A 67513-nucleotide genomic window follows, 5' to 3' on the forward strand; every position below is an offset into this window, starting at 1 on the left:
TTAAGTTTTACACATCTCCAAAGTCAGCTTGGTATATTTGGGAATTTGGGCGTAGCTTCTCTTACTACTTCCTGCTGGAGGGGGGCGCTGTATCTTATGGGGACACAAAGAAAATTTTAGGATCATGGAGTAGTCCGTGAGACCGTATCGTCTGAGCCAGTTGCCTTGAAACGATTCTGGATGTTGGATCATCTGGGCCATGGTGTCATCGGAGACCTTTCAGGTGGTCTTGGCTGGTCAAACCTGATGTATCTTAATCTGGAACAAATCCATAGCCTCTGGCTTTCTGTGGAAACAAAAGCAGAGCCTCCTTTCCAAAGCAACATATCCTTACATCCAAATTTTGAAGTTAAGGTACCTTTAAAATACACATTTTGGCATAACTCAACAGCTTTTGCAATCAAATGTTTCTCTTCAGTTACGAATATCAAAGAGAACATAATCCAGATTCTCTGTGTGGCAGCCATCTTTATGCGGCTTATGTTTTATATTACCTTGAGCCTGTTGCTTTAAACTGCAGCCTTTTTAGCACTGTGGCTGCTGGCTCCGCCCACTTCAGCTTCCCAACATGGCGGTGGTACGTTTTCCGCCAGCTCTGGGAGCCATCAACTCTCAGAAATAGTGGGTCTATGCTTCTTATCAAAGCAGCGTGTAGCCCAGAAACCTCTTTTTGTTTTGTACTAGCAAAGGCTAAATCCACCATGAAGCTTAATGTGCCACTTGCAGAGGCCTCATTCCCGCCATACTGCAGATCGAGCGCACACGCCAGGAACCCGCCAGGAACTCAAACCAGCAGCTGCTGCTCATTTGAGAGAGACAATTAGGAAGCTGTTTTTAGCTCCGTTTTAGAATCTTTTCTCAGGTTTTAGGTAGAAACTTTTGCCAACACGTTGGGCACCATTTGTAGCTTGATTTTTCCGCCTTGCCCACAGTCAGGACAAATCTTTGTCACCCGCCAGTCCCACAGCCGCTCAGACCCAACCAAGTAAACACAGAGACTTATATTGCTTTAAACTATATGGCCGTGGCAGGCTTCTTGCTAACTGTGCTTATAGCTTAAATTAATCCATTTCCATAAATCTATACCTTGCCACGTGGCTGGTGGCTTACCGGCATCTTCACATGCTGCTGGTCATGGAGGCGGCTGCAGTGTCTCTCCGCATCAGCCTTCCACCTCCCAGAATTCTCCTCTCTCCTTGTCCCACCTACTTCCTGCCTGGCCACTGGCCAACCAGTGTTTTATTTATTGACCAATGAGAGCAATTTGACATACAGACCTTCCCACAGCAAGTATGTTAATGAGAATGAGTTATCCACCATGAGAGACTGTAATAATACCTGGAATCTGGGGTATTTCCACATCCCTGGCTCTGTGCAAAGCACTTCATCACACAAATCATCCTGTGGGTTGTTCCCTGTAACATAAGGAGTATGGTCTCTACCTTTAGGATGAGGAGAGTTGGGCTTAAAGGGATTTGGTGCTTTGCCCAGAGTGACCCAGGATCAGACACTGGAGCTCCAAGCAGAGCTATCTATTGGGAGTAAAAACCCGGGAGAGTGACCTAGAAGGAGGCAAGCCCAGGTTACTGAAGAGAATCTGAGTGGGGCCAGGCCCAAGGCCAAAGGAGTGTAGGAGCTGGGAAAACTAAGTAATGTGATCACTGGGGCTCTGATGCAGATGTGGCATCGATCTACTCCATCAGGTAGAAGCAGGAGCGACCATACATTAAAGGGACTAGGCAGAAAAGCAGGACGGTGGACAAGGAACAGAGACTGTTACAGGTGCTCTGGAAACAGCAGACTCCTGGGATGTGGAATCAGGAGAGAGGTTAGAAGTCCCTAGCAAGAGGGCTGGAGCTTGGAGACACAGGAAAGCACAGAAGCCAGGAATTGGTACTTTATATCAGAACTGAAGGCTGTGTACAGCCCAGTGCCCTAGTGTGTGATCTGGGCCAAACTGTATACCCAGAAAAGTTTGGAGGAGACCCTAAAAGAGAGAGGAAAGGAGTGTTTAAATAGATGATAATAAGAAGAAAGATCACGCCAGAGCAGGGATTATAGCACAGAAGCCTGCAGAAGTAGCTTGCTGGACACTGCGCAGTGGCCATCCGGGACAAACAGCCTCTGTATACACACTCTTTCTGTCTCCCCCCATCGACTGTGCTTTATGTGTGTCCTCCATATATTCATGTATTGGAGTCATAATTCTTCAGTGGGATAGTGTTGAGAGGTGGGGGTCTCACGGGCTTAGGCTAACAGCTTCCTTCCAGGAGAGAGTTCTCTGCAGGACGGATCAGTTACCACCCAAAGCAGGTTTATGTAAGCTTCTGTTTTCCTTTTGATTTATGCCATGATTTGGAGCAGCATGAGGTACTTACTAATGGCACAATGCTAGTGGACTTCCTAGACTTCAAAACTGTGATCCTAAGTATATTTTCCTTATAAATGCCCAGTTTCAGGTATTCTGTTATAGTAACAACAGAACTAAATAAAACCAGGCACAAAGAAGAAAAAAAACAAATAAACAAACAAACAAAAAACCAGACACTGTACTTCATTCATGTAGCCCTAGCTATCAGGGAGCTGACACCGGCAGGCTGCTTGAGCCCAGAAGTCTGAGATGAGCCCGGACAACATAATAAAACTATGTCTCAAAAAGAGTAGGGGAGGGCCGGTTGGTGGTGGCACACGCCTTTAATCCCAGCACTCAGGAGGCAGAAACAGGCAGATCTCTATGAATTCGAGGCCAGCCTGGTCTACAGAGCGAGTTCCAGGACAGGCACCAAAACTACAGAGAAACCCTGTCTCAAAAAACGAGAGAGAGAGAGAGAGAGAGAGAGAGAGAGAGAGAGAGAGAGAGAGAGAGGGGGACCTGTGGAGATGGTGCAATAGGCAGTTCTCCGGAGCTCACTGGCTACCCTGTCTAGCCAATTTGTGAACTTCAGGCTCAGTGAGAGACTCTGTCTCAAAACCTGCTGTGGAGAAAGATTGAGGAAGACGCCGGAAGTCTACCTCTGGCCTCCTCACATGCTCATGCACACACATGCGTACTTGTACACACACACACACACACACACACACACACACACACACACACACAAAGCCTGTGTCAGAGAGGTGTTTGTGGAAGGGGAGATTGAGGTGATGTGTGGGACTGGTGAAGAATGGTAAGTGATCTATAAAAGCAGGGACTGCTTGTCAAAGTTGACACCAGAAGCAGGAGCCTCCGCTAAGACTGTCCCAGGAGGCCCTGTGGGAGTGTGTGCGCTGCTTTTCTCTCAGGGCTGGAGCTCTTGCTAACTCAGAGGGGGGTGGGAATGGGCAGCAGACCCACTGCCCAGAGAACAATGGCAGTCTGCTGGTTAGTCTGCATCATCCAACAAAGGACCACACACTGGGTGGCTTGAGCCACAAAACATTGTCTCACAGCTCTGAAAGCTGTCAGTCCAAGACCAAGGAGCTGGTGGGGCTGGGCCCTGTGGCTGCCCCCCTTGCTGAATCCTCGTGGGTCTTTGTTCAGGGCTGGGTGAGGAGGGAGGCCTCTGGGGTATCTTCCTCTTCCTTTTTATTTAATTTAAAATGTGTTTATTTATCTGCGCAGGTGTGCACACACCTTGCTTTTAGAGACACTCACGGAGCCTGGAACTCACCACGCGGCTAGCCGGTTGGCCGTATGCTCCAGGGGTCCTCCCGGCTGCTCCCCTCCCCCACCAGTGGCAGACTGGCTTTTACTTGGATGCTGGGATTTGAACTCAGTGCTCATGCTTGCACGTAACCACTTTACTGACCGAGCCCTCTCCCCAACCCCTCTCCCCCTTTCTATAAAGACACCAGCTCTATCCAGTTATGGCCCCACATTCATGACCTCTTTTAACCCTAGTTACCCTTATGGCCTCATCTTCGATATAGTCACACTAGGAACAAAGACTTCAAGGGACACGATCATCCTATCACAGGGGCCCTGTCGTGCAGGCCCTTACTTTACTAGAGGGCACACTAAGGCTCAGGGGGACGTTAAGGGATTTGCACAAGGTCACAGAGCTGAAGGGACCCAGTCAACTATTGTGGTGCGAATGGGGAGCACCCCACCCCACCCCCACCCCCACCCCACCCCCACCCCCACCCCCACCCCCACCCCCCCACCCCCCACCCCCACCCTACGCACACCCTTCAGGAGCCAGTCTGATGACCTGAAACCACAGAAGAGGGGAGCAGGTCTATCCTGAAATCTGAAGTAAGATTGGCCTGGACTTTGAGGAGACTTCCTTTTGAAAAGATGTGTCGTTGGAATGTATGGAGGATGTCAGTTGTGTGGTTGGTTTCTCTTGAAAATGAATGAGAGTTTGGAAGAATTTGATACGAGACCTCATAACTGCTCGGAGATTCTTCTAGACTTGGGTTTTTATGGTAGTTATGAAAGCCCTTGAATGCAGGAGTCTTGCCAGGAGGAAACAGGAGGGGAAAAAAATCTACCCCTGTGTTCTAACTTTGGCTCAGCAGCTCGACCTTGGGGGTGTGGGCAGGGACCAGCAACAGCTGTTTACCTTGGTTGGGTAACACAGATAAGTGGCCCTTTCTGTTTGTATTTGCAGATAGGGGGCCAAGTTTTGGTGAGGAAGGTCAAGGCCAGAGCAGGCAGGAGAGTTAGGGAGCTGGTAACCAGGTCAAGGTCTGTCAGTGAGTGATGGGAAAGACTCACATCAGCTCAAGGTCTGTCCTCACTGTGGGGACTGCTGTTTGCCTACTCACGAGGACAGGGTACCCCTCACCTTCCTGTACCGATTCAGTCCAAAAGTTTAGACTTTTATTTTTCTTTTTGTAGGAAATTTTTATTTTAAAGAAATGTATCAAAAATAACAGGAGAGAAAAAAATGTGTTAAAATATAAATTTAGACAAGGCCTTTCCGAGCCACAAGGAACATTCTGTAGGAAAATAGGGCCTCTGCGACCCACCCTGCCTGTGTAATACTAGCTGTTGATCTCTTAAACAGTCACTCCCAACAGGAATCAGGAGAATGTGGTTTCGGGAGAAGCCACATCAAGATACAGCACTAACTGGAGTATTCTTTTTACAGCTTCATGGTGACCTTTGCTCACGATTTTCTGATTTAGTGATAAAGCCATGCCCCCTTTGCAAGCTTGGAAAAGGAAGTTGAAAATGAGGAAGGAGCACAGTTTCTGCTACTACACCCCCAATGGTGCTGCCTGCCCTGCATAGTTCAAAGAAACAGCCCCCCAACACACACACTAGCACCACACACACACACACACACACACACACACACACACACACACACACACACACACACACTAGCACTGTTTACAAAACATAAATCCATGTTGGGAGCCTGACTTAGCTCTCTAAGACTCCAGACTCCAGGGAGACCTTGTGCTGCACCCAATTCACACCTGCAGGAAAGCTTATCTGTCTGTCCTACAGGATGGAGGCTCAGCCCAGCATGAGCTGAGAGCCCCAGAGGTGAGTGCAGGGGAGGAAGACGTGTTGCTCTTTCTGGTGACCACAAGGACCTGGGTTTGGTACAGCTGTGATTTCTGCTCCCACTGTTCCCAGGGGCAACGTTGGGTCGCAGGCTGTCAGTTCGCAGTGTGGTCAGCTGGACAGACTCCAGGCGGTGTGGAGTCTGCTCCTGCTCATCATGGTGCCTTGTGAATGTGGGGTCCGGCCGGGTGCTTCACGACTATGTGGGCTCCTGTGAGCACAGGGTGAAATAAATGTGGGACTGCCAAGGGGGGAATGTAACCTCTTCAAGTTAACTCCTTTGTTTTTTATTGTTGTTGTTTTGTTTTCTGTTTGTCTTTTGAGAGAGGGTCTCAGTTTGTAGCCCAAGCTGGCCTCAAACTCACAGCAATCCCCCTGCCTCAGCCTCCCGAGCCTGAGGATTACAGGCCTGCCAATACTCCTTACCTCTTATAACTAGCTCTTCTATGCTTTTCATCAACATCATACCCAGATGGTCCCGGGAGATTGGATGATACCACCCACCTAGCCATTCGACTTTGGGTGTGTCCATGGAAACTAAATAACATACTGTTGAAACAGTGTCCGGGGCATCTTTATTCCACCTGGCAGTTTAAAGGTCTAGATGGATGATGAGTGCAGGAGAGTCTGATGGCTAGCTTGTGCCCTGTCAATCATTCCCTGCCTTTGTGACCTTGGAAGATCCTCCGCTCACGGGTTCTTCAGAGGAGAGAATCAAGGGTTCACCTTGCCATCTGTCAAGAGAATGAGTTCAGAGGACCCACGTAGGACCGATATCCCCGGTGTACGCACAGTATATGTTCACCCCTTTGATTGTCAGCTGCATCCTGACATTGCCCAGCCAAGGTGGAATCACGATGAAGTTGGCTTTTCTTGGGTAATGGGAACAGTGTGTCTGCATTCAATAGGCCATTCGGATGAAGGGACAGCACCATCACTCAGTGTGGGGACCCGGCTTTAGTGCCATCCGGTCTTCAGGGGCCTTCATTTCCCTAAATGATGACCGCAAGTTGAGTGAGTGGACTCCCGAAGCACAGGGGACCCTGAGGCACAAGCGTGACCTTGCAGTTCCCAGCAGGCCCATGGTTCCTGGGGCCTCCAGGGCTAACTGAAAGGTGACTCTCCCCTCAGACAGACCCTTCTCCATGATACTCAGACTCAGTACAGACAGCATCCAGGGACTGACAGAGAGGGACAGTCAAGCCAGTGCAGACAGAGAAGAGTCCCTCTGCCTTGGAGAAGAAGTGGGGCCGGGGCCCCAGCTGCACCGGAGCCAGAATGCCATTTCTGGCCTGACCTGTAAGTCACGTTGGGTAGACCGGGTCACCCCATCTGAGGACCTCTTCCAGGGTGGCACCAGGCAGCCCTGAGGCCTGAGGCCTGATGGGGAGTGAGAGACGCCTGAGGTGCAGCAGATGGGAGATGAAAGGCTTGCAGGGGAGGCAGGAGAGGCTGATAATTGCTGGTTTGAACTCCTAGCCAGGACCCAGCGGGGTCTCCCTGGGGCTTCACTCCTTGCGGGAGATTGCTCTGCTCCTGGCAAAGGGCCCCAGAATGGAATGTTCTGGGGCCAGCAGGTGTGAAGCAACTGCTAGGAATGCTTGCTCAATGATGTCAGAGATCAGGGCTGGAAGGAGGCCAGACTCCCTGGAGTGAAGGGTGACTGGGCCAACCCAGGTTGCCTCCCTCCCGCCAACCCCTCGGCTGCTCTTCTTGTTGTCGGGTGGCGGCGGTGTTTTGTTTCTGACAAGGTCTCACAGGGCTGACCTCGAACTCTCAAATCTCAGATTCTTGCCTCAGGCTTCCAGGTAGCTAAGGATTAGAGGCCCTCATTCATTCATGGTTCTCTTCCTTTTCCTCTCCCCCATTTTAAACTGTTTCCGTAGGAAAGGAGTGTGTTATACTGTAATGTGAACGGCTTTCTCTCTCTCCTCAGCGTGATTGACAGGCCTTTGATCTGATTTGGATCTTCAGGAACTATGGCTCCTTGAGATTTTGTGGACATGAGCCAGGAAGCTAACGAAACCACAGGCTAACTTGCTGTGCTTTTGGAATGTCAGTTTTATGAAATAATTAGAGAACAAGTATCTATTACAGCAAACATAAGCACACACACACACACACACACACACACACACACACACACACACAACCCACAAACAAAAATGGTAGAGAGAAAAGAAGGTTTCCCTCTTAAATTTTTTTCATTTTTTTAAAAAATTATATGCATTGGTGTTTTGCCTGCATGTGAGTGTTGGGTACCCTGGAACTGGAGTTATAGACAGCTGTGAGCTGCCATGTAGGAGCTGGGAATTGAACCCGGGTCCTCTGGAAGAGCAGACAGTGCTCTTAACTGCTCCATCATCTCTCCAGCCCCCTCTTCCTGAAATTTATTTTTAGTTTATGTATATGAACGTTTTGCCTGCATGTGTGTATGGGTACCACATATGTGCAGTGCCTGTGGAGGCCAGAAGGCATCAGATCCCCTGGAACTAGAGTTACCAGTTGGTTGTGAGCTGCCATGTGGGCGCTGGGGATCGAACCCAGGTCCTCTGGAAGAGCAGCCATCTCTCCAGCCCCATGGCCTGACTCATTTAGCAACAACTTTACACTTTCACAGAAAAGCTTGAAAGTAGAATTTGTTTTTTGTTTTTGTTTGTGTTTTGTTTTTTTTTCAGAACCATTTGGGGAAAACTTGTGTCAGGGTCCCATCACTTTCAAATACTGTGACATACCTTCCTACTCCACCACAGTCCAGGTGTCCAAACCTGGACATTCATGTTGACCGTCGCTACCCATCGTTCGAGTTCTCCCAGTCTTCCCGTGATGTCCTTTTAATGAGAATCGGAGAAGTGATATGGGCTAGAGAGATGGCTGTGGTGATGAAGAGCTTGCCACACTAACGCGGTCGGAACTGAAATCTCCAGAACCAGGTTTTTAGAGAGCAGAGCGTGGTAATGTGTGCAGGTAATCCAGTGCTGGGAAGGCAGAGGCAAGTTCCCGAGGTTCGCTGGCCAACCATCCAGCTTGGTGAACTTCAATGAGAGACCCTATCTAAAAAAGGAAAGAAAGAAAACTCCACAAGGTGAGAATAGGGATGGCTGGGTGGGTGAGGTGCTTGCCATCGGAGCCCGATGACCTGAGTTTGACCTCTAGAATCCACATCCGGTAAAGAGAGAGCTGAGGCTGCAGAGTTGACTTCTGACCCCCACAGACACCAGACACACAAGTGACAGTGTTCAGTTTTTAAAGAGTGGGTGACACCTGAGAAGGACAGCTTGGGTTGACCTCTACACACTTGTATGCACACACAAACCCACACACAAGCACCCCACGTGTACAATGTTTAAACGTACATGCATGTATACATGCGCACACAGACATACATACAAAAACAGTAGCAAACAGTTGTGGTATTTACTAGGAATGATCAGAGCATTATTGTGGGACTATGTACACCTTCGGAACTGTGGCATGCTGGAGGAGACTAAAGCTAGGGGACATTTGTAAATGTAGAATGGGGAGGATTGCGCCAGATGTTTTCATTACCAGAGTGCTGTCAGTCTAAGGTTAGACAGGCATTTCCTCGGCAGATCTTGAACTAATAGAAGTAGGTTTTATAAATAACCTTTCATTCATAAACCCCCAGTGTGTGTGTGTGTGTGTGTGTGTGTGTGTGTGTGTGTGTGTGCGCGCGCGCATGCGCGCGCGCGCACGCACCCAAGTCCATGTCAGCTGTCTATCTCAATCATTCTCTATCTTATTTTGGGGGCAGGCTCTCTCACTGCATTTGGAGCTCACTGATTCAGGGAGGCTGAAGAGCAAGGATCCACCCATTTCTACTTCCCTGGTGCTGGGCTTGCCCTGCTTTTATGTGAGTGCTGAGGATCCAAACTCAGGTCTTTGTGCTTGTATTGCAGGCTCTTTACCACTGAGCCGTCCTCCCAGCCCATAAACTTCCAGCTTCATGTCCTTCTCTGATTGTTAAGGTTGACACAGACAACACCATTTTGGACTTGACAGCTTTGACATTTCGTTCACATAAGCAGAAGGATCCAGAGCAGAAATGTGTGGTATTTGACTGTCTTTGATCTCCCTTCAGCCAGGGAGTCTCTAATCTTTTATTAATTTACGATGATAGCATTTGAGTATTCTGAGCCAGCTGGAGTTTTCTGTTTTCTGGTGTGCGGACTGAATGGAGGTTTCAACTCTGGAAGGAACAGTATGAAGAGACACTGTGTTTCACGGCGTGATTTCTGTCTACTCCATTCCTAATGTAATTGGGTCACTTGAATGAGGTAGTGTCTACCAGACTTTTCTATATAAAGTTATTTTTCCTTTGTAATTAGTTAAGTATTTTATGGAGTGGTACTTTGAAACTACATAAAAATCCTTTTACTCATCAAATAAATCATTCTAGTTAATGATTCTAAGTATGTTTATGAATGTAACTATGACTAGTATAATGAATGCACATTTGGCCTCACATGGATTCCCTTTTTATTTAATGGGTTGTAATGGGCTATAGTTGATTATCACTATTTCATGCTCGAATGATGTCAGGTTTAGTCAGGGGGAGCCCATCAAGCCAGCTTCTGTGTGCTGCATGTCACCATCACTCAAACCTTTCTCCTCCTCCTCCTCCTCCTCCTCCTCCTCCTCCTCCTCCTCCTCCTCCTCCTCTCCTCCTTCTTCTTCTAATGAGGTCTCACTGTGTAGCCCCAGTTGATCTGGAACTCTCTGTATGGACCAGGCACCCCAGACTGGCCTTGATCTCACAGAGATCCACCTGCCTGTCTTCCGTGTGCTGGGATCACAGGTTTGCACCACAAGCGACATTATTTTCTGTGTCCTCTGCTTTCCCTGCCCCAGCTCTGGCCTCACCTCCTCTCTGTAGAGCCTTCTCTGCCCAGTGGAGCATGAATAGCGTCAGAAGGCAGCGGCTGTGTGAGCCTGTGGAGATGAGGTTGTGACTGTCCCGAGGCCTTTGGAGACTGAGCTAGGAGACACAGGTCTGTCTCTGCACTTGGACTTGCAGATACACATCCGTGCCCATACTTCCTCACTCTTTGATGATGTAGATTGAAACTGGAGTTCACATCCGTGTCTCCAGGGCTGGAGAGATGGCTAGGAGATTAAGAGCACCAACTGCTCTTCCAGAGGTCCTGAGTTCAATTCCCAGCACCCACATGGTGGCTCACAACCATCTGTAATGACATCTGGCACCCTCTTCTGTATACATAATAAAAATCTTAAAAAAAAAACAAAAACAAAAACAAAAACACATCTGTGTCTCCAATTCCAGACCAAGAGCAAAGGTTCGTTCTGGGCTTCTCCTTTCTATGCTTATAACCCTCCCCTGATAAGAGAGACTGGCTCCGTGGTCCTTCAGATCCTGACTTATCTGGTCACACCCTCTGTCCTTGCCTCCTCTGTGGGGATACTGTCTACTCTCCTCCCCCACTAGGCCTTACACTACGGCCCCCCCCCCCCCCGCACCCCCGCCAGTAGCCTTCTCCTCCCCCACCGGGGCCACTGGACCTCTTTCAGCTGGAAACTGGCACCTCCTCCGAGTTGCCCTTCATCTACCCCAGGGGCCTCCTCTCAGACAGACCTGCGCCTTGCCTGGTTCGCCCTGTGGCCTGTGAGCAGACTTATTAGGGAGAAGGCCAGAGAACAACCCAAGAGCTACTCCAATGGCAGAGAATATTCTAGTCAGTGGTGCTGGTGATTTTTGAGACTTATAAACCCAGCTAAGCATGATGGATGACACATGCCTTTAATCCCAGCACTCAGGAGGCAGGTGGATCTCTGAGTTTGTGGCCAGTCTGGTCTATAGCGAGTTCCAAGACAGCTAGAGCTGCATAGTAAGACCCTGAATCAAGCGCGCGCGCGCACACACACACACACACACACACACACACACACACACACACCCATACAAAAAAGAAACACAAAAGCCCCGGGTGATCCCTCCCTCAGATGGCCTTTCAGGAGTGATGCTTTCTGGAGGGTCACTTGTGACTCCGTGCTAGTGATAGTACCCAATGGGCCCTTACTTCCTCCTCAGGCTGCATGCTGGAGGCTGGGTGGGTTACCTCCTCCTGCTCCACCAGCTTCCTGCCCACAGGGACTTTCCATCTCCCCTCGGGTTCTTCTTGCTTTCTAAAAGCAGGCGTGTGCCAGCCCTTCCCGCTTGAATCACCCCTGCTACCTGCAACCTGCACCCAGCACACGCAAGGGACCACATCCCACTCTGCAGGGAAGAGATAGTGAGGCCAGCTATTTGGGAATTTTCCTTCAGACCCCCTGAGCTGGCTCTCTAGGGTGTTGCTTCACTTTTCCAGAGAAAACAGACAGACATAGAAGGCAAACCCTGAGGAAGCCCTCTCTGGTTGAGGTAAGTTTTACATTTTGTTGCTGTTTGGTTTTGTTGTTGTTGTTTGTTTGTTTGTTTGTTTTTGCTTTTCAGACAGGGTCTCACTGTGTAGCCCTGGCTGGCCTGGAACTTTCTGTGAAGATCACGCTAGCCTTGAACCCACCTGCCTGTGCCTCACAAGTGCTAGGATTAAAGTCATGTGCCATGCCTGGCCTCTACTCTCTCTATAAAATAAAAATCCCCAAGTCGTCTAAGCTGCTAGCCCCACCGCCTGGGCCTGCCTTCTTCATGTTCTCACCCACAGGAGTCCTAGGCCCAGCGCATCCCAGAAAGGAGAGAGCGTGCCTAGGACAAGGCCCCTCTGAGGGACACAGCAGCTCAGGGTCACAGCAACGAGTGGGACGGCTGGGTTCGCAGCTCTGGCCCTGACTAGCTGTAGGACTCTGTGGGATCCTAAGTGCTCCTGCCTCAGTTTCCTCCATGATGCATCCCTCTCAGGGTTGACCTGTGTGTTAAGTACAGATAATTGGTCTGAACCCCCGGCAGCTCTCAGATACACTCCCTCTCCATTCTACTTATAAAGTTGATGATGCCATAAGACATAGCATCCTGGAGACTCTGTCGTCTTCTCATTCCGAAAAGGCAAAGTCTGTTCCAGAACTTCTTCACTTCATTTAGCCAAGCCCTGAAAGCCTGGTGACGAGTTTCAGGATGGATGTCCTGGAATGCTTTGCCAGGTTAGTGGTCTGGCCTCTCCTACCACAGCAGACATGATCATACCTCAGCGGTAGGAGACAGAGCCCGAAGGCCTGGCCCTTACACAGTGGTTTCCCGCTGCACACCTCTTCTCGACTCAGCTCAGTGATGTCACACACTGGAAGTTGGCCCAGCTGAGTAGGTGTATGTAAGTCCTTGCAGTAGACAAATACTACAAATCAGAGCTTGATATATTTATTGCTTTGTAGGTGGGGCTACCTTTGAGAAAGAGATAAGGAAGAAAATGGAGTGAGCTATGCGTTATACCTGAATGCAAGAGAGAAGAAATCTTTTTTTCTAGTGTTTGAAAATTATTATCCAATTCACTAAGACCTTGCTTAATAAATATAATTTTTATTATTATTTATTTATTATGTGTACAGTATGCCTGTACACCAGAAGAGGGCACCAGATCTCATTATTGATGGCTGTGAGCCACCATGTGGTTGCTGGGAATTGAACTCAGGACCTCTGGAAGAGCAGGCAGTGCTCTTAATTTCCTAGCCATCTCTCCAGCCCATAAATATAATTTTTAATAAATACAATTTGTGTAAAGATTACATAGCAGATAGATCTTTAGAGATTTATTGATATGAATATTTGTGTGTCTGTGTGTCTGTGACATGTGTCCAAGTGTCCGTGAAGGCCTCAAATGAGAGTTCTCGGGAGCTGGACTTACAGGCAGCTGTGAGCCACCTGATGTGGGTTCTGGGAACTGAATTCACGTCCTCTGCAAAAGCTATCCAAGCTCCTAACCACTGAGTCATCTCTCCAGCCCCTTAAGGACAATACATTTGATGGAAAAATTAAAGGTATCAATCGAGACCTAAGTCTATTGTCAAATCATGGCTGAATGTATTTGACACAAATCAGTGAACAAGTTATATATGAATCAACTGGGTATATAGAATTTGCAGTTAAGATATTATATATTTTAGCATTATAAATTGTCTATTCTCCTTTATACCATTAGAATTTATAAGAAACACATATTTGGGGTTTTTGTTTTGTGTTTTTAAATTTTATGTGTATGAATGTTTTTCCTGCACGTATGTATGTATGTATGTGTACTACATGCATGCCTGGTACCCAAGGACTGCAGAAGAAGGCATTGGAACCCCTGGAAGAGGAGTTACATGTGATTGTGAGCCACTGAGTGAGTCCTGGGAACTGAACCTGGGTCCTCTGCAAGAGCAGCCAGTACTCTCAACCACTGAGCCATCTCTTTGGGGGGGGGGGGAGCAATTGCTAAATCACTCTTGCCCTCTCTCCAGGCCATCCAGGCCATACCTCCTGTACCAGGACTGTAACTGCTGTGGCTCTGTGTGTCACTCACTGGACTTTTTGAGGACAGCAAAGAATCGGTGGCTCCAACATGTAACTTTGCCTGCGGCTTATTCCAGAAAGGAACATGAATGAAAGCATTCAGTGGGGGAGGGGTGCGTGAAGCCCCTGCTCCCTGCTCTCCACAGCTCTCCACATACTCTTCCTGGGGAGACACACTGACCCCTGACACCTGATGGTGCAACAGCGAACCGGGTCCCATAACGGGTGTTAGGAGGAGAAATGTCAGCCAGGCTGGGCCTACTAGATGCTCTCTGTGCCTCATCCTTCTCTGCTCCAGGGACACTGTGGGCACTGTCGTAGTCTGTCACATGCTGCTCTTCCAGAATACCACTGCCTGGTCAATTATAAACAAGGAAAGTTCAAACTGGCTCACAGTTTTGAGGTCAGGAAGTCCACGGTGGGGAAGCTGCGTCTGGTGAGGGTCTTCTCTCTGGTGAGAGGTATTGTATGGCAGGAAGACGTGCCAAAACCAGCAAGAAAGGGCCGAGCTCTTTATTTACATAACAAAAACTGGAATTTGGAGGGGACACCGTCAAACCATAGGCTGGTCCCCCCAGTCTGATGAGGAAGGAACACCAGACCTACAGGATGGCTGTAAGTAAAATAGACTTCATTTTGTTAAGCCACTGAGACTGTAGGGGTTTCTTATCATAGCAGTGTCTAATTGCTCTTGGCTAAACCCGGGAGGCCTGGGGAGATGGAAAGTGGGCTGGACTGCACAGCACGTTCGTGTCAGGGCCAGGCCCAAGCGCATCTTTATTTTCACAGATAGACCAGTTTCCACCTCCAGGCATGTCCTCCTCCTTCACACTTGTTCAGAAACACCAAATGAGGGGCTGGAGGTTTGGGCTGGGTGGTGAGGAGTGGGTTCTTGCGGAGGACCGAGTTTGTTTCCCTGCCCGCTGCTCGTAGCTGCCTGTAGCTTCAGCTCCCAGGGACCCAAGGTGCTCTTCTAGACTCTGCAAGCATCTGAACCCACATGCGCACACAGACCTGCACACACGCCTAATTAAAAAGGAAATGAATTTTTTTAAAAGGTGTTCAAAAATACAAAATGTGAATCCAAGGTAAGTTTTGTTCAAGGCCCCATTTCAGCCAATCTGATCAGGGCTCTCCGGTGATGACGCCTCTGAAGGCGGCCAACCCGTTCGACGTCCTCTGTCATTAGAGGATCAGCCTGTGCGGCTGCGGTCTGGATCTGAGGCTCCATCTTCCATTAAGTGTTATTAGCCTGATCCGCAGGCCCCTCCCTGCCTGCCATTCACCATTTACCTGCATGCTGTGTGGGACAGAGAACCAGTTTTAGAACTAGCACTCCTACCAGGAGACTGAGACCCCACGTGCCGAACCCAGCAAATGGGGCTCCTTGGTCTCAGCTGCGTAAACCTTGACTCGGTTCTGAAAACATTTGCTAAGCAGTGTTGCACCATGGTGGAGCAGAGTGAGAATAGCCTGGGGGCGTACAATGGCTGCTGCATGGTGGAGCTGGTACAGCTCGGTGGAGCTGATACGGCACGGTGGAGCTGATACGGCACGGTAGAGCTGGTTCGGCACGGTGGAGCTGGTACGGCACGGTGGAGCTGGTTTGGCACGGTGGAGCTGGTTCGGCACGGTGGAGCTGGTTCGGCACGGCGTCGCATAACATGGGTAGTATCTGTTGTGTTTTGCTCCTCCCAGGAAGCTTGGACATTTTCCCTTTCTTCGACCGCAAGCAGGGATGTTGAAACCATCAGGTTGAGGTCAGAGAGTTCCAGGTGACTTGAGAGTTGACTCGGCACATCCCCAACTCCTAATTACATGTGACGACACAGCCCTTCTACACCTGGGCCCCACCCACCTGTCCCGTCAGGAATTCCAACTATGTCTTGGCCCTAGCGCCCCCCTCCCCCCACAATATTTTCAGTCTTCAACACTAGAATAACAAGTTCAAGAACAAGAACTCCCCCTGCGCCCCCCCCCACACCTTTTTTTGCTTCTATTTCACTGTGTCCCCAGAGTACAGAATGGTGCTGTTTGTTGAACTGGGTTGTAAGGCCTGCGTAGACACGGACCATGGCTCTTCCCATAGGCCCTGCCTCACTCAGGGGCAGTGTTGTCCAGTGACAGTACAGGCCACTGTCCCTCACACACCCTCCTCTTCCTGACCTGCTCTGGGTCTTCTCCAGTGCTGTCCCCTCGGCCTGAGCACACCTGACTTTTGGTCCCATTAGCTCTGGCTTGTCCTTCAGGCATCAGCTTGACCATCTCCCCTGCCCTCACTTCTGGAGTTCCCATAATTCCCCTTTTGCAGAATGGCCACACCTCAAAATCAGCCTGTCTGTCCTCCCCGCACCTGGGCTGTAGGCCTGGGGAGGATGCAGCCTGATGGCCTGCTCAGCTCCCAGAACAGCACATAGTAGGGCGGAAATGCTAGGAGGATGAATCCATGAAGGGCTGGCCACAACTAACACTTCACCTTTTGGTCCATTCAAGGTAAACCCAGAGGCCACGTGTGGAAGATGCAGGAACCATAGCCTGGCCCTTGTCAGAGGAGGGAGTCTCCACTGGTCATCTCCCTCTGGTGTCTTCACAACGGCCTCAGCCCGCTGTCTACTCTGTCTGTCTGTACATCTCTCTCCCTGTGTCTCTGTCCTCCGAGCCAGACTATTTCTGCTCAGGGAGTAACAGACGCTTACTGTAAGGTCTGAGCTGCTCTTCTTCGATCACAATTATTCAATTTAATAGCTGGTTTTTATGTGCCAGATGCCGTATCAGGTACACCGTAGCTGTAGAGGTAAGTGTAATGTGGCCCCCACCTCAAAGATGCTGTAGTCCAGCACCCATTCTGCACCTTAGGGTACTTCTTCCACTGTGCACCTTGGCAGGGGAATACTCCTTCTGTTTTCTGGCCATGCATCACAGTCTCACAAAGGGCCTCTAAAACTCCAGACTCTGCCAGGCATGGTGGTGCATGCCTTTAATCTCAGCACTCAGGAGGAGAGGCAGGTAGATATCTGAGGTCCAGGCTAGCCTGGTCTTCATAGTAAGAAAATGGTGTATGAGGGACACATATGAGAGCCAATGCTGGCCACACAGTGCTCCAGTGTTCTGGCAGAGCTGGGCTGGCATTGCCTCTAGGGAGGAGACCCAGAAGGGAGGCTCTGGGAAGAGTGTCGTATCCTCCACAGGCTAAGAGTTGTGAAGTGTGAGCTCAGATGCGTGGCTTATCCAGTGTTGGGCTTCTGAGCAGGAAGCCAGACAAACCCAGCCCCAGAGAAGGAAAATAAACTCTGGACACATATTTTTAGAAAGTGGGCAAGCCCTGCAGCTCAGTTCTCTGTGGAACAGAATCTAAAACCAGTTGGTGTGTCTCCAAGCAGGAAGCCAGGACCCACAGGCTGCGTGCTGGGTGGGGACCTCTGTGGAACACCGGAGGGCAATACCCTGCCGCAGCCATCACTCCAGGTCTTGCTTCAGGACCCCAGGTCCATGAGGGACTTCCCTGCTGTCACCGTGGTGTGGACAATAGCTGTGATGATGATGGAGGTGTGAGCCAGTCATGTACTAAGCCTATGATCCCACTCAGGCCCTTCGATGACCCTGAGGACTAAGTATGGCTCATCCCGATCAACCCCCTTGGAGCTCCAAGGGTCAGTCCCATAGTAAGCAGCCACAGGCTGGGGACTCAGAGGCAGGTGATCCTCCACGTGGGTGGAAGCCCTTCCCCCTCCGACCAGTCTAACAGCTACCCGGTTCACACCAGCCCTCAGGGCCCTTTTAGACCCTCTCCATACCTAGGTTCAAGGTGCTTAGTCCTTTCAATACCTCTTTCCTCCTCACTAACATGCTGTAGGATACTATGTGAAATCAGAAATCCAGGGGCCCAAAATTTTGAGATCACATGGCACGAATTTGTTTGTTTTTGTCAAGTCTCATGTAGCCCAGGCTGGCCTCAGATTCACTATTTAGCCCAGAATCACCTTGGACTCCTGATCCTTCTGCCTCCACCTCCCAAGTGCTGGGATTGCAGAGGTGTGCCCACACCCCTGGCTGGATCTCATTTTCAGAAGTAGTAAATCATTCCTAGAATTAAGACTGTAGGAGGTGGATGACTGAACTGAGGAAAAAAAAAAAAACTTAAAAGGAAACGGTGAGGTGTTCTTTTTACAATCTGGCCTAAAGGCACAGAAGGTAGTTATTGCCAGAAAAAATGTACAAAAATAGCAACAAGCTTAGGCGAAGGGTAGAGCCTCCCAAGGCAGGAAACACTATGTGCTTTGATGCAGGCACATCCCCGCAGAATGGGGTAGACATGTCAGCAACACCATTTACAGACACTGGCGGATTGTCATTGTCTGTGCCAAGATGGTTAGAGGACCCGGAGTTTGCACAGTGGGGCTAGATACCTGGGGTCCATGCACCTTCTCACCCTTGTCCTCTTGGAACCTGCAGCCCTGGCTAGAGCCCACACTGAGGCCTCCCCATCTTTCCAGTAACTGCTGTGACTTCTAAGGACTTCAGGGGGCAACTGGGCAACCCATCTAGCTGGTTAGGAGCCCTGTGCAAAGGGCAATTCTGAGTTTCCAATCAAGGCCCCGGGGGAAGGGATGGAAACAGGGAACAAAGACCTTCCCTTGACGTGGTTCTTCCAAATCAGAGGTCAGAGGCTCGCGCCCTAGCTGCAGGGCCTGGCACACTGCCTTCCTTCTCCCTAAAGACTCAGCTATGCAGGCTCCAGGCCCTGATTCAAGATGACCCAGGCTCATCTCATTCAAAATGAAAAGCGCCCCCTGGTCTGCTGGTACGAGGACCAGAATGCCGAATCTGGGAGAGAACAGGAAGTGACTCCTGGGAGATGAGACAAGCTCTGTAGAAAGACACTAGATGGGATGCACACACCCTCCCCTTGGTGACCTGGTGAGGTACAGCCATCTCCACACGTAGAAGAGAAGGCTAGGAGGAACCGGCCTGGTCTGGCTTGAGCATCAATAGAGGTTTGAGGTGCAGGCAACTGCTGCCCCGGGAACAGGGCAGTGGAAATAGTGGCCCCAGGAGGACCTGGTGGAGCGGAACCTCTCTGTGAGTGGCCACTGCACACACCCCTCCCCAGGGCAGGCAGTCACAGGACTAAAAAAGGTATTTATCACCACTCAATGCCCACCCTATGGAAGAGACACAAGGATTTGCGGAATAAAAGAAATTAATATAATTTGGCACCTACCGGTTTACCTCCCAAGCTTTAGAGATTAAGAAAACAAGTTTTTTTTTTTGTTGTTTTTTTCGAGACAGGGTTTCTCTGTGTAGCTTTGCGCCTTTCCTGGAACTCACTTGGTAGCCCAGGCTGGCCTTGAACTCACAGAGATCCGCCTGCCTCTGCCTCCCGAGTGCTGGGATTAAAGGCGTGCGCCACCAACGCCCGGCTAAGAAAACAAGTTTTAAGTAGAGCCTGATGATGTATCCCTATAACCCAAGCTACTCCAGAGACTGAGGAAGGAGTGTGAGGTCAGCCTAGGCTACATAGTGAGACCCTGTCTTGATAAACAACAAACAAACATCAAATAATATTCTTTAGTTATGGACTCTCCCACTGACGGTTTGACATCATACACATTTTAATTCTACTCTTTGGGAGTGAACCGAGGATCCAGATGTGGTGGCACACACCTGCAATCCCAGCACTCTGGAGGGGCACAGAGGAGAACTGAAAGTTTGAGGAGAGCCCGTGGGTGATGGTGGCTTGCTGGGGAGCAGTGCTTGCTACTCAAGCATCAGGAACTGAGTTCAGATCTCCAGAATCCACATAAAAAGTCAAACATGGTTTTATGTGCCTAAAACACCAGCAGTGGGAATCAGGGGCCAGAGCGGGGCGGAGTAGACAGAAAGATTCATTGGGCTTGCTGGCTAGCCAGTCTAGCTGAAAACAGTAAGCTCCAAGGTCAATGAGAGATCCAGAGACCCCCTATCAAGGGAATAAGGTGGATAAGGGTGATAGGAAAACCGATACCTTCCTCTGCCACCCCCAGGTGCATACAAACACATATAGTACGTACACACACACACACACACACACACACACACACACACACAGGAGTACACTGAAAAATAACCTTACAGAAAGCCTCAGAAATATATAGATATGAACGTAAAAGAATATGGCTAAATTTATAATGTAAGCATTACAGTTTGGATGGAAAGGTATCCTGGCAGCCAGGAACCAAGGAATACCACAAAGTCACACCGCACAACAAACCTCACACAAGAGATTTATTGGGAGGGAAAGAATCAGGAGGATGGCTGCCTTTGCTTGGGCGAGAAGCAGCAGCAAACTGAACAGGATACAGGGCTTGTTATACAGCTTCATGGGAAGGGGGTGGAACTTTTCAGGGTAGAGATTGGTGGGATTTCATGGCTAGAGATTGGGCTTTTGACTCTGTAGGGTGGGGGCAGCGTCCAGCAGTTAGGGCAGCTAGAGTATTTTTGGGTGGAACGTGTCAGTAGGAGGTCCTGGGGGAGGGACCTGGTCTGAAAGGCTTTACACATAAGACAAGAGATAAGCAGGAGGTACTCCAGTTGACACAGTGTCCTGGGCTCCACACGCCTTTTTCCATTCCGCCTCACAAAGCAGAGGCCATCTTCCCCCAACTGAAATGCTCACACACCAAACAAGTAGACAACAAACAAAGAAACGAATGGACAAAGTCTACCTAGTTTTATGGGCCAGGAAACTGTTGGGCAATAGAATGAGATGGAAGCAGACCAGATCTTTGAAACTTGCTATCACAGCAGCCTACATCCTACAAGCAACCTGATGTCAGAGGTACCAAGGGCTTTAATTCATTTCCCAAAGGCCACAGAGACCTAGAAGCATCATCAGTAACAAGGTCAGGCCTCTAGCTGTCTGTATGCGGCAACACTCAAGGCCGATAAACTCACCTAATGAGCACAAATCAGAGATGCCAAGGGCTGACGTCAGCCTGATCGCTCTAGAAGAGCGTACGCATCCACACACGTGCTTGTGCGCACACACAGGCACACAAGCCAACTCCCTGGCTTAGGGTTTCTTGTTCATTCAGCCTCACCCTTTGAAAGTATTTCCAGAATTTTGGCTAGTGCCCTCGGCAGCTTTGCCGCACACACATCCTCAGAAGTTAAGAGTTTATGAAGTGTGACCTGTTTGTCAGGGACTAGGTTCCATTAGGTTCAGCTTTCAACTGTGAATTTTCACCCATGACTACAGCAGGAAGGTTACAGCCTGCCAGCGGGGATTGGAGTCCTGAACCTAAGAGTGGCTAGTCTATAGCTTGGAGTTTCCCCTTCCAAATGCTCCAGAAGCTCCGGAGTATGGCCCCAGTGAGGAAATAGATGGTTCTGAGGGTTTTAAGGTAGGCTTGGGATTTGAGCCTATATTAAACATACACGAAGACCCCCTCCTAATCTGCCTTGGTCTAGATTCCAGGATACCTTAAAGCAATGGAGCCTGGGTGAGGACCCAGGGCAGACCACTCAGGGGACTGGTAAGAAACTTCTGAGACACATGACACTGAGCTGCTCTGCTCCTCGAAGCTGGAGGATATCTGGTAGGTCGCACAGACTTTTCTGGAAGTCCTCACTATGCCTCCTTCCTCCTTTAATAGTTGCACAACAGAAAGTTCATGTAGTTCAGAGGACAAGGAGGAAGACTATAAAGGAAATAGTTTCTGTTCCTGGGGGGTTGTTGGTGGCTGCCCCCCCCCACCCCTCCCAGGGCAGTCACCAGGAGGGAGTGTTGAGCCTGCTGTCACTGGGGTGATGGACAGTTCTGAAGTCTTGCTGTCTTGGGAGCCTGAGTCTCATGAAGATCTCAAACTTGCTTTGTAGCTGAGGATGACCTTCTTAAACTCAGCTGCCTGCCTCCACCTCCCGAGTGGGGCTAATGCAGCGCTGTACCACCATGTCCAGCCGGAAGTCTCAGGAGACAGGACCGCGGAGGACAGTTTTGCTGTATCCTTCTGAATCAAGGCACCTTTAAAAGCACTTCAGCTGTCAGTCACAAAGGCTAATTCCTTCTTTGCTGAAAAGTATGTGATGGCTCTAGGGGTCTCCAGAGGCAGATTCCCAGTGCTGCTTCACCCCCCCCCCTCCCCCGCCACCGCCCTTGGCCTTTGATGCCCAGGGAAAGCAGGTGGTTCTGGTGAGAAGGGGGTGACTGGGAGGCCAGCAGCTGAACTGGGGTTCCAACTGGGCCTCCATTTCAAACTCAGTCACAAAGAGCTGCAACATTCCCAGGACACAGCAGCTTACAGCCCTGGCTTCTCTTTTCTCAGGTATGTGAAAGCCTGGCTTGTCCGACGAGTAGATTAGAAAAGGATATGGGGATGTGTCCCCATACTTTAAAGCCAAGGGGAGAAAGCCTGGTGAAGAGAAGACACAAAACCTGTTTGGTGACTTGTCACTTTAGAGAGAACAGAAACCTCTCCAGGTGAACATTCACAGCCCCCCCCCCACCCCCCTTCCTCCTTCCATCCAGGAGCCTTGGCTGGAGACCAGGGTGAGGACAAGGGACCCAGAGGAGCAAGGCTACTGCTCATCCAGCCTGCACCACTATTGGATGACACAGGTTTGAGAACACAGTTTAGGGCAAAACTAAGTTTATTAACCTTGCCAGGTCACGTCAATCAAGTAGCCAGAGAGAAACAATGCCTTCATTGTACATGTATCAGCTAGGAAAACAGCTGTGTAGCAGACACACATTTTTTTTGATAAGAGCAAATTGTTGTCATATTTATCTTCTCTTTCTTCCTCTTTAGTACATATTAAAGAGCTGATATCACCTGCATAAAAAAAGCTGCCACTAAATCCTGGGAAAGGTCTGATCCCCATGGCCAAAGCCCTGGGGGTTTGGGAAGAATGTCCTTCTCTTAGGTTTGCTTTGTTTTGAATTGATACTAGGGTTTCATAGGCCTCATGGATCAACTCCACCAAGCTCCTCATGAAAGTGTGCTCCCAATGGGGTCCTACCCACTAGCAGTGTGTACAAAGAATTCTCCATCAGAAATCTGCTCCTGTAGCCCTGCCTGTACACCCCCCTGATTGCCGAGGGCTTCATGATCAGCCGCTGTGCACAGCAGGGACCTCGGCATGTCTGCTGGGTAGCATCCTGTAGTCTGACTCTTCTTTTCTCCTCATGCAGCGTTACAAGAGGATGCAACCTTAGGAAGGCTGTGAAGATCCAAGCTTCGGCCCATTTTGTGAAGATGAGCGTGCACACTTGGTAGGGTGTGGGTGTAGAGAGGAGGCAAGAACTGGAGCCGACGTTTCTCTTGGGACTGCTGGGCAGGGCTGTCTGTGGCAGCGAGACTATAGTTTGGACTTCTGTGTAAAGAACCGTTTAGTAAAGAAAAGGAGAAATTTTTTTTTTCTGACTTTTACATAGTATGATAGAGTTTCCTAAAAATAAAGAGCTGTTTATAAATGTCACCTGAGGAGAAACTGGGAACTTCGGATCTACCTTTCCTTTTTATTACACTCTTGCTTTGAAATATGGTCCTTCAACGCTGGGAACTAGACGTCAATTAAGAATGTCACATCACATAACTACTACAAGGAAACTAATGCTTTTCACAGACAAGACACACAGCAGGGCCCTCAACACTCACAAAAATGGGGCTTTAATCATTAGGGCTTTGGACACACGAAACAAAGTAACAGTCAATATAATTGTGGATTAAATAGAAAGAAAACATGAATAAATAGGAGAAAAAGCAATAACCCTTTAAAAGGAAATAATATAGTGCATAATGTAATACAGTTGTTTATAGGTAAGATAAAAGTGTGTTTTTCAAAAATGTCATTACAAGAATATATTAATATACAGTTAAACTCATTCTATTCACAATAAAGTCAGAGGAAAATCCTCTATAAAGAATATTTGTAACAGCTGTATTAAGACCTTCAATTATTAAACACTGTGTATGGCATCTCATTTTGTCAAAGAGAAACCTCCTGGCTCTGGTCAGCAAATCCATCATAAGTAGGAGCAAAATTAAAAGTACTTTTGAAAGTTTAAAGCCCTTATTTAAATTAAGATGAAAAAAATGTCCGAGATAACTTCAGGAGAAGAAGAGTGGGGTGAGTTGCTAGACCATGGTTCTGAGGAAATAAAGCCTAATTGTTCATTTTCTTTAACTTACAAGGTAAGTAGAGTCCCGTGAACACGGCCTTCGGCAGCCCATTTAGAAGTCTGAGTCTCAGTAACTCTCAACTGGAAAAGAAAGGGGCTCTGTAACCAGCAGCTGAGGACCTGTGGGTGTGTCTCTCAGGCCAGCCCTTCCCCGTCTATTTTTAGAGGTTTGAGACGCCAGCCTTAAATAGTTTTGATAATAACACTTGTGGCCACAACTCTGCAAGACAAAGTCTGGGAGAGAAGGGAACTTCATGCTGCATTAACTGAGTTCACAGTTTTCTCCTTCAAATGAGTCCCGAGATGCTGCGCACGGCACATAACCAACCAGACGGTTTCCTTCTGTCGACCAGCTACCTTGCAACCCAAAACTAGTGAAGTGACAAAGATTTTAATTTTTCTTTAAATGAAAAAAAAAAGTTCTTAAGTAAAAACAGGAACTATCTTGCTTATTTGAAAGCAGGAAATATTACTTTAATTGGGAACAGAACATACTGTTGAGGAAAAGGTACTTGGGGTTCACGTGTTCTTAGCCAACTTCCATAATAGGAAGAATTCTTAGTGCCTCATCACAATGCTGAGGTATCTGTGAGAGGAAAGGAAGTGTTCACATCCTGTAGTTAGATAATGGTGTCTTCAGAAGCAGATACTTATGTACTAATAAATGTGCATACACAGACACACGATACTCATGTATACGTTAGCATAGGTACATATATTTATACACAACAGACCCATACACATCCCAGGAGCAGATGTTAGAGAAGCATGAGACTTGCTTTCCTTTTCCAAACCCGACCTCCTGTTTTACCCTCACAATTCAAAGTTACAGTAAACCTTACTCTAAACGGTTCGTTTAGATTTTCAGTTAAGAAAATGGGGCAAACCAAATTATGTCAAGAAAAAAAAAAACCCAGATTGGTAAAGTACCATCTCCCATCCTTCAAAAACAAACACACAAACAACTAGACTTCAAAGTGTATATTGACACTGTAAAAATTTAACAAGCATTCTTTTTAATTTTCGAGGAGGCGGGGGAATCCTGAGCGTCAGAGTTGCTACTACTACACTGGCTTTCAAGTCCTGCGTGTGGGATAAAAGGCCAGATCAGAGATCCTGGACCAAGTCAAGCCAAGGCCGTCCTCACATATATAAGCCATAGATCATCTGCAGCCATGGAAACCCACAGGTCCTAAAGGTTATTCCGTGACCCCAGCAAAGGAAGAGGACTGCTCGGGAGCCTGGTCCTTGCTCCGCTGGCCTCTGACTCCGCGCTGCACTGGACAGGGGTTGGGGCAGAGGCTTCTTGCCTGAAACATGCAACACTTCGTGCAGTCCGGCTCCTGTGCTTACAGAACGGGACGACACCCAGTGCCAGCATACCAGGTCTACCCAGCCACTCCGACAGTCCCACCCGTGGCTCTCTCACAAGTTCTCCTTCAGCAGCCCGAGCTTGCGCAGGGCCTCACGTCGCGCTTCCTCGGTGGAGCCGCGGCCGGAGAACTGCACCGTGATGCCCTGTGGCCGGAAGCCCACAGCCCGGGGGAGCGAGCCTGTGCGCTTGCGGGCGTCCTGGGGACCATCCAGGCGAGGTTCGTACAGGCTGCGGCTGGCGTTCTGGCGCGCCAGCTTGCCCGCTGCAGCGGGGTCTGGCCGGAAGGTGATGGTCTTGCTGGTGGGGGCGAAGGCGCTGGGCTCGCTGCGTAGAGCCTCATGCACGCTCTGGAAGCCGTTGGCCAGTGCCACCGGCGGCGGCGGCGGCTGCTCGGTCTGCACAGCCCGGGACTGCTGCGCCCTGGCTGGGCCTCCTGCACGCGGCCCCCCAGGCTCCCCGGCCATGCCCACCCTGCCCTGGGCGCGCCCCCCGTCCGCAGAGCCGCCCCTCTGCTCCTCCGCCTTCTGCCACCGCTCTTCCGACGACGTGTCGCCCGCAGCGATGAAGGACATGCCATTGATGTTGGCCAGGACCTGGGCCTTCCGCTCCTGCACGTTGACTGCCGCCTTGGAGATAGTCTTGTTGAAGTCCTTGCCCGCGCTGTTGGTCACGCTTATGTTGCTGGGGAAGCGGTGGACCTTGGGCGCCGGCTGGGCCGTGTGTCGGTGCCACACGCCGACCTGGTCCCCATTTCGAGAGGCTATCAAAGTCGGCGTCCTCCATTCCCCAGGCCTGCCCTCCTTCGATGGGGACGTGGGGGACAGGGCTTCGTTTCCCGCCAGCTTCTCAGAAATTTTCTGAGCAATCACCAGGGGTGTGGGCACGGAGCGCGGCAGTTTGGGATGCTCTGCTGGAGGAGAGGGGGGCATCAGCTCCTTTCGGGGGGCAGAGGGCGCAGAGACAGGCGAGGAGGGTGGCAGGGGGAACACCTCGGGATCCCTGGAGTCTGGTGGTGGCAGGGAATTCTCAGCGGCTTGTTTCCCACCTTCAGGAACAGGAGTGCCCTGCTTTGTATCAGATGGGGCCCCTGAAAGAAGAGAGGTCTCATGTAAGTTTTCACACCAATAAAAGCAGACACGTGGTGTTCCTGCCCACTGAACTTCAGAGAGTCACCGTGGGACACACTACCAACCTCTATAATGCCTAATCAAAATGCTGGTCCTGCGGCCTAGACTGGTGAAAGAACGCAGTCCATTTATTCTCAGGGCCATACTCTGAGAAACAACAGATTTCTGGAAGGGTGGTCAAGATCTAGAGCCAGAAACAGCCAGTTAGGAAGCCGTCTGGAAAGGTCTGCTTCTGAGCCCCACCACCGGGGGGTCATGTGACAGGAGGCAAGCAATGGCCACCTCATCAGGGGTCTTTACGAGACCCCGAGTGAAGGATGAGGGTGCCCACCTTGAATCCCAGCGCTCAGGAGGTAGGGAAGGTGGATCTCTGTGAGTTCAAGGCCAGCCTGGTTTACACAGTGAATTCCAGGACAACCAAGACTACATAAAGAGACCCTGTCTCAAAAAACAAAAAGATATGAAAAGAGGGGGTTAGAGAATCGCTGGGTACAAGTGCTGAATTTTCCAAACCCATTTTCTGTGGCGTGACTATGTGATCTAATCTTTTTAAAGGATCAGCTGGTTCAAATTACTTTAGGAACTATGGTTCAAAGCAGAAGTGTAAAAAAAAAAAAATGCAAAATTTATTGTCTCTTCTCTCAAGGGTTGGCTGCAAACCATTCTCTTTTTGTATGGAACCCATGACTGCAGGAGGTCAATTCTGAGTAATGCATTTTGCTTCAAAAGGAAGCATACACAAGCAGAGAGTGGTGTATACACTGTCATCCCAGCGCTTGAGAGGCAGAGACCAGAGGGCAGAGTCTGAGGTCAGGCTGCGATACCCAGCAAGTTCCAGGACAGCTGGGGATCCTGTCTCACAAAGAAAGACGCGCCCCCACTCCCAGAAGCTTATGACAAACACCAGTCTTTACAGTCTGTGGGGCACAAATGTTTTCTTATTTCTTTCTTCTCCTGTCTAGTCCTAGGTGCCTCCGTTTTTTAATATCATTTCCTGTCAGCAAATGAAGGCTGTAAGAAACTTTTCACTGACCATTTCCTTCCGGTCCTATCCCATGACTCAATGGGCCTCAGCATACCTGCCTCCTCATTGGTGCTGCTCATGATGCAGAGTGTACAGAGCAGGTGCTGGCCTGTCCTTCTCTGTCTTTCTACCTCACAGAGCCATGTGTTAGAAATGGGACATAACCTTGCAGCACAAATCAAGAGCCCCGCGACACCTAAACACACACACACACACAGACACACACACACACACACACACACACACACACCCCTATACGTTCATTTGATCTTTCCTCCCTCCCTCCCTCCCTCCCTTCCTCCCTCCCTCCCTCTCTCCTTTCAGTTGGTCTTCTTCATTCTGTCTTTTTGGAGTTCCCTTGCTGGAGAGACTACCAAGAGGATGATTCCCCCTTCTAGAAGCTGAAAAGCTGCAAGAGCGTCTGTACTGACAAGCATAGGCCAAGAGCGGGAAGTGCTGGTGTGCCTCGGGGGCACCACCAAGCCAGGTCAAAGGCCGGGGACCTGTGTACCTGCTACTTGAGGCACATCGGCAAGGCTGTCAGCTTCCCCAGACACAGGTCCTGGCTGCACTAAATCGATGACATCTTCAGGGTCCGAGTGACTGGAAGGGCTCTCTTCCAGAGACTGTGGAGAGTGGCAATGAATGCCACTGTCGCACAGGGCCGGCTCGTCAAAGTCATAGTCCAGGGAGTCGAGAGTCTCTTCGAAGAACAGGATGACGTCCTTCTCCTCATGTGTGAGGTGCTTCAGGCTCTCATCGTCCTGTAAGTAGGTTTGGGGATTGGTGAGAGATCAACGGTGATGTCAGCAAAGAGAAAGAGTCACAGAGGAGCAGTCAATACCTAGTCTAGGGCAGACTTCTGTGGGTCCTGGAAGGGCCCTGCCATTTGGGTCACCCCACTGAAAAATGACCGGTAAGTCCCTCACTATTTTACCTGCATGGGAAAAAAAGGTACTGTGAAGACATGCAGAAAACTCAAAGCCTTCACCTCTACCATGAACTCTAGCAGGGGTTACCAGTGAGTCAGCACAATAGAGGAAGTCTCCTCCAGGAGTTCCGCTACCAGACATACTGCTGTCTCCATACTAACAAGACAGACTTCTCATTAAACCCTGGATTCAACTCATTATTTATTTCCCCTTCCTCCAGAAATGCCGCTAAAACAACAAGGGGTCTTATTAATGATTAATTATTTTATGTTTATGGTATGAGTGTTTTGCCTGCAGATATGTCTGTGCCCTCTGTGTGTGCCTGGTGTCCACAGAGGCCAGAAGAGGGTGCTGGATTTCCTGGAACTAGAGGTCCAGAGAGCTCTAGGCTGCCATGTGGGTGGTGCTGGGGATCGAACCCAGGTCCTCTGCAAGAACAAGTGCTCTTAATTGTTAAGGCATCTCTCCAGCCTAGGACCTTATTAATTTCCTTAACTAGGCATAAATCACAAAGATAAAAATAACAGGTAAAGAGAGGACGCCAACAAATGGGAGTCGGAAAGCAGAAGGAAGGTGGTGGCGTGGGAAGAGCCAGGGCTGTGGTTTCCATCAGTGCTGGGAAGGCCCGTAGCCAGCCTGCTGGGTGCTGTGTGACCTGGACTGAGCCCAGCCAGGAATACAGTGAAGGTGACGCTCGAAGGGCAGAGCTGGCTGGAAGTCTCCCTCATAGGCAACTGGGTCATCCCAGCAGAAAATGAAGGGTTGATTCTTAAAGGAGTCAACGGTGGAGACAGTGAAGCTGAGTTGATGGGGAGGAACGGTACAGGAAATGGAGGAGGGGGTGAAATGAAGCCAAATGGATTCCCTGGAGACAGAGCACTGTAAGAGCCTTTGGCAGGGGAAAAAAAGGGTTTGAGAACCCAGAAAGGATTCTTCCAGTCTTCAGCAGTATTAATTTACAGGTGGAAGCCAGTCAACACTTCCCACACTAGAATTTCAACCAGGGGCTGGAGAGGTAATTGACTGGAAAAGGGAACACACTCTTCTTTCCGAGGACCTGAGTTTAGTTCCCAGCACCCATATTGGGCAACTCAGGAGCTCTGATGCCCTCTTCTGGCCTCAGTGGGCACCGTACTTATGTGCACAATCCCCCCCATATATACATAATTAAGAATTAAAAAGTAACAAAAAAGAAATTTCAATCCATGTTTTTGAGACAGTCTTGAGAGCTACAGGTGGCCATGGGAGGAGAGGGGTCGGGTTTGTGAGGTATTTGAAAAGCAGAACCGGCTCCTCGTGTCACATCCCTTTGCCCTAGAGCTGCTGCACACCCACGCTCTTCCCCTCTGTTAGACCTCACACTTGAGAACCACACTCTAGGGGCTGGAGAGATGGCTCAGCGGTTAAGAGCACTGGCTGATCTCCTAGGGGACCTGGGTTCAATTACCAGGACCTACATGGCAGTTCAACCTGTCTGTAGCTCCAGCTTCAGAGCTTCTGACATCCTCACACAGACACACATACGAGCAAAACACCAATGAACATAAATTTAAAAAAGTTATATATATATATATTTTAATATTTAATATATATAAAATATTTATTTAATATATATAAAATATATATATTAAAGAATCCCATTGGCTACATCAAGGCTTGCAGGTTTTCTTGCATCCCACAGGGAGTTATTGTGACCAAAATGTCAGGTCCCTCCTCACCATGTACGTCTGTTCTGACCTTTAGATGCCTAGAAAAGCTTCTAAGAAATCCAGTACTACTCACTTCATCATGAAAAACCATGTGTACACACAACACACATACATATATGTACCTATGTCTGTATGTGGCAGGAGAGAAAGCTCGGTAGTCAAGAGTGCTTGTTGCTCTTGTAGAGGACCTGGATTTGGTTCCTAGCACCAACGCGGTGCCTCACAACCATCCATACTCTAGTTCCAGGAGAGCGGATGGTGCACAGACATACATGCAGGCAAAACACTTATACACATAAAATAAGATAAAATAACCCCCCCCCACACACACACATTGGTGGGGACATCTGAGTGTCACGATGTATGGCTTTCCCGCCTCATCTCTTCACCACACACTTTATTTTTGTTGGACTGCCTGGTCCCCACATTGCACACATGCTGCCCTCAGTCACAGTGTGACAGTTCTTGGTTTTCTACCCATAATTGTCTCTTTTTTCTTTTCTTTTCTTTCTTTCTTTTTTCTTTTTTTTGAGATAAGGTCTTTCTGTGTAGCTGTCCAGTTCTAGAACTTGTTACATAGACCAGGCTGGCCTTGAACTCACAAAGATCCTCTTTCCTCTGCCTCCTCCACCAAGCCCAGCTCATTCATTGTTTCAACACAAGCACTGCAAGCCTAAAATCATTAGGACTCTTGGCGTAACAAAGGTCCCTCTAGTTAAGTTTCACCCGTTATGGATTTTGTCAGGGTGACACGACAGAGCTAACAGCCATTCCCAAGTGTTGACCTCCACCGCTGAAACATGGCGTCTAGAGAAACAGATTCATGCTCTCTCCCCTACTGTGACCTTTATGCAGGGCACTTCAGCGGATGCATGACATTTAAAAGATTTTTATTTTTAATTATGTGTATATACATATATTGGGGGTACATATGAACACGAGTGCAGTGCCCATGGAGGCCAGAAGAGAACACTGGATTCCCTGGAGCTGCAGTTACAGGTGGCTGTGAGCTACCTGATGTGGGTGCTGAGAAGTGATAGCCATCCAGTCCTCTCTGCAAGAATATGCACTTTGAACCACAAGTTATCTATCTCTCCAGCCCTACGCATAACTTTTGGAGTCTATTTCGGTTAGGTATAATCATTCTCCTTGGCTGTGTAGCAGGACTGAAATTGCACTAGCCTGGCTGTGGGTCTAAGCTCAATGATAGAAAGCTTGCCTAGGATGCTCAAGGCCCTACATTCTATCCTCGGTACTACAAAATAAACGTAACATAAACCTTAGGTAAACGTTTTCAAAAATAAGGCTCTAGAATGGACCTTCAGCTTAAGATACATCCTGATTTCCCACAAGAAGAGGACAAAGTAAGAATGGACTCTAAGGGGCTGGAGAGGTGGCTCAGCAGTTAAGAGCACTGACTGCTCTTCCAGAGGTCCTGAGTTCAATTCCCAGCACCCACATGGTGGCTCACAACCATCAATAATGAGATCTGGTGCCCTCTTCTGTATACATAATAAATAAATAAATCTTAAAAAAAAAAAAAAAAGAATGGACTCTAAGGGGGCTGGAGATGGAGAGATGGCTCAGCGGTTGAGAGCACTTATTTCTGCAGAGGTCCTGGGGTTTTGTTCCCAGCACCCAATGGTGGCTCACAGCCACTTGTAGCTCCAGCTCCAGCGGATCCAGTTCCTCCTTCTGACCTCCACAAGCACCAAGCACATATGTGGTGTACATACACACACACAGGTAAACACTCACAGACATTAAAAAACAAAAGGATGGGCCATGTCTAATCCAAACTGAAAGCAAGCAGTCCCAACATGAGACCGCATCTGGAAAACAGGCTTAGGAAGGTGCTTCCCACGTGTCTGTTCATGCCTGCACACTATGGAAAGGCCTGGCATGACTTCCCAAGGGTCTTAACACTACTTCACCTTCTGTTTCGCCTTTCTAATCCTATTCTAGCAAGTGCCGACAGATCTTACAGAGATGCCTGCGTGAGTCTTGTGCAATTTACCTGGGGCTTCTTCGGTTCTCTCAGTGTTCTCTTTTCCTCTCACTAATTACACAATGTGAGATACAGATCAGCTCTGGCCAGTCTGCTCAGGACAAGACCCTCAGGTCACTCAGACCCTGGCATTCTCAACCTGGGGGCTTTCTCTCTAGGGCGGGGCCTGAGTGAACGGTATGCTTTCTTTGCAGTCAGCCTGGCCTGGAGTCCTGGATTGTGGCAAGGTCAAACATGCTGTGGGTTCGGCATGTTGCCCAACTTCTAAGACCTGAAGCTTTCTCCCAGTGAACCTGGACTCCAAATACCTAGGAGAGGAAGGAAGGCAAGGCTGGGCAGTGCAGCTAGGTACACCAGGCCTGGAAAAGGGGCTCTTGTACCAGGCCAAGATGGCTCCTGTCTACTCCTCCCATTCTGGGGAGAGGCTGCACACTGTCTCTGATAGGGATGTAAAAGGAAGACATTCTTGGTCCTGAGGGAGAGGTTGGGCAGTAAGAGATGTGTTAGCTAAACATATCCAAAGTCAGAAAGGAGGCTATGGCCAGGGGAGTAGAGCAGGGACTAGAACGTGATGAGAATGGGCATAGGATTTCCTTAGGGGAAATGAAATGCTCTAGAACCGACTACGGTGATCTCTGTACACAGAGAAACCATTTAGTTTAACTGACACACAAAACATAAAAATCGTGTACTTTAACGGGGTCCCATGTAATACCAAACTAGGCCAGAGAGACTCATTTCTCCAAACATTTTTCACTGTGGTGAAAACTTTCACAACTTTTCTTCTAGGTTCTGCAAGTATAATGCACATTGTTGCTGTCGTGGTCGGCTGGGCAACAGCACACTGGAACTGGTTTCTAGCTGACTGTAGCTTAGTAGCCCTGACCAGTCTCTCCCCATCGCGACCCTCCCCAGCCTCTGGTGGCCACCATTCTGTCTGCAACTTCTGTGAGACTAACTTTCTTTCAAAAACTTTTCCTTTTCTTTTACTTTATGTATGTGGGTGTCTTGCCTGCAAGAATGCCTGTGTACCATGTGCGTGGCTGGTGCCCACGGGGGCCAGAAGAAGGTGACGGATCCCTTGGGACTGGAGTTACAGATGGTTGTAAGCTGCCACGTGGGTCTGGGAACCGAACTTGGATCCTCTGCAGGATCCAAGTATTCTTAACTGCTAAGCCATCTCTCCAGCGCCAAGATCTATGTGAGTGAGATCACGTGGTGCTCAGCTTTCTGAGTCTGCCTTATTTTACTAAACACAATGGTCTGCATCTAGTTCCGTGCATGTTGTTGCAGATGATGGGATTTTATCCTTTTTATGGTTGAAAAGCATCCCGTTATGTAATGTAGCACATTTTCTTTATCCATGAAATGGATGACAGGCACTTGGGTTGTTTCCATGTCATGTATGTGTGTGTGTGAGTGTGAGTGTGAGTGTGTGTGTGTGTGTGTTTGGATTCACTACATTACCCAGGTTGGCCTCAAACTCATGATCTCTCTGCCTCTGCCTCAAGACCTGGGATCAAAGGCATGGAACACCATGCCTGGCTCTTGCATTTCTTAGTCACTGTGAATACTGTCACCACTGCCATGAAAACACAGAATGTTCTTTGATATACTGAACTGCTGGGTTATAGAGCAGATCTATTCTTCATTTTTACAGGAAACTCCCTCCTGCTTCTTATCATAGCGATGCCAACCCCCACACACATCAATTTAGGGCTACTGCTCATTTTTCAATTGGATGTTTTGGTTGTTGAATTTTTGATTCCTTATGTGTTGTTACTATCAACCTCTTCACAGATGAATAATTTGTAAATATTTTCCTGATTTTGAAGGTTGTCTCTTCACTCTGTTGCTTATGTCGAGTTGGCAGACAAGGTTGACCTCAAACTCACAGAGATTCACCTGACTCTGCCTCCCGAGTACTGGGACTAAAGGCGTGTGCTATCACACCTGACTCCTGTATATACTAATTTTTTTAAAGGTAGTTGACAAACTTTTCTTTGGGGGGGGTGTGTGTGTGCGCGCGCACGCGCGCGCACGCATGCATGCTTAAGCAAGTGTGAGTGCAGGCGTGCGCGTGCCGTGGTAGTCCTATGGAGGTCGGAGATGAGAGGACAACCTTGGATGTCAGTCTTCTCTTGTTTACTGCTGCACACACCAGGCTAGCTGGCCCTTGCCCTTCCAAGGATCGACCTGTCTGCCTTGCCTCACACAGCAGGAACGACGGGAATGCAGACACACAGGACTGCACTTGGCTTGACGTAGGCTCTAGGGATTTGACCTCAGGTCCTGACACTTGCACGGCAAGCCCTTGACCCACTTAGTCAGCGCCCAGCCTACGGCCAACTTTGAATGGATGACAGCAATCCCAAGTCAGTGGTACAGATCTGTGTTAGGACAGGCTGGGAAGAGGAGCGTTTGGGGTGGGAGGGCGGGGGAAGGACACTAGAGAAAGGAAAAAATCCAAACCTTTGGTTGAACTGAAGACCTGAGAAGACTTAAAATAGACACTCTAAAATAACCTCTACCTTAAAAATTACTCGCTTTTACTCCTATAATTAAGTTAGGCCTTCCTTTTTCCTTTTCTTTTTGTTTTTCAAGAAAAACATTCAGTTGAATTACAACCTGAAGAATGCACCAAGGAACCAGAAAGACCAACGGAAAGAAAGTACACATTGTAAAAATGAGGACAACCAGAGAGCCCGGTGTGGTGGCACATGCCTGTGCTACCGCACTCAGGCTGAAATAGGAGGGTCGTCGAAAGTTTGAGACCAGCTTGGGCTACATGTAGTTATTTCCATGCCAGCCTGGGCTGCATAGCAAGACTCATTCACAAGCAAGCAGGCAGGCAGGCAGGCAGGCAAGCAAAGGTGACTAAACAGATATTTTGAAAGGAGACCAAGACTCTTCACTACTCATCCCCCAGGTAGGCAGGCAAGGATATTTTCTCTTGGTGGAGTCTGATTTAACGATCATGTATTCTTTTTTTTTTCTTCCTCCAAGATTTAATTTTATTTTATATGTATGGGTCTTTTACCTGCATGTATATAGGCATACCACATGCCTAGTGCCTGGGAGGTCAGAAGAGGGTATCGGATCCCCTAGAACTGGAGTTACAGATAGCTGTGAGCATCCATGTGGGTGCTGGGAATGGAACCCAGGCCCTCTGGAAGAGCAGCCAGTGCTCTCAATTGCTGAGCCATCTCTCCAGCCAGATCACATGTTCTCAAAGACAACAAAGACCTGCCTGACATTTGAGCAATGCTTTACTGATTTAATTATGTAAGTTGATGCCAAAAGGGAATAAAGGCAGGGAGAAGACTCACAGCTTCCATGTTGTGCTGTCTCTGGCAACCCGGGCCGAGCCACCATAAGTACACATGGCACTTCCCCACGGCAGAACAAGGGCTTACTTATGCTTATTTCTAACTAGCCACTGTTGTCATCTTTTTTGCTGGGGCTGACTTCAACCTGTGCTTCTGAAGTTAGGAAAGGGACACAAACAAATCAGCAGAGAATGAGGTCTGTGTACAGTTTTGATTATAGAACTGCAGGAGAATGGCTTCAAAGGCTCACAGCCGGGCTCGGCGGCGGTGGTGGCGGCTTTACAGTTCTTTACACTGGCCATGGAGCCCTTGATCTCTCATCTGTCTGATGTTCGGGGAGCCTCATAAACTGTGCCACCCGCCCAAGCTCTATCCGCGTCTCGATGCGGTCTTGAATAAAAAAGCATGTTTTATTCAGTTTAATCTAATGGGTTAAACAGAAGTTCTTTGGCTATATCCTCAAATGGTTTCTGGTCTGGTGTGGGGAAGAAGCCAGCCCCGGGTCACTTACCCACCAGACTGCATATCTTCTTCTTCCTCTTGAACTTACAGAGCAAATGGCTTATGAAAATCCTAGGGCACTGTGTGCATTTGGGCCTCACCAGGAGAAGGGCAGTTCCCACAGCTCAACAGACCTCCATCCTCACTCTGGGACCAAGGGGTGTGCAAGTGGGTAGCTCGTGAGCTGGCAATGCCGTCTAATCATAGACGTTCTGTGACTCTAGGACACAAAGTCCATTAGCTTTGGGAGCTTGGGTGGGGGTGGGATTCACGAGAGTTCACTCTGTATTAAGTCTTAAAACCTTGCCAAAGAATTTGGATCACTGTTTTTGCCCAAATCATAGATGAAAATGATTAGGGAGCATTGTGGGGTGCCCCCAATCCTCAGAGAGTGGGCACAGATTAGGGTTAAATTCCTTAGGAATTAACCCTATGAAGACCTCTCTCTTCTTTCCAACAATCCAAAATCCCATTATTTTCTAGAGGATGCTCCAATGTGCCCTTGGGTAGATTAGGCTTCAGGAACACATGAAGAATAAGAACTCAAGTGAGTTCCAGGACAGCCAAGGCTATACAGAGAAACTCTGTCTCAGGGAGAAAAAAAAAAAAAAAAAAAAAAGAATAAGAACTCAAAACTGTGAATGTGGTTCTGTTCCTGGAGTGGACACAGGATGTTTTTATGAAATGGTATGACCACTGTGCCCCCTGAGTCAAGAGGCTAAGGACAACTGGTCTACCATGCCAAGACTGGGAGTACTAGAAAAGGAGTATCTGTGAAAAAAACAAACAAATCCTTCAAAAGACCTAAAGTTCTCAGGTTGGTTAGCTCTGTGTAAGGGTCTGGATCAGAGAGACTGGGCTTTGTAAAGGCCTTGGAGTCTGCCTGAAAGTGAGCTGTCTTTACCCTGCGGGATGGCTCCCCCCCACCCCCCCATGCTGGGGTTGTCAGTGATTGTAAGCATGGTCCTTTCTGGAGATAAACTGCCTTGAGTTATTATCTGTGACCAGAGATTTGCTCTGCTGCCACGTGCAAAATTTAATATGATTAAAAAGAAAATGCCAGTTCACAGAGAAGTATTCCAAGACATTCAACAGGGCTTTGTAAGCTGTTCCTCAAAGGGGTGAAGGGCTGAGGCCAAATCAACCAACCAAAGCATCTAAGAGTTTTGAAGAAGGCAACCACTCACCAAAGTGAAGCTTCTGGACCGAGAGCTGCTGCTCCGGCTCTCCAGACTGCTGCCTCTGCTCAAGTCACTGAACCTGCCGCTTGGCGACATGTCTGAGTCCATCTCCAAAGACTCTGGTTTCTGCTGGTTCCCAGGCATCCCCACAGAAAGCTGTCACTGGGTGGCTCACAGGAAACGGGGTAGGAGCCAGGGTCCCATTCTGAGGCAGGGGAGGTCTTCTAGAGAAATCAAACACACAACAGCAGTTAGTGACCTGAAGAGTGCCCGACTGCTCCAAAGGAGCAATCTGTGTGGCCAGAGGACACACAGATTGGGAGAATTAACACCGTGCAAATGTCTGTCTTACCAAAAGCAATCTACAGATTCATTACAATCTCATCAAAATTCCAGTTGTTTTGTTTTTTTTTTTAACAGAAATAGAAAAAAAATATTAAGTTGCACCTGAAAACACAGACTACCTCAGATAAGCAAATGAGGGTATGCTGGGCCTCCGAAGATGGCTCAGTGCGTAAGAGGGCCTGTGGAGCAAGCAGAAGGACCTGGGTTTGAATCCCCAGCACTAAGTAAAAAGCCAGGCACTTGTAACCCTAGTGCCACGGTGTGTGTGTGTGTGTGTGTGTGTGTGTGTGTGTGTGTGTGTGTGCGCGCGTGCGGTAGGGTGGTCACTGGGGCTTGGTGTGTATGTGTGTGGGGGGGGGTGGATAGGGTGGTCACTGGGACTTGGTGTGTGTGTGGGGGGGGGTGGATAGGGTGGTCACTGGGACTTGGTGGTCCAGATTGAATAAGAGTTTGTCTCAAAGATGGAGAGTTACAGAGTAGGACACCCAGGGTCCTCTGGCTTCTGCACATGTAACTATAACCCATCCCCACAATTAATAATGCCAGTGGGATCACCACACCTGATTCCAAATTATGTTACAGAGCCATAGTAACAAAACTGCCATGATATGGACACAAAAACAGATACGTAGATCAATGGGACAGAATGTAAGATCCAAACATAAACCCATTGATTTTTAACAAAGATGCCAAAAATATATATTGGAGGAAAAGCGTCCTCTTTAGCAAATGGTGCTGGGAAAACTAGATATCCAACATACAGAAGAATGAAACTAGATCATTCTCTCACCCTACATGAAAAATAACCCCAAGTGGATCAGAGCCCTAAATGTAAGACCTGAAACTTTGAAACTTCAAGGATAAACGTTTTAAGATACAAGTACAGGTAAGAACTTCTGAACAGGACTCCAGTCAACAGCTGACAGATGGGATCTCACAAAATCACAAACCTGCTCAGCAAAGGAAACAGATAATTGGGTACAGAGAGCCCACAGAATTCGAGATGATCACTGCTAGCTACACATCTGACAGTGGATTACTACCCAGAGAACTAACTCAAAAACAAACAAACAAACAAACAAAAAAAACAACTAAACAAGCTGGGCATAGTGGCACACGCTTTTAATCCCAGCACTCTAGAGGCAGAGGCAGATGGAGCTCTGTGAGTTTGAGGTTAGCCTGGTCTATAGAGTGAGTTCCAGGTCAGTCAAAGCTACAGAGTGAGACCTTGTCTCAAAAAACCAAACCAACAGACCAAAACAAACAAACAAACAAACAAACAAACTATCCAAAACTCTAAACAAAACAATCAAAAAATGAGCTATGTAACTGTAGAAAGATCTCCCAAGGAGAGGGAATCCAAATGGCCAGTAAATACTTTAGACATGCTCAACACCCTGAGCCATCAAGGGAATGAAAAGGAAAACTATACTGAGAGCCGGAACAGCAGTCATCCAGAACACAAATGACCACAAACACTGGCAAGGATGTGGAGGAAGAGGGCCCTTTATCCGCTGTAGGTGGGAGTGTAAACTTCACTATGGGAATCAGGATAGACAGTGCTCAAAATACTGGAAACAGAACTACCGGATGCCCCAGCCGGACCGCTTGCAGGCAAACACCCAAAGGATTTACATCCTACTGCAGAGAAACTTGCACACTGCTAATAGTCACTGCTGATCTAGTCACAGGGCTAGGAAATTGGAACCGGCCTATATGTCCATCTACACATGAATGGATAATGAAAATGTGGTACACATACACAAGACATAAGACCATATAGGTATTTTTGAGGTAGGGTTTTACTATGCAGCCCTGATTGGCCTGCAGCTTGCTAGGTAAACCAGGCTGGTTTCGAAACTCACAGAGATCCATCTGCCTCTGCCTCCTGAGTGTTGGGATTAAAGGTGTGTGCCACCATGCCTGACTAATTTTTATGAAGGGATGGAAGCATTACAGATGACATTGTTGCTGGGAACTTGGTAAAAAGTCTCTGGCATCTTCCTTTGCACCGAGGGTCTGGACTCAGGCTCCTGCACATTCTCCCTAAGGCTTTCCTGGCCTTTCTGCCTCAGCCACCACAAAACAGGTTCCTTCCCCAGGTCATTGCACTTTCGAGTTAAGAGGCGGTGGCTAAGATGTTGGGAAACATGGTTGATATCTCCAAGGCTCAAGGGTATCTGAGGCCTGATGACATTGCAAGTTCTACAGAAAGTGAAAAGTTATTTCAAGTTGACCCTACCAAGGAGGTCACGTCGTTATTACTTCCAGGAACAAAGGCATCCATGGTTAAGAGCATTTACGACTCTTCCACAAAAACTAGGTTTGGTTCCTGGTACCGACATCAGGTGGCTCACAACTGGCTTAGCTCCAGTTGCAGAGGATACAGGGACCTCTGGTCTCTGCGGGCACTTGTATACACGTGGTGCATATAACGCAGGCACAGATAAACACACAGGCATATAAAATAAATCAGGGCATTCTCTGAGTCCGGGGAGTGAGAGAGCAAGCCTCTCTGTAAGAACAGAGTTAAAGAGATTCCCACCTCAGTTCCCTTCAAGTCTCAGTGATTAAGCCCAGGTCAATTCAAGCGCAAGGTTTGGAAACCGGAAGACTCTGAACATACATGCCTTTCAGACTACACCATTCCTCCAGATAGTGTGAAACCGACCCAAAGTGTCAGAAGTCTACAGCTGAGTATGCCGGCATATCCAACACTCGTGTGTGTGTGTGTGTGTGTGTGTGTGTGTGTGTGTGTGTGTGTGTAGAAGATCACAAGTTGGAAGCCAGCCTAAACTATATAACAAGACCCTGTCTCAAAACAAAAAACAACAGAACTGGATGTGACGGCCCATGCCTGTAGTTCCGGCAGCTGGAAGGCAGAGAGAATCAGAAGTTCAAGGCCTCAGGTACATAGTGAGTTCAAGGCCAGCCTGGACTGTATGAGAACCTATCTCAAAAAACCCAGCCAAGAGCTGGGCATGGTGGCACACACCTTTAATCCCAATACTCAGGAGACAGAGGTAGCGGATCTCTATGAGGTCAAGACAAGTCTGGTCTACGGAGTGAGTTCCAGGACAGCCAGGGCTACACAGAGAAATCCTGCCTTGAAACAATAACAACAACAAAAACAACACAAAAACAAAAACAGAAAAAAACCTAACCAAAGCATCACCATAACAAAAGCAAAAAGGTCTGAAAATCATTTAATGATATGTGACCTTAATATCTGTGCCTAATAGCATGTAAGTCAGGCTTTCGGATACACAAGGTCAAACTCCAGTTTATTTAGTCTCCCAAATCGAACATCTAGCTGGCATCTAGTACTAAACACATCCTGCAGACCTACCAAGAAGGCTGACAGCAAGGGCCAGTGCACGTGGCAAAGCCTAGCAAAGGCAGATGCATGTGCTACATACAACTCTGCTCCTGGACCCAGGATGGGCTGGAGTCAGGCTAAGTGAGCCAGCGAAGGCAGGCTATCTCTTGTATCCTTCCTGTGGATTCCACCCACTGACTCAGCTCAGACTGGGTCCTGACCTGAGTGAATCACAGCTCCAAGGAAAGGCGAGGAACTGGAGTACAGCAGCCTTCCCCGGGAGTCAGCAAGGTGAGGGCGGGGTAGGAAGTGCTGATTCACCCACACAAGAGCCTGCGGGAAGGAGGCTCTGGAAGCGTGCCCGTGTGGGCCGTGCGGGCAGCACACGAGGTGTGGCTGGAGGTTAGTGGTTGCCATGCTTTTCCAGCAGACACCTTTGGATGTAATTTTGAAAACGAGGAAACTGTAGCTTTTCGATTTCTGTGTGCTGCTCCCTCAAAATCGGATGAGGAAGCTAAGTAGGGTCTTCCACAAGTCCAGGGTGGTGTAAGGGAAGGCAAAACCCTGGTTCCACTTTCCTTATGGCCACAAGACATTAATCATTGATTCCTAAAAGACCAAGAATTTGAGGCTCCCTGGGAACTGAACGCACAGATTTCGTGGGAAGTCCACTGTGAAGAAGAGGTTTTTCTGAAGAGCTGGGCAAAGAGCAACAACCTCCATCTACCCTGAAATGGGGCACACTGAGACAGGGACTCTTGAGCTGGAGCGGACAGGACAGCAGTACTGACCACGGGTCTGTGAGGGTCATCACCACTTTGAAATATCTACTGTCCTCGTCCAGTCTAGGGTCTCTCTGGTTTTACAGGAAGTACAGTAAGCAAGGCTAGGGGCAGCAGAAGGCATGAAGAAACTGACTCTTCTCAGGCTTCAGTAAAATCTCAAAGCCAGAAACACAATCATGTCTCATATTTTTCTATTTCCTGTATTTATTTCCCATTATTTGTAGCTGGAGAGTTTTCTCTCCGGGTTCCGCCAAGCCCCGGCAGTCTGACAGCCCACTTATAAAATAAACACACAGACGCTTATATTATTTAAACTGTTTGGCCTAACGGCTCAGGCTTCTAGCTATCTAGTTCTTACATCTTAAATTAACCCATTTCTGTAAATCTATACCTTGCCACGTGGCTCGTGGCTTATGGGCGTCTTCATATGCTGCTTGTCATGGCGGCGGCGGCAGCTGGCAATGTCTCCCTCCGCCTTCCTGAAGACACTGCCAGCCACCACCATGACAAGCAGCATGTGAAGACGCCCCGTAAGCCACAAGCCATGTGGCAAGGTATAGATTTATAGAAATGGGTTAATTTAAGATATAAGAACAGTTAGCAAGAAGCCTGCCATGGCCATACAGTTTGTAAATAATGTAAGTGTCTGTGTGTTTATTTTATAAGTGGGCTGTCAGACTGCCAGGGCTTGGCGGGACGAAGAGAAAACTCCAGCTACAATTATTTGCTAGACACACCCACAAGCCCCAGTTTATCCTTTGAGCAAAGAGAACAAGGCCAAGGTCATTCATCATCTTAATGAGTCTGTATCTACCCAGCATGGTTTATTCGCAAGGACAGACAACAGCCAACTGAGGAGGAGAATCTGACAATAGCTACTGAGCTATGACTGTAAAGAGGCAAGTGACCCACCACAGTGAGTTTGCTGGAGCCAGAAGAAAAAGGCATCTTATTTTCTTACTGGAACATTCCAGAAAGACCTAGCAAGACCTAGAGGGTGTGCCTAAACCTTCCTTCCATGACCACCCACAGCTTGTCAATGCAGCCAGTAGAACAACACAGAACAACCCAAGTCAATATGTCTCACCATTGTTCACCTGGAAGTTGTGGAGTCTGTGGAATCCCAAAGCTGACCCATGTCACCCAAAGGCCCATCCAAAGGCACAAACCTTTGAAGACACTCTTGGCTCCTCTCTGTGGTGGTTTGAAAGAAAATGGCCCCTCTAGAGGGAGTGGTACTATTAGGAGGTGTGGCTTTGTTGGAGTAGGTGTGGTCTTATTGGAGGAAGCTGTCACCGTCGGTAGGCTTTGAGGTCTCCTTTGCTCAAGCAACACCCAGTATGGTGTACTGTTGCCTTTGGATCAAGATGTAGAACTCTCAGCTCCTTCTCCAGCACCATGTCTGCCGGCACACCAAAATGAAGATAATGGACTAAACCTCTGAAACTGTAAGCCAGCCCCAATTAAATGTGTTCCTTTATAAGAGTTGCTGTGGTCATGATGTCTCGTCACAGCAATAGAAACCCTAACTAAGACTCTCTCTCCTCCTGTCACTCATGTCCAGCCAGCCCTGCAGATAGCCCCTCCCTAGTACAGACCCCTTGCAGCCCATGCTGACACCCGCTGCCAACCTTCCAAGCCTGTCTTCCCGTTCTTTTTTATACTTTCCTGGCATTATTACACTGGATCAAAGTAGGTATACTACTTGGATGTCACCACTCTCCTAAAGCAATCAACTCCAACCCCTCCCTACAGACTTCAAAATCAGACAGACTACAGAAGACTCCACCAGGTTAAAGGTTTGATCTAATCAATGTTTACAGCATACCAGGCTATGGCAACTTCATAATATACATTCCATCAACCAGGCATGGTGGCACTCCCCTAACCTCAGTACTCGGGAGGTTGAAACAGGAGGCAGGAGAATTTGAATGACCCCTGAGCTACATACCCAGATCCTGCCTGCAAACAACAAACATTCCTTTAATTTCAAAAAGATACATGAAAGCTAACATAATTGTATACACTCCTCAATACTGACATTAGGAAACACTCTTTTTCTGACAATGTAATTGTATTATATGTCAGTAAAGATAACCATAAGAATTCATGTGTGTAGCCATTAAGAGTTGAGTTCTGGGGTTGGAGTGGCGGCTCATGTGTTGAGTGCTTGCTGCTCTTCCAGAAGACCTGAGTTCAGTTCTCAGGACCCACGTTGAACAGCTCACAGACACCTGTAACTCCAGCTGTTGGGATCTGAGGTCCTTCTCTGACCTCAGAGGGCACACACAGGCACAGGCACACACACACACACACACACACACACACACACGCACGCACGCACGCACACATGCACGCACGCACACACGCACGCACGCACGCACACGCACAGGCACACATACATATGCGCGTGCAGCATATTCATAAACAGATACATATACATGAAGTCTAAAAAAATCTTAAAAACTTAGTTCTAAATAACTCTTGGAAACTGTCTTAGAAACTAGAAAGTATTTCCAACTAAATGGTCAGAGGAACGTGGAAACAGAAACTAGGATGCAGTCAATGCTTACCGCATCAGAAAAGGAGGCAGAAACATAATGAATCAATTTTATTCCAACTTAAGCTGGAAAACAAACACACACACAGAGTGGATGGGCAGAAAGGTATGAAAACAGGGAAGCTGGGTTAAAACAAGCAGAAAAACACCTTCAGACCAAAGCAGGACCCTTGAGTCACCTAGGCCCTGCCCTTTGCGCCTCTCACCCCTTCCGTCCCCCATTCACAGAGATTTTGAGAACTTATCTCCAAAAGGCTAAGACAAAATACAACCTAGCAAAGAAATGATCTTTAACTCGGTCCTGAAAAATCTCAATATGATGACATAATAACCAAGTGACTTCTAAAAAGATATGTTTTTTTTCTTGACCTTCAAAGACATTAAAAAATGCAAGTGTTCCACAGTAGCGGCCGTTTAGAAGGGCCACAGCTGATTACCATGAGTGGGCTTTTCATATGGTTAAAGTGGGTGAAATAAAGACCGGCAGACACAAAGCGGCCATTGTGGGCTTTTGGACCAGTGGCTCTTGACAACATTTGTTCCTATGATCAGGCACCGAGTGGCTTCTGTGTGACAGGCATTCTGCTGCTTTTCCACCAAGACGGGAATCCTACTTTCAGAGTCCCTGTCTGGCTGTGTGTGTGTGTGTGTGTGTGTGTGTGTGTGTGTGTGTACAGATAATGTGTGTTAACCAGAATGAGTTTTGAATGATGCCTACAATTTTAGCAAATCAATTCTTGATAGAAAACTGAGCTCCAACATCCTTTTTCATTATTGAAAAAAAAATTGAAGAATTAAAAAAATTCTTCGTCTATTTTCTTTTTCCATTAAAAATAATTTATAAAGCACTTCCAGAAAACAGCGTTACTTCAGTCAGCACAGCGCACTAGTTATCCCTGAACACAGTTCTCGGCTCACTTAGGAAAAAAAAATGTAGTCTGACTTTCCACACCGAGCCAGAGTTTGTGCCCTCCGGTTCCTCCCCACACCCAAGTTGCCCACTCGGAAACCCAGAACAGACCTAACCGAAAGGTAAAAGTTGTTGTTGGTCCTGGGACTCATTTTCTTCTAGGAATTTCTTCTTTCAGAACCTTTCTAGGCTGTGAACCAAACAGTACCACAGTCCCCAGCAACCTGCCAAGCGAACAGCCCTCTGAAGACTCCAGATTGCTCCGGGAAGCATCAAGCCCACAGCCTCTGGATTTTCCTAATGTACACTGCCAAGGAACCTATCTGCAGGCACGTAGGCTCAGAGCCATCCTCTAGATCTGGCCTGTTCTTACCTCTTCTACCTAAATTTTCACGACACCAACCTCCTTTTTAGCCCAGATTCCTACAATACGCCAATCCCCACAGCTTCCTGCTGCTCTTTTCCCGGGTTTCTGAATCCAGCTGCATCAAACCTACCACTCCTTCCTCCATGATATAATCACATTCTCTCTCCCAATCCCCACACTCAAGTGCTGGAGGCATGGTCCCGTGTAGCCCAGGCTGGCCTCAAGCTCTCTATGTACCACATGAAGGCCTTGAACTGTTCCTCCCGCCTCCATCCCCCGAGGGCTGGAACGAAAGGTGTGCACCATGCCTTCGGTTTCTTCAGTGTGGAACTGAACCCAGGGCTCTGCGCATGCTAGGCAAGCACTCTACCAACAGAAGCACACCAGCCCCTCCTCCCTGGCCTTCCTACCACCCTCTCTACTCCATCCTTTTGGTCTTGCTGTTCCTATTCCACCACTGTAACTATGTGACGACGGCTCTCTCATTCTGGAACAACTGATCTCATTGGGTTTCTGCATGTGATCCTTTTTGCTTCAACTAGATTATACGTTTTTGTTTATAGGCAGAGGTGTGTGTGTATGCATCCACAACATTTTGGATGATACCTGTCACCAAATACAATCAATACCCACTTACTTAACTACCTCTTCAGCATACACACTTTTTTAGAAAGGTTCTCACTATGTTGCACCAGCTGGCTATGAACTCACAGAGACCTGTTTGTTTCTAGGGATCGGGCACCCTCACATAGGCAAACACACAGACAAAAAAACCAATATTTAAAAGAAGAAGAACAAGAAGAAGAAGAAGAAGAAGAAGAAGAAGAAGAAGAAGAAGAAGAAGAAGAAGAAGAAGAAGAAGAAGAAGAAGAAGAACATGGATTCAGTTCCTAGCACTCACAGGCTAGTTCATAAATGTCTATAATCCAATTCGAAGGGATCTGATGTCCTCTTCAGGCCTTTGCAGACACTAGGCATGCACACAGTACACATACATACATGCAAACAAAACACCCATATACATAAAATAAAAATAGATAAATCCTAAAAAAAAAAAAAAAAAAAGTCATACACCCCCCCATACCCTAAAAACCACATTTTAAGATTCTAAAACCATCTTACTTTCTTTGGGGGTGGGTTGAAATCCTAAATTAGATTCATTTTCTGACAGGGTCTTGTATACAGCTCAGGATGGACCCAAACTCTCCACCTTCCTGTTCTGGCCTCAGGGTTTTTGGGTTTTGTTTTTAACAGTGTGAGCATGCAAACCAGGGCCTCAGAGCCCTGTTCATGCAAGGCAAGGGCTCTGTCACCACTGATCTTCGTCTCCAGGCCCCTGAAAACAGACTTTTTGAGTTTGGCATTTGTAATCTCAAATTTCAGAGGAGGTTGAGGCAAGAGAATGAGAGTTCAAGGCCAGGCTGTAGTACACGTAAAGACACATCGCTGTCTGTTTTCAGTGCTGTCAGCTGGACCCCAGGGTACTACAGACACATAGACAACACACACACACACACATAGACACACACACAGACACACACACACACTGAACCCTTGATCCTTACCTTTCCTTTGAATAGGGCTACCCCTCCCCACCCAGCACTGGGAACTGAACTCAACCTCTCCCATGATGCTAGGTAAGCTACATCCTCAGTCTTTTGAAATTTTTTTTTTTTTTTTTTTTTGTGTCGAGATAGGGTCTAAGTCACGAAGCTGACCTTGAATTCACTCTGCACCTCAGGCAGGCCTTGAACTTGAACTTATGCTCTTCCTGCCTCAGCCTCCTAAGGATTAGAGCCCTGGGCCACCAGGCCTGGCAGCAGTCTCTTAACTTCAGACACAGTTTATGTAAAAATCAAAGACTTTCATTTCTAATAGACACTCAATGGAACACAATGAAAACACTAAGATGACAGCTAATTTGCTCTTTGAAAGCAGAGAGACACTTTCATCTAGATTTCTGATTTTTAGAAAAACTCTGAGCAATGTAGGAAAACAGTCATGATTTCAAATTATCTCTGTTACTAATACTTTCAACTACTCGTAGGAGGTAATAACTAAGTGACGGTCATATCGCATGAAAGTAACGATGGACCTACACCCATGATGATGAGGCAAGCAAGCTGGCCAGGCAGCCTCAAGTCTGCAGGCTGAGTAACAGCCCATGAGCAGAGGTCTCTTGGCACTAAACTGACCATCTCTGAGCAAGAGATGAAAATTAGATGTCCCTAAAAATGAAAATCTCACCTGAAGACAGCAGTCGCAAACTCAGTCTGGGAAACGAAGTGCAATCGAGTCTCTGCCCAGGCAGACGTCGCAAATTTCCACTCAGCTCACATTTTAAAAGCTGACATCTTAGATGCCTGTTTTAGCTGGGTGTGTGGTTTAATCCTGGCACTCAGATGGAGGGAAGCAGATTTCCATGAGTTCACGGCCAGTCTAGTCTACGTATGGAGTTCTAGGACAGCCAGAGCTGTATAGAAGGAAACTGTCTCAAAACAAACAAACACACAAACAAACAAAAAACACAACAGGCCTATTTTCTTTCTAGATACTGGGGGCAAGATTTTTAAAAACAGAAGAAAACCCCCAGATTAGGCTGTCCTCTTGAGAAACAGTGTTGCGTGCTTTATTCAGCAAATAGTACTGAGCACCCACTGCCTGCTACCTGGTGAGATCATGCAATCCCTCTAACTCAGAAGCAATAATACCTTCTTGTTAAGCCCTTTGTTCCCAAGAAGCTTAGAGTTCTCACCTGAAGTTTTCTCCAGCAGAGTTTGTTTACTGGTGTATTCATAACACCTGGTCAGACTGGAAGTGGCCATCTCCTTTACACGTCTTATCTCAAGTGAGTAGATCCGAATCAAAACCAGGAGAAAGCTCATACAAGCCCTCCTGCTGGGCCCAGCTTTTTTTTTTTTCTTTTCTTGCCCTGGCCTTTGCACGTTTGGCTACTACATACCCTCAGCCGTAGCGTAGAATTTTTAACAGCATCTCAACAAAACTTCTTTGCTAGCTTTTGTCCGTGAAGGGAATGGGGGCACTCTACCTGGGGATGCATACACAGGTTCCTCCTCCCTAGACTCTTTGCACATACATGTTCAGGGAACTCCAAAACAAATTCTTCAAGCACCCACTTTATCTGCTGGCCTGTGAGTACAGTTCACAGCCCTGCTTTAAACAAGGCGGGCTCTTAGTTCTTTCTTAGGAAGGACCGTCAGTGTTGATGGAAAACACTCAGTGTTTAACAGTTAAGATGTTGCTATTTTCAGAGTTCAAGGGCTGCCTATCAGCCTCTCTAGGAAAAACAGAGCACCTTCAAGTAGTTCAAGGGTAGAGTTGGATAATGATTCAAATAATGAAAAGGGTCAGTTGGCTGCCAAGCAGTCAGGCTTGTAACCTGATCAACATCTTGGAAAATAAACACACAACTCACATCCCACCAAGAGGAGACCAGCTAAGCAAGACAGATTTAAATATTCACTGCAGGCTTTTTGCTGTTTTTTTTTTTTCCCCCTGCAGAACGAGGGACTGAATGGGCCAGGCTAGTTCTCCATCACTGAGCTACAGCCCGAGACCTTACCCAGTGTTTTTCTGATTTTTTCAAAGTCACTGGCTAAATTCTTGCCATGGCTGAACTAGGAAGGCCTGCTAGGTGATATTGTCAGTTGTAGTCACCATGTGGGTAGCTTGAGGACAGCTCAGTCACCAGCAATCAACTCAGTCTTTTTACAGCTGGGTTGCAGTTAGTACTGTAAAATAATGCAGTACACCTTGAAATGGAGTTCTGATTTTTTTTTCTCTTTGATCCTCCTGCCTCAGCCTTCCTGGTGTTAGGATAACGAGTGTCTGCCACCACACCTGATGCTGAATGTGGTTTAATTATTTGTGGACGTCAACAGCTTTCCCACAGAAAGTATCTCTAAAATCAGACTAGGAGTCAACAGTGAGGAGGAAGGGGCAAACTGACCACAGTTTAAAGACTTCTGACTTACAGAGCAAACGCTGGGGCCTTGAGGGAGCTTCTCATCATTCCCTTGTACACTTGGAGGACAGCTTACCCTACCACAGGAGGTAGCAAGTTCAAGGCTGTTGTGCCTAGCAGGTTCTGGGGGCTGCTTTCTGGCTGTCCACCTTTTGCACAGTACTTTTTAAAAGCAACTTTTGCACTAAGAATTCTATTGGACATTTTTCAGGTGGCTTCTCCTGTGCACAGCATTTCATCTCTACATCTTCATATTTCTAACCACCCTTCCTCATTCCTGAGCATTCTGTGTAAAAGTCCGCTCCACAGCAAATCAGCATCTACTATTTCAACCATGCTCCGATGCCTTGAGCAGCTGGTGCTCAAGGCAAGAGCTGGACTCTGTGCAAGATGATCAAAGCACAGCTCTCCCACGTGAGCCCCCTTCCACTCTCCCCTCCACCCCCAAAGACTTGTGGGTATCTTTGTTATCAGTCCATACTGATAGCAGCATGCATCTTATTTTCTTTAATCTCAAATTTCTGGAACAGTTTCCACTGTGCTGAGTATGAGAGAGGGGAGCCTGATTTTATTTTATTTTATTTTTTTTGTGAGACAGAGTCTCTTGCAGCCCAGGCTGGCCTTGGACTCGCTGTGTAGCTGAGGATGACCTTGAGCTGCTGATCCTCCTGCCTCTGCTTCCCTAGTGCTGAGATCACAGGCTCCTGCCGATATCACCAGTGCTTTGTGCAAGCCCTCTGCCTACTGCTCCACACCCAGCCCACATGGGAGGAACCTAAGCATCCCGTCCAACTCGGTCCTCTGAAGCTTTACTAAAAATGCCAACGCTCCATTTTAGGAGGCAGCCAGGGGCCATTCTTAGAGCCTAAAAGTACCCCACCCCCAACTTACAATCAATACGTACAAAATTGTTTGAAATATCTACAGAGAACTGAGTTTGTAAAGGGAAGAGTCTTGCGTCTCAAGGTCTACAAAGGCCCTGAGAAGTCAGAGTCTGACCCCCAAACTACAGAACAGAAAACCAAGTTACAGAAGCTCCAAGTGTGACCCCTCGGGGCACATGGCTCTCTGGTGATGAAGCCTGAGCCTCGCCCTTGAATCCCAGTGGAACATGGCTCTTCTAACCTGTCCCATTTTAGAAATAAATTTGTAAAGTGTACATATCTGTTTGTCTGCCTGGTGACTACTTCAGGGTTCAGCACACGATAGGTAGCAGGACAGGCTACAAAAAATTGCCAAAGACACAAACACCCTAGAGTTTTGGATAACCAAAGCAGGCAGAAGATTAAATATTCTGTAGCACTGGTCAGACAACTGGCCCCTGAGGGAGAGAAACAGTCTCAAAGAGAAAGCAGAAAAACAAAACAACTCCCAACAGAACAAAGGGTTGAGAGAGAACCCAATACTGACTGCCCTTGCACTTGTATGATTTTGATGATGTAAAAAAAGCTAAAATAAAGCAGAACTACAGTTTGCATAGGCAATGAGCGTCTCCCACAAGGGCTCAGGTGTTGGGAGCTTGGCTCCCAGCTGGTGAGGTTGTTTCGGGAGTATCTGTGAACATTAGGACGCGTGGCCCAGCTGAAGGAAGTAGGTCACCAGGGGTAGGTTCTTGGGGAGTACCGTGTCCCGGGGCCCCTTCCCAGCCTTCCTCTCCCTCTCTGCTTCCTGTCCACTTCCACCAGACTCTGCAGCCATGATGCTTTGTTCAAGTGCATGGGCACCACACTACCCTTTCCACCTCGGAGTTTGTCCTCTTAGGTGTCTTGGTCACAGCAACGCAGAAGTAACCGACGAGAGAATCAAGTCGTCGGCAGACATTTCTCTGAAGATGTGGGGAAGGAGGCTGAGCGGGGCGAAGCGCTCGCAGGGCAAGTCTGATGACCCGACTTCCAAACTCGGAACTCACAGTGAGAGGAAAGAACGGACTCCAAAGCTGCCCTCTGACCTCCACATGCACACAGTGGCATGAATGCACACCCCCCCACACACAAATAAATAAATAAAATAATAAAAAGATGTATACAGCAGCCTCCCCCTTTATCTGGAGAGGACACTTTCTAAGAACACCAACATACGCATGGTACAGACTAGTGTACTGAGCCCTACAGAAGGTGCTTTTCCTGTGTACACATATATTCAATGATAGAGTTCCTTTTATATATAAATCAGGAACAGGAAGAGATCAATAGCGGTGGAGCAATTAAAACAACATGCTGAAATAAAAGTCACATGAGCGCGCCCCTCTCACTTCCCAACTATCTGTACATTCCCTGCATTAGAAAGATCTTATCAGGCTGCGGCGGGTCAGGAGCAAGTGCACTGTGCATGGGAGGCTGGGAGGAAGTGCAGCCAGAAAATTACCTGTCGCCGCCGCCTTTAATCCCAGCACTCGGGAGGCAGAGGCAGGCAGATCTAAAAAGAAAGAAAGAAAGAAAGAAAGAAAGAAAGAAAGAAAGAAAGAAAGAAAGAAAGAAAGAAAGAAAGAAAGAAAGAAAGAAAAGTACCTGCAATCACGAAGGCCTGAGTTCAGACACCCGGCACCCTGTAAAGGTGGGGTACCCGAGCACACATCTACAACCACAACACTAGGGGCTTCGGGGAGGCAGACACAGGTGGCTATCCGGAGCTCACTGGCAAACCAGCCCAGCTCCAGGCTCAGTGAGAGACCCTGGGTCAAGCAATAAGGGAGCGGGGAGGGGGGGGGGATGTGAAGAATGGTTGAGGAAGACACTTGACCCTGACCCCTGCCCTCCCTCCCCACACCCCACCTCTCACATGTATATACCCCCATATCTCTCTCTCTCTCTCTCTCTCTCTCTCTCTCTCTCTCTCTCTCTCTCTCACACACACACACACACACACACACACACACACACACACACGCCCTGCAGATGAATGTGGGAATGGCCAACAAACACAGGAAACAGTTCTCAACACTGTTAGTCATTAGGGAACTGCAAAGCAAAACCTCAATGAGCTACTACTACATACCATCAGGATGACCATAACAAGCATAGGATGACCATAACAAGCAACATGTAGCCTATACACACAATGGAACACTGTGCACCCATAGAGAAAGGGATAAAAGACCAACACAATGCTGATGAATCCTGAGCCACAATGGCCAAACATTTTAAGACTCTGTTTGTATGAGAATAGGCAAATCCAGAAACAGAAAGCAGATTCGTGGCTGTCAGGGCCTAGGGCCATGGAGGAAGGGAGGTTGACTGTTTTGTGGGAAGGGTGATGGAAAGGTTCTAGAACCAGACAGGTAAAATGGTTGCATGCCACTATCAATACACTTAGTGTCATGCTTTAATAGACCTTAAGACAATAAGTTGTATGTAATTATGTACTTTATATTTTACTACAATAAAAAAGGATAATTGGACGGGAGAAATGGCTCCCTGGGAGGAGGTGCTTGCCACCAAACTTGACAACCTGAGTTCTATAGCAAACACTCACATGGTGGAAAGAGAGAGCCCATCCTTGTGAGTTGTCCTTTGACCTCTCCATGCACACTGGGGTACATGCATGTGCACGTGTGTACACACTAACACACAGACACACAAATAAATGTAATGAACTTTTTTTTTTTTTTTTTTAATGAGAACCATTTCAGCACTTGGGAGGCAGAGATAGGTGGAGCTCAAGGTCATTCACTGTCGGGTACCAAGTTCAAGACCAGCCTATGCTAAATGAGAACCTGATAGGGGCAGGAAGGGGAGATGAGAATCATGTTTTCCCAGTGCTAAAGTATCTAGTGTGATGATACACATTCATAAAAGCATAGCAGCCCCTGCTCCAAAAACGTAGGATGTTAATTTGCACAGGCCATCAGTACAACTCCAGCTGTTGTTAAAACTCTCGAATTTCAAGAGCGGTGCTGTTGCTCTGGGAGAGTAATGGTATTGCTGAGAGGAGAAACTTCACTGTGGTTCTTCACAGACTGTTCTCAGGGATCTCACTGCAGGCAGAGATGGACGTCCCAGCATGATCAGGGGCATTCGGAAAGGGGGCAGAGACAACCCATCCTCTGCGGGGCACACAGCGGGAAGCCATCCCCTCACCCCCAGAAAGTGCCATGGACACTGAAAGGAAATGCTGCCCTTGAGCATCAAAAGTGCTCAAGTTCTGGGATGCTCCTAGGATTCCCCCGGCACCTACCAATGGCCTCGGTGCCATTGGCATTCATCCCATAGCAGCGCAGATAAGATGCGCTCGAACGTTCTGTTCCAGAGGATTCCCTGTGCTCTGCTCTCCTACACCCAGGTCTTTCACTCCCCTCCCTTCAGGCCTCAAGGCTCTGTTCTGCCTCTAAAAGTCACCTGAGCTGATCTCCAGATCAACGCACGGTGCCAACTGCAGGCTCCTGAGGTGTCTGAGAACTTTGGAACCAAGGCCAGGTGTCTCGTCCGCCACTGACGAAGGCAGGATTACCAGATCTGGGTTTAATCAGTTTGGACCATATGGCTCTTATCTAGAAATTCTTGCGTGTGCAGTGGCAAGTCAGAGCTCAGCACACTGGAGCTGGTCAAACAGCCTACAAATATAACCACGAACGTACGAATAGCTACACCAGGCCTGCACTGAAACAGGTCAACCCCTCTGCAGCAAAGAACTATGAGGTCAAAACAGGCTCAATTATTTTCAAAAACACAACTCCTCTTTATAACTGCCACTTATTCTAGTTTCAAATTTCTGGTTTCTATAAGTGGAGAAGATGTACTTTAAAAGTATCAGCATCCAAAAATTTTCCAGGGGAAGCTCATTGGAGGCACTATTAGAAGGGACCTATCCAGTCACTGAAAAGAAGGCTATTACTCGTCTGGGCAAGAAAATACACAAGATTCCATACATACACTGTCAAGCCTGGCAAGAAAGATCTTAGCTGACTTCCACCCTTCCCACCCAGCCCCAAGTAAATAGGGCATTTGTTTGTATTTCCACATTGGCTGCACCAACGAAAATACCTCCTCCACCTAGAAAAACAATCCGGAACATTCAGGCATGGAATATGAGGGCAAAGTTTCAGCACACACTGGATCACCTCACAGAAAATGATTTTTCAGAAAAGTCTATCCTGCAAGCACTTTCTCCAAGTTTACACTTAATACCTGGTTTGGTCTTTCTAGATCGTTCTGGGACAAAGCTTTTTGTTGTTGGTAGTTTTTATTACAACTGGAACCAGAAAGAATCTTCCCATAGCAGGACTTGAAAGTTTTACTGTTTAGGGGGAATCTCTCTCTCTCTCTCTCTCTCTCTCTCTCTCTCTCTCTCTCTCTCTCTCTCTCTCTCTCTCTCTCTCTCTCTCTCTCTCTCTCTTTCATTTTCTGCTTTGCACCGAATAGGTTCAGGCAAAGAGTTAAAAGTTGTCCTGCGGTTAACTAGCAAGGGGAGGTGGGGTTAGCTGCTTAAATTTAGAATCTGTAAAACAATGCAGGGAAACTTTCCGTCTTAGAGAAACGCGGCAGTTTGACTGCCTTTTGTTAAGTCATGTCCCATTAGGCACAAACTCTTTCTAATCCTGACGCCCCAGTTCACCGGGCAGATCTAAACACACATCCCTGCGCGATTCTGTTACCTGCGGGAAACTGGCGGAGCCACGGAAACCTACGGAAAGATTCGCGCGGGACCCCGGTTTAACAGGTGGCTCTGGCCATCTCCCGGGTCTCAGCCTCGCAGGGGACACGGTCCTCACGCGCAGTCAGGCGCCGATCCTCTCTCCGGGCTCCGGGAAAAGGCAGTGGGGACCAAAGCCTGGGAGTCGGGGACCTAACGCGGACAACACGCCACGAGCCACTGAGCGCTCGCCTTTGGGGAAAGCCCGAGGTGGGAAGCCACGCACCGCGACCCCTTAAGTCCCGGGATGAAGGCCATTGGGTGGCACTGACCTCGGCGGCGACGGGCGCCCAGCTGCGAGCAGAGGACTTCCCCCCAACTTCAGAGACCTGGACCCGGCGCCCTCGACGATCCGGACAGCCGCTACCGAGCCCCGCGCCCCGCGCCCGGCCTGTCCCAGCTCGGAAGGGCCGAACTCACCGAGCCAGGTCCCCTCCGCGGGCCGCAGGTGTCCACGCCGACTGCGACCCGCAGCGCTCACACCGTCCACCCGTCTGCAAGCCGCGCACGCTCGCCGACCGTCCGGGACAGCCCGCCGCGCGCTCCCCAGGGCGCCCGGCACCTCCCCGCCGCGCGCTCCCGGTCGTGCGCGCTCCGCCACCCGGCCGCGCGCTCCGCACCTCTGCCGCGCGTTACCGGCTTCGGGACTCTGGTCCTCCAGAGGTACTCTGCGCGCCCCCGCGATATTTAAAGGGCCAGTGCCTGAAGTCCCTAGCTGTGCCTCTGGCCACCTTTCAAGGTCTTGGTCTACTTGTGCGACTGAATGGAGGGATAGCGATGTGACATCGTTATGCGGATGTGCTTTTGAAGTCCTGAATGAGAGGGGACTTCTCCAGCAACTCTGTGACCAACTCTGAGAGTTTCATTGGTGTCTGTGTTTTCATGTAGGGTTTCACCATGCAGGATGACTTCAAATTTGTGATTCTCCTGCCTCAGCTTCCTGACTTCTGGAATTACAGGCATGCAACAGCAACACTATCTTGAAGAGATTATTTTAATTTAATTATAACGACTGCCAGTTATGGAATACTTATACTTTCAGACACACACGTTATTTCATTTAATTCATAATTTGGGAAATGCTTGTTGTATTTTTTCCTATTTATTTATTTTGGGGGGGGAATGGTATAGATTTTTGTTTATTTGCTTTTGATTTTTGAGAAAGGGTCTCACTATGTAGCCTTGGCTGGCCTGAACTCATTATGTAGACTAGGCTGGCCTCCAATTCAGACAACTCCATCTGCCTGGCTGGGATTAAAGGCGTGTGCCACCACGCCCAGCTTTATTTCATTTTTAATAAGAGTTGCATATGTTTGCGAGGTACTTACGAGATGTCCCCATACGCGTGCACATTGAACAGAGTTTTAGCAGAGTAAGCATAGCTAGAGCTCCTTGAATATTTATCTTTCTTTTTTTCCAAGAAAAAAAAAGTCAAAATACTCCTTGCTTTTTTGAGAGCTTTGGTTTCTTTTGGTACATCCATTTATTTATTTATTCATTCATTCATTTTTGTGTAGACACAAATGTGTTTGCTGCACAAAAGTGAAGGTCAGAGGGCAAACCTTCAATTTCCAGCGCCTGGGCTAGAACCCAGGGCTCATGGCAAGTGCCTCCGCCTGATGAGCCATCTCCAGGGCCACATCCTTTGGCTTCTGATGGTCATTTTACAGAGAGGGGATACTGAGGCAGACAAGGCTGAAGAAACGCTCCGGTTTGACCCTGCCGTTTGTTGCTGTGTCTTTCACTGCCGGAAATACTTCTGAATAACTAATGATAAGCTGTGGGAGCCGTTTGTAAGTGGGTGGAAGTTAAGGTTACCAGTGAGAAAGCCAGAGGCATGTCTCTCATTAACTATGAGACTTGGTAGGGGCTCGGACGACAGCCATTGTAACAATCTGTATTCCCAAAACGTTTGTGTTTGTACCCATTTCACAGAAAACTAAGGAAGGAAGTGGCTGGCTGCACGAAACGCCTGCCTGGGTTACAGGCAGCTGCCAGGGCTGAGTCCAATTCCTCGGTCATTAGATCATACTTTGGCCCTCCCCAGGAAGAAGAGGTACCTGATTAAAGGGAAGACATTTTCTCTAATAACACACTGGCCTCACCTAGCTCCCTGCATCTTTAATTAATGTTTACAAAGCACTTTAATCTACCCAACATGCTAGTTAATTAGGCAAGTATTATTATCCCCTCTTTCTGAACCAAATCCAGGAGAGTCTAAGCTGACAGTTCCCTGGTCCTTGCTGAATAAAGTTTTTGTGGCATGTTTCTTCCTCGTAGCTGAAGTAAAAGGGAGGGGAGGGAAGGATGATGGAATCAGGCAGGAAAAAGATGAAAGCAGAAAGAAAAAGATAGGGCGGGGAGGAAACACACAAGAAAGCAGTTGAGACCAAGAAGACATTTCATCCAAGAGGCTCCTCCCGCCAGCCAACACCAATGTTTATGCGAATTAATCCTGAGTGCCTTTACAGACGACCAGGGACCGGCTTAACTATGGAGAACACACTGGCTTCACTTCCGGTGCACCTCCTGTCAAAACACGCGCGCGCGCGCACACACACACACACACACACGGGACATATATGGTGAGAAAAGACACAAAGTGAGGTGGAGAAAAATAGACACACAGTTTAGAAGGGTCTTTTAGGATAGTTATTCACAAAAAATACTTAATCTCTAGGAAAGAAACCTCTAGAACAGTGGTTCTCAACCTTCCTTTGGTACAGTTAGTTCCTCATGTTGTGGTGACCCCCAACCATAAAATTATCTTCATTACAGTAATGGTGCTACTGTTATGAACATGATGTAAGTGTCTGTCTCCCGATGGTCTTAGGCAACCCCTGTTTACAGGGTCCTTTGACTCCCCGATGGGTCGAGACCCAGAGGCTGAGAACCACCGTCCTAGACGGTGTTGTCTATAGTAAACTTACTGCTTTTATTTTTCCAGGTTTTACCATCCTGAGTGCCAAGGATTATAGCTGTGTACCTGTGCTCTGCTCCGTTCCCTCACACCCATGCCTTTTTTTGGTGGTTCTGAAGATGGAACCTGGAGCCTTGCATTTGATAGGCCACGGCTGTTCCTGTGAAATACATCCCTCGTCTTTGTCACTGCTTTAAAACTCAAGAAATCTGCTGAGCAGGGCGGCGATTGCCTTTAGTCCCAGCAACACGGTAACAAGCTGTTTCCTTGTGAGCTGGATTCAGGCTTGGTCCACCTAGCTAGTTCCAGAACGTCCAGAACTACATAGTAAGACCCTGTCTCAAAAACAAACAAACAAAAACTAAAAACTAAGGGCTGGAGAAATGGCTCAGCAGCTAAGAGTCTCTTACAGAGGACCCAGATTTGACTTCCAGCATCCACATGGTGGCTTGAGGCTGTCTATAACTCCAGGGTTAGGGGATCCGAGACCCTCTTCTCTCTTCTGCAGGTAGCAGGCACCCTTGTAATTTTATAAAACTTATTTTGAACTCAACTTCAGTTTTTTTTTCTTCTTTCATAATGCTGGCAATTCAACCTACATGGCAATCAACCACATGCTTTCTAGGCAAGTGTTCTACCTCTGTGCTCCAGACCCCGATGCAGTAGGGTCTTTTTCTTCTTCTTCTTCTTCTTCTTCTTCTTCTTCTTCTTCTTCTTCTTCTTCTTCTTCTTCTTCTTCTTCTTCTTCTTCTTCTTCTTCTTCTTCTTCTTCTTCCTCTTCTTCTTCTTCTTCTTCTTATTATTATTATTATTATTATTATTATTATTATTATTATTAAATGTCTTCTTCAGCTGGCTTTTGCTAAGTTCATGATGTGTGCTACGGTTTGGAGCTGGGCCGTCTCCCAAAGCCCTGTGTTCCAGCATTATCATTAGCCTATGGCACCTTGGGAAAGTAATGGGACCTTTAAGAGGTGGGGACTAGGGAGGAATTGAGGTCTTGTGGGCGTGTCCCTAGACCGGATATTGGTGCACTCACTCCTTGGGCAGGGGCACCTTTCTTCTTGGCTGTCTCTTGTTTCTCTGTCCCCAGTGGTGAGCTCTGTCCTACTCGGTAAGGCTTTTCTTCCCTGCTGGGACAGGGCTGTGAGGAGGAAGGCCTTTCCTAGAAACAGTGTGCTGGAGCAAAGACATCGGCTGCTCTGCCCTGCGGTTTTGATTGTATCCTCTATCCAAAGCCTGAAGTAGGGTCGAGGGATGTCTCAGTTGGAAAAGTGCTGGCCTAGCCTGCAGGAAGCCCCAGGTTACAGATCCATCACTGTATAAACCGGGCAGAGTGGCTTACATCTGTAATTTCAGCATTCCGGAGGTGGAGGCAGGGGAATGAACAGTTAGAGTCATGCTTGGCTACAGAAGAGCTCAAGGCCAGCCTGGGTTGCCTGAGACCCTGTCTCAAAAAGTAATACTAGAAACTGAAAACAGGGGCTGGAGAGATGGCTCAGGGGTTAAGAGCGCTGACTCTTCTTCCAGAGGACCTGAGTTCAATTCCCAGCACCCACATGGCAACTCACACCTGTCTGTAACTCCAGTTTCAGGGGACCCTGACACCCATGGCAAAAACACAAATGCACATAAAAATAAAATAAAATATATTTTTTAAAAAGAAATTGGAAACAGATTCAAGTATTAGAATTCTGGGTATGGAGGGTGGGTTATCATCCCATATATGTGTATATATATATACATACACACACACACATACATAATTTTTTTTTTTTAAGCATCACTGTTAACCTTCTTGAAAAGTTGTTACTGAATTGTTTTCCAGGGTACATCCCCCAAAACGTTAGAAAACTCTACTTTTCATTGTTAAGGTGGGAAGGGGACAGGGAAATCCACTCAGGAGGTTACATTTTACAGGTTCTCTCCCAGCCTTGTCAAGGGTTTTTATCTCTCAGGGTCCTGATTCTGAACGAGCTTCTAGAGCGAACTTGAAGAACTCTTGGGCGGGTAGCCTCTATTCTAGATAGGCTCCTACCATGATGCATTGCCTCGCCTCAGGTCCCAAAGCACTGTTGCCAAACAACCATGGACCCAGAATGGTGAGCAACGACCCCCCCCCCCCACCACCAATAGCTTATTTACGACATTTTGTCACTGTCCCGGAAAAGCTGATTGACACCCGAGTTCCAAATTGGAAACAAATACAAACTTTATAAGAATAAAGATTTTTAAAGTATGCTCAGAGGGCCTGAAGATGTGTAAACCTGGCGTGGTAGATCCTTAGCACTGTGTCAACCCGCCATAGTACCTCAGAGGATCAGAAGTTCAAGGTCATCCTGGGCTACTTGTTAAGACCAGCCTGGGCTACAAGAGACCCTGGATGAAACAACAACAAACTAGTAAATTAGGCTAAACATTTTTTTCATTTAATAAGAGAAAAAAATCACATGCTACATAGTACCATTTATGTGAGTACGGAACTTACATGATCTGTTTAATTTATCCCATCCAGTGACATCATAGCCTCTCTAATGTATGGAAATGCACAGTGGTGTCCGCACAGGAATGAAATCACCCACTGACACACCCAGTCAAGGCATATTTCAGCATTTAAGCTTTGGAAGTGTACATGAAAAGTGTACATGAAAAGACATGAAAGAAATATGTCCAAAGGATGGAGTTCCTCATTCTGGGGGTGATTATGGGTGATTCTTCTTATGGTATTTATACTCTCCACAAAAACGAATGCGTTTTAGTTTTTTAGGTGAGTCAATAAGTGCTAATGTGGAACATATAGAATCTGGCATCTGTCGAACATTGAGGGTCTCCAGGCAGCTTCTCCTCACATGAGGGAGACACCCGGACACATAAAGAGAGAAAGTTCAGGAAACAAAACCAAGCCCCAAATGCAGGTGCAGGTGTTTGCTGGAAGGAAGAGCGGAGACTGATTCACATAAAGTTAACTTCAGTGAAGTTTTCACTACAAAGGACTAGTCAGAGGCTGGACGGATGGCTCAGTGGTTAAGAGTGCTTGCTGCTCTTGCAGATGGCCGGAGTTTAGTTCCCAGAATCCCGTTTGGTGGCTCCCAACCACCTGTAACTCCAGCTCAAGGGGATCCGATGTCACCTGGCCTCCACAGGCGCCCACACGTGTGCACACATACATGAGTAAAAATAAAGCTTAAATCTTAAAGAATTATTCTCCTACAGATGAGGAAATTATGACCTGGGGATTTCAGGGTAGTAGATTTTTTTTTTTAAACTAGAAAAGGGATAGCCAGATGGTTTCATAATCTACTAAATGCATGATGTTATACTGTCTGCAAAGTCGATGTTTTGAAGGGGGTAGATGGGAGAAAACAGTAAGTTACACCTAAATTAATTAATTAGCTAGTTAATTAGTGCTTGCTAGGGAAGTGCTTACCACTGAGCCAAAACCCTGGTTTCTCAAAGTTTGTTGATTGGTTGTGTTAGTTTTGGTGTTTTAGAGATGGTTTCTTTATGTGGCCCAGGCTAGCTTTGAACTTTCGAACTTCCTGCTACTAATGTCTCAAGTGCTGGGACTATAAGCATGTGCCCCACACCCAGAGTTCTGAAAGAGAAACAAGACTCCAATAATCCTTAGTGGAAACCAAAACCCCATAGTCCCATGAAATCAAGATAAGTGGTACTTATGTAAATATTGGGATTACTAGTTTTTCATGCACAAATCACTTGTGGCTTGTGTCCTAAGTGTCCCCTTGGGTCAAGTGGCAGAGATGCAAACGTAGACAGTAGAGGAAGTTCCCCATCTGCGTGGAACATACATTCTAGGAGGAGTTGGGGGTATACAAGCAAGAGGCCCATGGAAAGACTGTCAGTTGTTACTGTGTGTTGACAGCATACAAAAGATTGTGTGAGTGAAACACCAGGAGAATGAACTGCGTGTCCCACAGAAGAGTCGGCTTACAGTGTGGCGGAGAATGACTTGTTTGGCTTCTGATCTCAGCTAGTTTGCTCTATGAAGAGTTTGAAGTTCTGATGGGGTTTTGGAAAGGGCCAAGAAAAGCCTGCGGTCTTTGGAAGCTGGGAACAAGGCCGAGGTTGATGCACGGAGTATTTGTTTTTGAGGCAGGGTCTCACTCTCCATCCCTGACTGCTCTTCAGCTCATTGCTTCGGTGCTGGAATTGCGGATGCTTATGACCCTGCCCTGCCAAAGAGACTTTCAAAAGAGATGTGAGTAGGAAGCTTCCTGGGGAAGATGTCACGTGACCACCTGCACTTTCCACCAACCTTCTTCAATAAAACCTCCTTTCCTCCCGAATGCTCTAGGAGTGGACTCTTTTCAACATGCTTGAATATGGCTTGAGACTGGTCTGGGTGAGCAACAGGTAATAAATAGGAAGGGCCCATTTTCAGCACAGGCCTGACTGGCTGTAGATAAACATGGTTCCATATTAAGTACAAGAAGTAGAGTAATTAGTGTTTCGAGTTTGTACCACCTTCCTGCACAGCTGAATTCTGGTTTTGTTTGTTAAAACAGTCTCCTTTAGCCCAGACTGGCCTCAAATTCCAAGGATGACCCTGGACTTCTGATCCTGCTGACCACCTGGAATTGAAGGCCTGCACCACAAAGCCCAGGTAGATGTGGTGCTGAGCATTTGGCGCATGAGTCAGGGCCTCGTGCATACTAGCTAGGCAAGCGCTCCACTGACTGAGCTCCACTCAAACTTAAAGTTTTTGTCTTATTATTTCATTGTAAGTACTTGGAAATTACAGATTTCTGAGTGTGAGGGCTAGCATTTTCCCATACAACTTAAACGTGACTCAAGCCATCCATTGCTATCGGATGTGACCTGGAACACAATGTTAATTTCATGGGTTCTGAGTAAGCTCTTCTCCCGGTATTTCAGAATTGGGATGGTTGCCCAAAAAGTGTGACAGTGAGCCCCAAGTGTGCCCTGATCTCCCCACCCCCAACAGCCCTGCTCTCTTCAGGTCCCCAAACCCATGCAGCGGGTCTCATTTCTATTTCCAAGTCACAGTTTCAGCAGAGGGAAGGCTCAGAGACCCTTCTTGACAGTTCTCTGAGATGCTTAAAATATCGTATTTCATTTTCTAAGTCGGTAAATGGATTCAAATAAACAAAGTCTTCCTACAAAGAATCATAACAGGAAAACTAAAGAGAAACCACACAAAATTCCCTCATTAAGTGGCATTTTCCTGTTACCCTAAAATTGCAGCAGAGTACTAAACCCTCTGGGCCAGGAACAGGTATTTACCACCCCTTAACATTTTAAATTCAGGAAGCCCACCATAGAGGGGTCGGGGTGTAGTGGCTCAGTGGTCGAATGCTTGCCTAGTGTGTGTAAGGTCCTGAGTACAACACACGCACACACACACACACACACACACACACACACACACACATATACACACATATACACACACACATACACACACACATACACACGCACACACACATACACACGCACACACGCACATACACACACATACACACACACATACACACACACACACACATATACACACATACACACACACATATACACACATACACACACACACACACACACACACACACACACACACACACACACACACACGGAGTCCCCAGTGGCTAACCCTTCAAGGACTGATAGTCAACAAATGCAGACGGCCCCCTCCAGCCGCTGTGCCCACCACTACTCCGGTTTCTGTCCCCCTTTGAGGAACACTCCCATGGCATATGCAAACCGCAGTTCTTCTATTAATCCGAAGAGGACACTTGGGAGGTTTCCATCTTCGCACTGTTGTGAATGAGGATGTATAAACATTGCTATACAAGTAATGTTTGTGTCCCCACTTTCAGTGACACTGGTACCCTCCCAGACATGAAGTTGCTGAAGCATGTGAATCTCCAATGTGTAACTTTTTTTCCCCCGGAGCTGAAGACTGAACCCAGGGCCTTGTGTTTGCTAGGCAAGCGCTCTACCACTGAGCTAAATCCCGAACCCCGCTTTTTGAGGAACTGCCAAACCATGGCCTGACACAGACACACCGTCTTACATTCTGGCTAGTAATGTGTGAAGAGTTCAACTTCCTGGAGGCCTTGTCAACACCTATTGTTCTCCTTAAAAAAAAAAAAAAAAAAAAAAATAGACCGAATCTTAAATGCAGAACTGAGTCTGGTCTGATAATAAAAACTTAGGAATTGCTAATTTGGGTAGTCTGATCACTGAGGTGTGGAAATGGGAATTTGTTGGAAACTTGCTGGAGACAAGATATTGAAGCAATAAAATGATTTTATTTTTATAGCCTTAAATAAGCCAGTTACAAAAATAAAGTGCTCAGGAGAGGGAATTTCCCCCCTTGGCTTTTTCTTAAAATTCTTATTCACTTCAATAATGCTTCACAAGAGGATGGGGCAGCCCAAATATATTTATGGCCTTTACCATTTTATCTTCCTCTGACGCCTGGCTTCCGTTCTCACAGCCATTCAACAGTAATAATTTTTTTAAAGCTCTCATCATTTTCGCTCACCAGACAGTTTGGATCATGTTGAGATTCAATGTCATCACATTGAGATTCAATGTCATCACATTGAGATTCAATGTCATCACATTGAGATTCAATGTCATCACATTGAGATTCAATGTGACCATTTCCCCCACAATTGAATGTGTAGCGGGCGTCCAGTCAGCTCTCCTCCAGCAAAAGCACGCATCACCTCAGCTCCGGCATTACCTCCATGACGACCCGGAAAGTCTCTACCGAGGGCATGGTTTGCTTCATTTCATAGTTGGGCACCTACTCTGGTTCCGACTGAAAGGCTTGTTTGAAAATTGTTGGCCTAACATCACATTCATTAAATTCATCCATCCATCACCACCCTTATTTGGTTGTGAAAGGCAATGCTCTCTCTTTGGAATGCTAGAGATGGGAGAAGTGTACAAACTCAAAATAAACAAAACCAAGTCCAGTCATTCCTTACGAGACAGAAAAGTCCACTGGAAGGCTGTTTGTAGCGCTGTGGTAGAGCACTTGTCTGGCATATTTGAGGCTTTCGGATAAAGATGGAGAAAGAAGTATTTTAGAGGCCAGGAAAGTAGCTTAACCAGTAGATTGCTTGCCTAGCATGTCCATAGCCTGGGAACAATCCCCAGCACTACATAAAGCATGTGGTAAGAGCAGCATTTAGAGGTGGAAGCAGGAGGGTCAGAAGTTCAAGGTCATCCTTGACTACATAGTATGTTTGAGGCCAGTCTGGGATACATGAAACCCTGTCTCAAAAAAAACAAAACCAGAACCAAAAAAGTCCTTTGGAGTCTCACAAGATGAGAACTGGGACCCTGAAGAAGGCTCTCTGGAGGAAGAAGGGAAGAGCTAGCTAGAGATGCGATAGAAGTCCAGGCCTTCACATAGAGACATGGATCTAAAGACGTCTCAGTGCAGGGAACACCTAGGCTTTAAAACAGCAGTGATGTCTGACATTCAAATCATGCAGTCATTTCTTCTGATGCTCAAAAGGCTTCAGTCACCAGGAGTAAACAGGAGGGTCAGAGCCCATCGTTTTCAGAAAAGCAAGCAAAAGCTGATACAGAGCTGGGAGGTTCTGACAGTGTGGAGAGGATGCAGACTCCCCTGTTTTTTAGTATGATGGAAATGGGAGAGTGTGTTCAAGACTATGACTAATTAAAATCAAATGTGTCCCCCCCACCCACCCCCAGTGCTCAGGGACTGAACCCTGGGCCTTGAACATACTAGGCGAGTGCGCTATGATAGAGTTACATTCCCAGTTTGCTATTTCATGTTGGTGTTAAATAAAACAGTATCAAGAAGTTGGAAACCAAAGAGATGTTTGGGTTGTATCAATATCCACACAGGCAACATGGGTCAGTGGCTTAGATGTCCCTTCTTCATACATGTTAGCATGCTCCTGTCCCTTCTTCACACATGTTAGCATGCTCCTGTCCCTTCTTCATACATGTCAGCAGGCTCCTGTGACTGGCCTCTGTCTACCACTACTAGACAAATGCTTCCTTTTGAGCTTGTAATCTGTCATCTCAGACCTTTGATCTTCTTTTTTAAAGTTCTCTTAAAAACATGGAGCTCCTGGGCTAGAGAGATAGACAGCTTGGTGGGTGAAGTATTTTCCCTGCAAACAACGAGGACCTGAGTTTGATCCCCCAGAACTCACATTTAAAAAAAATGGAGCGTGGTGGTGCTTATAATCCCAGTACTGGGGAGGTGGAGACAGCTGGATTTCTGGGGCTTGCTGGCCAGCCAGCCTAGCCTATTCTTGAGAGCTCCAGGACAATGAGAGTCCCTTTCTCAAAAACAAACTGAAGGTGGAGAGCTCCTGAGGGATGAACTTGAGGCTTCCATATACATGCACACATGTGCACTCACATGAACATATGCACACATACACAAACAAAAGTAATCTAGAGATCTTGTTCTCACATTCATAATACAAATACCATAACACCTTTATCTCTATACCCTTTTATATTTACAAAACTCACTCACACACATCTGATTCTCTCAGTAGCCTTGGAAGATGTTCCCATTTTACAGATGAGGAAACCAAGGCTCCAAAGAGTTTGATGACTTTCTCAGGGTGGTTCATACAGCAAGCGGCAGGTTGGTCATTGAGGCTACGGCCTTGTTTGCCCTTCGCTAGAGCAGTTGTGGTGGGTAATCTTCATTGTCACCTTGACTGGATCTAGAATCACCATGGAAACACATCTCTAGGTGTTTATGAGCTTGTTTATAGAGATGTTCAACAGAGTGGGGAAGACACCCTGGTGGACAGCACCATCCCACTTGTGGATCGGGGTCCCCGGCTGAATATAAAGGAGCAAGCAAGCTGAGCACCAGCAGTCATCTCTCTCTGCCTCCTGACTGTGGGTGCAGTGCAAGTGTGTCCCTGCCAGCATGGCTTCCTGCTGAGATGGATGTGGCCTCAAACTAGGAGCCAAAACAAACCCTTCCTTCCTGGAGTTGCTCCTGGCAGGTGTGTTACCACAGCAACTAGAAAGGGAGCCCACAGAGCTGCCCTTCGCAATTCTGGCAATTCTGTGGTTACCTAGCGTAGCGTGGCTTGCATTTTCACTTTTTGAAGCCAATTAAGGTATTTGTACTCCAATTATTGACTATTTTCAAGCTTATCAAATTAGTCTTGGGAAAAAAAGCACAACCTTTACGAGAGATGAAGGGATGGTAATAAACATTACGAGTGTGAAAAATCTCATTACAAATGTGGAAGTCTTCCTTGATTAAATATTCATCTGAGTGATGCTGCGGAGGAGCCGCTAAGAGGAGGGGCCACAGGGATAACAACAGAAGCGGTGCCTTTCAGCTGGAGGTCGAGAGCGGCAGGAAAATCCAATAGGATTTTGA

General features: G+C 47.6%; 1 protein-coding gene and 1 long non-coding RNA gene across 5 annotated transcripts; one reads left to right on the plus strand and one right to left on the minus strand.

Moving 5' to 3' along the window:
• The first annotated feature begins 10920 nt into the window (after positions 1-10920).
• On the plus strand, positions 10921-22073 carry LOC121829530 (uncharacterized). Its single transcript, XR_006072447.2, has 3 exons — positions 10921-15629; positions 16455-21538; positions 21819-22073. It is a non-coding gene; the product is annotated as an uncharacterized LOC121829530 (long non-coding RNA).
• A 1514-nt stretch (positions 22074-23587) lies between these two features.
• Positions 23588-55785, minus strand: Proser2 (proline and serine rich 2). Of its 4 annotated transcripts, none has more exons than XM_042278129.2 (4): positions 55626-55785; positions 37313-37530; positions 28158-28410; positions 23588-26582 (listed from the first exon to the last, which is right to left on the minus strand). In XM_042278129.2, exons 2-4 carry the CDS (start codon positions 37448-37450, stop codon positions 25546-25548), a joined length of 1428 nt encoding a protein of 475 aa, XP_042134063.2. In that variant the 5' UTR covers positions 37451-37530; positions 55626-55785; the 3' UTR covers positions 23588-25545. The 4 variants fall into 4 exon arrangements, with proteins under 4 accessions (XP_042134063.2, XP_042134064.2, XP_042134066.2 ...); XM_042278130.2 differs by lacking the exon at positions 55626-55785 and adding an exon at positions 55478-55619; XM_042278132.2 differs by lacking the exon at positions 55626-55785 and adding an exon at positions 55168-55358.
• Positions 55786-67513: the final 11728 nt, after the last annotated feature.

The sequence above is a fragment of the Peromyscus maniculatus genome, chromosome 5 (assembly GCF_049852395.1).
Source record: "Peromyscus maniculatus bairdii isolate BWxNUB_F1_BW_parent chromosome 5, HU_Pman_BW_mat_3.1, whole genome shotgun sequence".
Lineage (NCBI taxonomy): Eukaryota > Metazoa > Chordata > Mammalia > Rodentia > Cricetidae > Peromyscus > Peromyscus maniculatus.

Excerpts from the sequence above, each read along its gene's own strand:
- Proser2 (XM_042278129.2), bottom strand. The coding sequence starts at position 37,450 with ATGCCTGGGAACCAGCAGAAACCAGAGTCTTTGGAGATGGACTCAGAC. Across the intron at positions 28,411-37,312 it reads GGTCCAGAAGCTTCACTTTG|GACGATGAGAGCCTGAAGCA; the intron begins GTGAGTGGTTGC and ends ACCTACTTACAG. Across the intron at positions 26,583-28,157 it reads CGATGTGCCTCAAGTAGCAG|GGGCCCCATCTGATACAAAG; the intron begins GTACACAGGTCC and ends CTCTTCTTTCAG.